Consider the following 66,602-nt stretch of genomic DNA (forward strand, 5'->3'; position numbering starts at 1 on the left):
TCCGAGGATCAAGAAGCAAGGTGTTGCTGTGGCAAAGAGCTGAAGGGAAAATGCTGACCTTATATCCCTTCCCAGCTTTTGCCACCAGGTGCTGTGAGTTACCAATCGGCCTCACCTGTGTGGCCGTGCCTTGCCTCCTCAGAACGAACTTAGGAAGGCCCCAGTCCTGCAGTCCTATTGGTCACAGGGATTGGCTCCTGCACGCACACCTGACACATAGCTTAGGCATAGAATGAATATGCACTGCATGCAGTGCATTCCAGGTTCAGTTTCTGACACCTGTTAAAAAAGGGGGAGAGATTTGGTGGCCTTCAGCTGCGGCTTGACCAGTGGTTCTCAAAGGGTGTGCCATGCCACACTGGTGTGGCAGGAAGATTCAAGGGCCATCAAAGAAACATTTAAACACTGGTATATAAGAAAATGCTTTGCAGAATATGGATAGATACTGTAATGGTTCTAGGGGTTGCTCGTGCGTAAGTCGGCGCCGCACCTGGGTGGGTTGCCTGAGTGAACCCTTTCTGTCTGGACAGCCACTCGCCCGTGGCTGTCTCAATCGCTGGCAGAATCCGTCAGTGGGCGTTTCTTGAACTTCTTCCAGCATAAAAGTTCTTTGACGCCTAGTCGCCGCCTACTCTCCCTGCGCGGAAGCCTTCTGCGCAGGGAGGGTGTGGGCATCGGAGGACCCGTGCTCTCCCCGCTGGTCCCCGGCAAGGAGTCTTGGAGCAACCTCGCCGATTCCCCCATCTGCCCCCCTCCTCCACTGGTGCTACGCTGATTTCCTTCCCCAGAAGATGTGCTGCTTCTCTCTCTCCCGGGACGCTCTCCGGAATCCCTCTGGAGCCCTCCCTCTCCTTCTGGCTCCGATGGCAGTTCCCTGACAGATACCTTTTCAAAATGAGAGCAAGAGCATCAGGTGATACTGAGGACAAATGTTTTCCAATGTATTTCTTGTCAATTAAAAACGTGGTATGGTGCGAGCAAATTTGTTTATTCTGAAAGCGTGGCCCTGAGAAAAACAGTTCTGAGAACCACTGGGCTAGACCATAACTCAGATCTATGACACTGGCCATGCTGGTTGGGACTGAGACCCACCAACTTCTAGAAGACTACAGGTTCCACAACTGTTGTGAGCATGAAGACCCTTCAGAGGAAGAGTCACAGTGGAACAGACTTCATTGGAAGGTGGTGGACTCTCCTTCACTGGAGGTTTCTAAAGAGGTTGGATCTCCACCTATCAGGGATTCTTCCCTCTGCAGCCACAGCAGGCGCTGTGATTCTCCAGCAGTTTGCCTTCACCCCTGGAGGTGCACTCCATTGTCTCTCAAGACAGCCGGATGCCAACAAAAATAGGTTTGGCTGATAGGCTTGTAACTAGCCCAGGTTTTAAAGGATATTCAATACTGGTGCTGTTAAGTTTTTCATATGTACTTTGCAGGATTCAACAATGTGTGCTTCCTCCTGCAGCCCCTAAATCTGTTCTGGAGGGCTGGGGGCACACAGGGGAAGAAAGTCCTGTTGCACGAGCACACACACCTTAGCACTATGTTGAATTCCACCCGCTGTTTTATGCAGTGGTACCTCAGGTTACAGATGCTTCAGGTTACAGACTCCGCTAACCCAGAAATAGTACCTCGGGTTAAGAACTTTGCTTCAGGATGAGAACAGAAATTGTGCTCCGGCGGCGCAGCAGGCCCCATTAGCTAAAGTGGTGCTTCAGGTTAAGAACAGTTTCAGGTTAAGAACGGACCTCCAGAACAAATTAAGTTCTTAACCCGAGGTACCACTGTACTTTTAAAAACCACCTTGGGTGGGCTATACTGAAAAAGGTGGCGAATTTTATAAATAACTAAGCAGATCACAACATAAGGAAAACTGTATTACTGGGTAGGGTGGGTAGTGGCAGGAAGAAAGTTGAAGCGGCACAGGGCTAGAATTTTCATTGGCACCCCCCTGTTTCTTGTAACATATAGTTCCTCTCTGAAACTGCATGGAACCTGAATTCATCACGATGGATAGCCAGCACTCTCACCCTTGCTACCGTTCCACACTGAAGGAGCATGCATGGCAGTAGTAGTATACTATAGGTTTTGCTTGTTTTGAGCGATCAGACTTTGGAAATATATGTGCAAAGGTGACTTCAAAGAAGACACTGAGCTGAGCTCTGTGTGTTTCTCCCACCTGGAGATTCAAATCGCAACATTTAGAAGAAACGGGCAACGTAGCGCTGCTAGTTCAAGGATGCTGTGTTGAAAAGAGCTGTTGACAAATTGATTCCAGGTGGTTTATTTTCCCAGTTCATCATCAATCTTTCTCTCTCTCTCTCTTTTGGCAAACAAGCTTTATTTACAAAAAGTAAACATATTAATTAGCACGGGCATGTAAACCGTCCAACAATATATAAAGCTCTCTCTTTTTTTTTATCACTCTCAAAACATAAAAAGGGAATGGAAAACGCCGAGGAAGAAATTTGTAAACTTAGAAAGCAAAGCCTGACTTCATCAATGCATCTTTCGTCCGATGTCAAATGCTAAACGGATACTGGCGTTTTGGTCGCGTCAAATTTAAGTTATTGCTTTCACAAAAACATTGCCTGTGGATTCCCCAGCAACAGAGGGGCGAGTCTTAGAAGGGCACGAACTGGCATTCCCAGGGGCTTGAATTTCAACAGCAATTCAGAGAAGGTTGTGCAACCTAGAAGGATAAAGGAGACGAGGGAAAAATGATTACACCTTCACGTAGAACAAATACAGTGGTGCCTCGCAAGATGAAAAGAATCCGTTCCGTGAGTCTCTTCGTCTAGCGGTTTTTTCGTCTTGCAAAGCAAGCCCATTAGCGGATTAGCGCTATTAGCGGTTTAGCGGCTATTAGCGGCTATTAAAGGCTTAAGGGATTAGTGGATTAGCTGCTAAAAGGCTATTAGCAGCTTAGTGCCTTAGAAAAAGGGGGTGGGGAGCGGAAAAAAACCCCCCAGGAATCGCAAGACATTTTCGTCTTGCGAAGCAAGCCCATAGAGAAATTCGTCCTGCGAAGCACCTCCAAAACGGAAAACCCTTTCGTCTAGCGGGTTTTCCGTCTTGCGAGGCATTCGTCTTGCTGGGCACCACTGTATACCAAAACAGTGCATTTTAGATGCAGAATGGCAACTCTGCTTTAGCACAGAACAGTTCATACCTGTTGTGTGATAGATAGATAACTTATTACGGTCAAAGACCAGCTCACATAACATAACACAATAAAAACAGTGTTCATAAAGATAAAGTATACAATTGGAGAAGATTGCAGCAGTAGCTCATGAGTTAAAATTGAGATATATACATACACCCATACAACTGAGATTTGAGCTACGATAAAAAATTGACCCTGAGGCGCCCCGAAGGGCAAGTTCAGCATTTCCCTAGCAAGCTATTTTATTCTAGAGGATGTACCTGTTGTGTGTATAAAATGTTGCCGCATTTTACATTTTATTATGTTTTTATATTCTGCTGGAAGCCGCCCAGAGTGGTTGGGGACACCTAGCCAGATGGGTGGAGTATAAATATTACTATTATTATTATTTGCACTGCCATAAACTCATTTTGTTATATTATTATTATCATCATTATTTATTCAGCTCCTGGCTACTTGTTCCTTACAACTGGTAAAGTACTGCGCGTTGGCCAAATGAACATATCGCAATAGTTGATTTATTAAGAGGCTGAAGCTCAAGAGCAGAGCACAAGGCTTGCATGGAAAAGGACCCATATTCACTTTCCAACATCTCTGGGTGGTTCTGATTCCTGAATTGCAGGGGTTGGACTAGATGACCCTTGGGTTCCCTCCCAACTCTACAATTGTAAGATTAGGCTTAGGTTGAGATGGACCAACTTCTGCATTTTGATACAGTGTTGGTAATCCATGGTTTTCTCAGTGTTATTCCCCCCCCCCCCCTATAATCGTGATTAAGAGCTGGGATTTAATCTTACCTTCCAAGCCTCCAGCTAGCAGCTGCGCCGGTGTTGGAACAGAATGATATATGAGGAAGCAGGCCAATATGCTTAGCTGAGATTCGTCGGTTGGCTGTCCACTTAAATAGGAGTGCAAGCAGACGTCGCCTCCAGCTGCAACACACAAGAGAGGTGAAGCTCAGATTTAGCAGATGGAAGCGCAGCTATTTGATTCCTTCCAGGACAAAGCTTATTAAAAATAAGCTCATTCTCCGGGAAGGGGGGTGGACTTCCCTAGGAAGATGTACAGAGAGATAGTCCAGATCTCCCCCCCCCTTAATGGCACAAAGGTGGGGAGTACCCACCATCCCCCCTCTTCTTTCCCAAAGGCCTCTGCATATTGAAATCTACAATATGCAGCATGAATTTGAGACAGCAGCATGAACTGGAGCACACAGTACTAAATGAACCCTCTTCCCTAAGAAGCATCAGTTACTGCTACCATGATAAGGTAAAGGACCCGACAGTTAAGTCCAGTCGTGGACGACTCTGGGGTTGCGGCACTCATCTCGCTTTACGCCGAGGGAGCAGGCGTTTGTCCGCAGTTTTTCTGGGTCATGTGGCCAGCATGACTAAGCCGCTTCTGGCATAACCAGAGCAGTGCACGGAAACGGCGTTTACCTTCCCACCACAGTGGTACCTACTTATCTACTTGCACTTTTTAGCATGCTTTCGAACTGCTAGGTTGGCAGGAGCAGGGACCGAGCAACGGGAGCTCACCCCATCGTGGGGATTCGAACCACCAACCTCCCGATCGGCAAGCCCAAGAGGCTCAGTGGTTTAGACTACAGCGCCACCCGTGTCCCTATGACACCCTTTGGTTACCTGCAAAAAAATATGCTATTGTTTTAAATTTTCTAATGTTGAAGCTGTTTTTTTTTAAAAAAAGCTATTAGCGGCAGTATTTAAAAAAAGAAAATTGGTTTGCATTTTTGTTTTGTTTTTGAGATTGTCTATTGGTTTTACAGTGGTACCTTGGGTTACATACGCTTCAGGTTACAGACTCCGCTAACCTCAGATTAAGAACTTCGCTTCAGGATGAGAACAGAAATTGTGCTCCGGCGGCGCGGTGGCAGCAGGAGGCCCCATTAGCTAAAGTGGTGCTTCAGGTTAAGAACAGTTTCAGGTTAAGAACGGACCTCCGGAACGAATTAAGTATGTAACCAGAGGTACCACTGTATTGTGCAAGCTGCCTTGGGAGTAATTTAAATTGAAGGGTGGCACAGAAATGAGTAAAACAAAATTCTCAGACGTTGAATTTTGTCTCCAACAGTCATTGCATGAGCGTAACGATTTCCACCCGTGACACAGAACTTCTCCATCCTCTCCCGCCCCACATGCACCCCCACACTGCCACCCCCCCCCAGTCTGCTCCGGGAGTTCCCCCAGCCCTCCACACACAAGGGGAAGAGAGGGAGGGGAAGTTCCACTGAACACGTGGAAGTTGTTTGGCTCACACTATGACTTAACTGGATTCAGCCCACACAGAGCCAGATGTTTGTTTGTTTTTTGGAACAACTTCAAATCACGGTAAGAACCGAATTGTTTTAAGACTTTCTGGCTTGCGCACGCACACAAAAAACCCTTACTAGAGATTACAAATGAACATCGGGTCATTTGGGGGCAGAAATTCATGGTTTTTGGAATTGATGGTCTTGGCTTAGCTGTGTTGCCATTAAGAGGAGAGTCATATCTGCCAGCTGCGCAGAACTTGCTTCATTTAGCGGTAAATCCTCTGCTATTTTTACCTTGCAGCCACTGATCCAAGGTATTATCGATGGAACACTTAATCACAGGTAAAAACTCAGAGTTCATAAAAAGGCCCCGGTGTGGATTTTTCCTCATTCTCTCCTGGTGACTTCTGGAATTGAAAAATTCTAGCACCAACTTTATCTGCCACAAGTCAAATGTCTCTGACATTTCTCTTTTTTCCAGTCTTCTCACAGCCTAGCGGAAAAGGAAAAGGAGCTTGAATTAACTCAATACTGTTGGAGCTGCAGATAACTAGTTTATAAAGTGAGTTGTTTAGAGACTTACATAATCAGAAAGAAAGCTTAGGGGGAGCTTGAAAGATCAGTGTCACAAGGTGGCATGATTCTGCTACGACTACTCATTTATGCAGAAACGTTTCCACAGGTTAAAAATCAAATATATTGCGATAATGCAATAGGCTTTTCGTCTTTGCTTTCTTAACGGGCAAAAACCAGCAGGAAAATAAGCAACACTTTGCTGAAATGAAAAGGAATGCGCAGCATGCTTTTACCTGGTCAATTGCGATGTAAGCCGGCAACATTTCGGGATTTTCCTGAGTAACACACTCGTACAGGATAGAAGAGAAAAGGTCGAACACTTCCTGTTTCTAAAAAATGAAGAAGAGGTAATTCAGGGGGGAAAATACATCATACATGTTGCAGTGGGTGGGGAGCCAGATTTTACTGGAATATCACTCCTATTGCCACTGACCATTGGTCTTGCTGGCTAAGGCTGATTGAATCCAATAATAATAATAATAATAATAGGTAAAGGTAAAGGGACCCCTGACCATTAGGTCCAGTCGTGACCAACTCTGGGGTTGCGGCGCTCATCTCGCTCTATAGGCCGAGGGAGCCAGCATACAGCTTCCGGGTCATGTGGCCAGCATAACTAAGCCACTTCTGGCGATCCAGAGCAGCGCAATCCAGCGGAAACGTCATTTACCTTCCTGCCGGAGCAGTACCTATTTATCTACTTGCACTGCATGTTTTCGAACTGCTAGGTTGGTAGGAACATGGACTGAGCAACGGGAGCTCACCCCATCACGGGGATTCGAACCGCCAACCTTCTGAATGTGAAGTCCTAGGTTCTGTGGTTTAACCCACAGCGCCACCTGTGTCCCCCTGTATGATGTACTTGTTAGCAAACGTGCATCCCTCTAATAATAATAATAGTAATAATTTATTATTTATACCCAGCCCATCTGGCTGGGTTTCCCCAGCCACTCTGGGCAGCTTCCAACAAAGATTAAAAATACATTAAAACATCGGTCATTAAAAACTTCCCTAAACAGGGCTGCCTTCAGATGTCTTCTGAACATCAGATAGTTGTTTATCTCTTTGACATCTAATGGGAGGGCATTCCACCGGGCAGGCGTCACTACCGAGAAGGCCCTCTGCCTGGTTCCCTGGCATCTGGTTCCCTGGCAAGCTGCCCACACTGGCATACTGCCTACTCTGCTGGTACTTTAATTAAACTATGGAGAGGCTGATTTTGTCAACTAGAATGCGAATCGTCCCACCCATACGTTCTTTAATTTTTAAATTCTTCCTGTGCAAAACCGGGATACTCTAGTCTTCCCAAAGCCTTACAATAATCCCCAGCAATTGGGCATTTACAGGCATGCTGTCTCTGAGAGTGGAGTTTCACATTGGCTCTGCCTTTTAAATTTTTTTTAAGCTAGGTTTTGCACCTGACAACTTACTTGCCCCGTGTTTGCAGCCGGTTTGCAGAAATAGTCAGCGAATGAAAGCAGTGCAGGATCAGACGTAAAAGCAGAAATAGCTTCTGGCTGAAAAGGAAGGTGACATTTAAAATTAAGGATTGTTTCCTTCTTTGCGGTTCATGGGGAAAGTGCAATTCATTCCTGACTGCAGGCTTCCTCACTGCAGGCTGCCACCTCCCAGACGAACGGTCCACCCTTCTTGGAAAAAAATGTAATGGAGATAACACTACCCCTTAGCAAAAACTCTGACCTGAAAAACAGATTCATGCAGCTGAAAATCTTGCTACCTTACCAGCACAGCTGAGCCAACAAAGTGGTATCATCTCAGCCCTTTGGGGGAGAATGAGACAGGCGGCTGAAACTTTGCCCAACGCAGGTCAGTTTCTCGTGCTATTTTGCACTGACGTGACGTGCCACAGGGGCCAACGCAGAGACATTTGGAGTCTTCCCGGTGAAATTTGCACCAGAATGACAGCTGCCTTTCACAGCTTGCATTAATTTTCCAAAAATGGCTTTTCCTTATAACCACTGGCCTCACAACCCAACAGAAAATTCAGGTTTTTTCGCTTTCTGCTTGTTATATAGCAGGGGTCAACAAACTTTTCCAGCAGGGGGTTGGTCCACAGTCCCTTGTGGGGGGCCGGACTATATTTTTTTTTGGGGGGGGAATGAACAAATTCCCAAGCCCCACAAATAACTCAAAGATGCAAAGATGCATTTTAAATAAAAGCACACATTCTACTCATGTAAAAACACCAGGCAGGTCCCAGAAATAACCCAGAGATGCATTTTAAATAAAAGGACACATTTTACTCATGAAAAAACATGCTGATTCCCAGACCATCTGCGGGCCAGATTTAGAAGGTGATTGAGCCGGATCCGGCCCCCGGGCCTTATTTTGTCTACCCATGTTATAGAGTTTATATTCATGGCAGCTTTTTCCCCTCAACAGTGGCCATAAGGACTACCTTGAATGCCCGGGCATCCGCATTCCGGTGAGTGACAGTCTGCGCCAAAAGGCTTCGCCAGCCCATTGGGTCCTCTTTGTATGACAGCTGCCCAGCCCTCAGTTTTACATACAGGACTCCATCTTTTGAAAGAATTGATCTGCAAGAGGAAAGGAAGGTTTGGGGGGTTTTTTGTTTCAGATTAAGAAATTACACATGCTAATTCACATACCTTGAGGACAGATACTGCAGCATCATTGCACCATGCAATACCTGAAAGCACTACAAATTCCACACTCCGTTCCCTACCACAAATGCCGAGGTGAAGCACTGTTGTTTTATTCTGCAGAGTTTTATCCACTGATATCCAACATGGAACTCATTACGTTCCCAGGTGGGCTCCCATCCAGGCACTGGCCAGACGCATACCTGCTTAGCTTCAGCAAGGTGGCTGCATCATGAACCCATAAGCCAGGGGTCAGCAAACTTTTTCAGCCGTGGGCCGGTCCACCGTCCCTCAGACCATGTGGTGGGCTGAACTATATGGGGAGGGGGGGGGGATGAACGAATTCCTATGCCCCACAAATAACCCAGAGATGCATTTTAAATAAAAGCACACATTCTACTCATGTAAAAACACGCTGGTTCCCAGACTGTCCGCGGGCAGGGCTGAGAAGGTGATTGGGCTGCATCCAGCCCCCAGGCCTTAGGTTGCCTACCCCTGCCATAAGCTATGCATTAAGAGTTGTTGGATAAGGATATCTGCATACCTACTGCCATGCAGAGGATGAAAGATAAAGCCAAGAAAAAATGGCGGGGAGCAAATGTCACAAAATGGGAATGAGCTATGTAGGTTAAGAAGTGACCCCACAACAAATTTCAAAAAGGGGAAACCCAGATTTCCTTGAAGGTCTCAGATAATTTATTTTTTTGAGCAGATTTCTTGCTTTTTTTTTTTTTAAGTAGGAACACCATTTTGAGGGACTGGTTGGCTATCTGCCCTAGATGTTTTCAATTCTATTAAGTCATTTGATTTTATTGCCTGTTTTCACCCTGCTGATATATTAACAAACCAGATGAATGTGTGTGATATTCCTGTTGCTGTTCTGTCAATTTTCACACTGTGTAACACTTTTGTTCCGGCAATCTGGACCGGATCCATTTTATAACAAGCACAGAGCTGGATCTCATGTGAGTTTCACGTGCAAAAGGGAGGAAACGTCTGCTCTGCTTTGCAGAAGATGGGGAAAATCCACAGGTGTTCCACACATAGGAGAAAACTGCTGGGTCAAGGTACACACACACACACACACACACACACACACACACCAGTTAAGAGCTCCATATCTGCTTAATACCAGCCACTGGACAACTCCTACAAGCAAACAGATTTTCCAACAATTGCAACAGCAGCTTAAATTTGGACTCTGGTCTGTCTGTAGTGCAACCGTAATTGTGGGCTGATATATTATTATTGCAAAAGCTTCATCAGGACTCCTTACTTTAAATGGTGTGTGCCTCTGCTTAAATCAATCAGCAGTTCCCAGTATCGGGGGCCTTTCACTCTGATCTGGAAACATAAAATAAAAATCAGTTACACAGGGAATTATACATATTGGATGGGATCAAAACACCATGGGCAGTGTCACTCACACCCAGGGACTTCTAATGCCCTCCCTTCCAAGACCCACAACATGCATGGTTTATTACAGCGGTTCTCAACCTGTGGGTCCCCAGATGTTGTTGGACTACAACTCCCATCATCCCTGAGCTCTGGTCTTGCTAGCTAGGGATGATGGGAGTTGTGGTCCAGCAACATCTGGGGACCCACAGGTTGAGAAACGCTGGTTTATTAGACCTCTAGGAGCTGTACCCTGTAAGTCATAAAAGATGAACCTGAGATGACATCCCACCAATGATCTTTCCATTCCTTAAACGGAAATCCAGAGCGGGACTGCAGGTGCAAAATCGTGGGGGGTTTTGCAAACCAAGTTTAAAAGCAGAGTTGTTAAACCGAGCAACCTAACCCCAAACCCCGTCTCCCCTAATCCTCATGGTATCACACCCTGCTTTCTATAATAAATATCAAACCTATGATGTCGTAAGGTGGCATGCCAAGGGACTATACTATTTCCATCCATTGCATCTTGGAATTACACTATGGCTGCTTCAACCCCAGCTGTGCTTGTTAGGGCTGATGGGAGTTGTAGACCAAAACAGCAGGAGAGGACCCAGCCGAAAAAGGCTGCCATAAAGCAAGCTCTGTCATATACCTGCTTCAGTAGGTGGAGTTCAGGAAGAAGAGTGGGTGCCATCAGTTCCTCGGTTGTTTCCTCGTACCACTGAGTTCCCTTTGGTGGGTGGGTGGGGGGTAGAAATGCAAAATAAACCACACACTTTAGTCAACCTGTATCACTGAAGAAAGCACATGACAACCATGCTGGCTCAGAGGGACTGTGTACATTCTGCCCCCAACCTTTCAGGTTAGTTCCCTTCACCCCACAGAATCAAGTCTACCTTGTAGGTAACCTCCAGCAGTGAGTAGCAAGGCGTATCTGTATCCACGTCCACAGGGACAAGGAGCCTGGGCTCTGCTGCCAGAACATACAGATGCCGCAAGGCCTGGAGGTGATACCTGTGCATACAAAGAGGGCAATTACTTGCAGGAAGGTTATTTTAAGGCTCCGTCCTGAATCTAACTGCTTTCAATAGGCACCGGAAAACTGAAATAAAGCCTCCCAAGGTGCAGAACGCATTATCTGTTGCTGGGTCCAACCAGGCTTTCTTAGGATCTTTGTTTTAACCAAATCTGCTGCTTAAGCCTTACCTGTTATCTGTACTGTGAACTGGGAAGTGAGGGTACACGGCACAAAGCAGGGCAGCAATGGAAGAATTTGAAGTGCTAAGTGAGTACCTGCAAAAAAAAGAATATATACAGTCATACCTCATGTTACATTTGCTTCAGGTTGTGCATTTTCAGGTTGCATCCCATGGCGACCCAGAAGTACCGAAAAGGGTTACTTCCGCGTTTCGCCACTCGCGCAAAATGACGTCCCGCGCGTGCGCAGAAGCGGCGAATTGCAACCCGCGCATGCACAGACACAGGTTGCGTTCTTTTCAGGTTGTGGACGAGCATCTGGAACGGATCCTGTTCTCAACCAGAGGTAGCACTCTGTCTGTGTGTGTGTGTGTGTGTGTGTGTGTGTGTGTCTATGTATATGTATATATGTGTGTGTGTATATATATATGTATACATATATGGGGGTGGTGCTGTGGGTTAAACCACAGAGCCTAGGACTTGCCGATCAGAAGGTCGGCGGTTCAAATCCCCATGATGGGGTAAGATCCTGTTACTCAGTCCCTGCTCCTGCCAACCTAGCAGTTCGAAAGCGCATCAAAGTGCAAGTAGATAAATAGGTACCGCTCTGGCGGGAAGATAAACGGCGTTTCCGTGCGCTGCTCTGGTTTGCCAGAAACGGCTTAGTCATGCTGGCCACATGACCTGGAAGCTGTACGCCGGCTCCCTCGACCAATAAAACGAGATGAGCGCTGCAACCCCAGAGTCGCCTGCGACTGGACCTAATGGTCAGGGGCCCCTTTACCGTGTGTGTGTGTGTGTGTGTGTGTGTGTGTGTGTATATATATATATATGCGCAATAAAAGAGCATGGAATTGGTGCTTATCCCTGCAAAGCAGAAATTAAGTGCAGGTTATCAAAGATATTCATTTCTAACAATAAATGTCTGCGCTGTAGGGCTGTGCAAGGCAGCCCTAATTTAGTTCAGGGCCCAATGCAATGATCCAAATCAGGCCCCAGACCAATTCAGCCCCCAAATCTAAACAGAGGTGTTGCAGACTCCTAATGCTTAATTAAGCTTCTAAACCAAAATTAAGCATGCAGTCAGTGGCCGGGGGGCGGGGGAGAGAAGGAGACCTGCCAGTAGTGAGTCCTACCTCCATCATCTCTCCCCCCCCCTTCTTTGCTGGCTTACAAACCCCACCACCGCTTTTGATAGACGCAAATCGCTCCAGGTGGACCTGACCTGGGGTTGCCTCAGCATGAACAGGACAAATTCCAGATCCGCCAAATGAGTCCAGGGTCCAGGATTTGTCCAGACCAGATGCACAGCGCTACTGCTCAGCCCCTCAAATATTTACCGGACACCTTCCTGTGCTTTAAACTCTTTTGTGCTTTTAACTCTTTAATTGCTGGTGGTTCTTCTTTTTTTTTAATAAAAAAGGCCAAAGGCTACCTCAATACTGCAATTAAGTGGTATACAAATTTTCATAATAAATATTAATAGTAACACAACAATATCTCCTTTGGAAGGGAAAAAAAGGATTGTGGACGTAACGAATACGCAGGGAGATATTGGGGTGTTCATACGCATATTCGCTTTGCGGGGGCAAGGCTTCCCTTTGAAATGACGTTATTACCTTCCCCCTCCCAAAAAGAGGAGCCCGAGAGCCATATGATGCGCCATGTGGAACCCGTAGTTCATCTCCCCGCCAGTCTTCTTGTGCATGAAGCGGCAGAGCTGGAGGACCTTCAGGTTTCCCGATCCTGCCATCACCATCGCAAGGGACATCAGCACCACACTCAGGCAAGTCTCCAGGTTGTAGTGGCCTGCCTTAAATATGGACACAGAGGAGGCAAGGGGTCAGTTCCACTAAGCAGGCAAGCAACACAATCCCAGGCTCAGAAAGTAGGAAGGTCTTATTCAGAAATTATTATTACAGTGGTGCCCCGCAAGACGAATGCCTCGCAAGACGGAAAACCCGCTAGACGAAAGGGTTTTCCGTTTTGGAGATGCTTCGCAGGACGCATTTGCTATGGGCTTGCTTTGCAAGACGAAAATGTCTTGCGATTCCTGGGGTTTTTTTTTCGCTCCCCACCCCCTTTTTCTAAGGCACTAAGCTGCTAATAGCCTTTTAGCAGCTAATCCGCTAATCCCTTATGCCTTTAATAGCCGCTAATAGCCGCTAAACCGCTAATAGCGCTAATCCGCTAATGGGCTTGCTTCGCAAGACGAAAAAACCGCTAGACGAAGAGACTCACGGAACGGATTCTTTTCGTCTTGCGAGGCACCACTGTATTATTATTATTATTATTATTATTATTATTATTATTACTCCACCCTTCATCTGAAGACCACAGGGCAACTCCACAGCATAAAAATACAGAATGAGAATGCAAAATACAGTGGTACCTCGGGTTACATACGCTTCAGGTTACATACGCTTCAGGTTACAGACTCCGCTAACCCAGAAATATTACCTCAGGTTAAGAGCTTTGCTTCAGGATGAGAACAGAAATCGTGCTCCGGCGGCACAGGGAGGCCCCATTAGCCAAAGTGGTGCTCCAGGTTAAGAACAGTTTCAGGTTAAGAACGGACCTCCGGTACTTAACCCGAGGTACCACTGTACACAATAAAAGCAAAAGCAAACCAGTAACCTCCCTCCTATGCATGGCTACTCCCTGAGTTCAATGGGACGCACTCCTAGCTAAGTGTGTCTGGGTTTTAAAATAAGGACAACCATTAAGGTGTCTGTTGTAACCATTCCTCATAGGGGAGAGGCTGCTCCTTCATCTAAACTTGAGGACCTTGAATGGGGCCTGCGAATGAACTGGGAACCAGTGCATCTATTCTAAAGCAGGGGTTATTTGAGATCCCTCCTTTGGCAATCCTCACAGAACCGTAAACGACGCAGGCCCCAAATATCGGAAAGACCGCATCCTTCCCTACAGACCCTCTTGGGCACTGACATTGGGAGAGGGGCCCTTCTGTCCTCAGGCGCTTGGGGGTGGGGGTAAAAGGTAAAGGTACCCCTGCCCGTACGGGCCAGTCTTGACAGACTCTAGGGTTGTGCGCTCATCTCACTCAAAGAGGCCGGGGGCCAGCGCTGTCCGAAGACACTTCCGGGTCACGTGGCCAGCGTGACATCACTGCTCTGGTGAGCCAGAGCTGCACACGGAAACGCCGTTTACCTTCCCGCTAGTAAGCGGTCCCTATTTATCTACTTGCACCCGGGAGTGCTTTCGAACTGCTAGGTTGGCAGGCGCTGGGACCGAACAACGGGAGCGCACCCCGCCGCGGGGATTCGCGGGGGTGGGGGTAGAAGCCTGCAAAAAGGACTTCTCTATGGGAGCCCCCAAGTTACAGAACTCCCTTCCCACAGAGATGCACCTGGTACCTTCATTATACAGCTTCTACAAAATGATACAAGACGCACCTCTTTGCTCTGGCTTTTGGCATTTGAGGTGTTTATTTTTTAAGACTCCCCTTGTTTTTATGACTGGAAGTTGTTTAAAACTGTTTTTAATATTGTGTTTTAATGTTGTAACTTGCTCTGGGACCTTAAGGTCAAGAATAGGCAATAAATAAATAAAGCAAGCTGTGGAGCAAACTCGGAACAAGTACCCATTCCTCTTCTCAAACTCTGTGTTTAGCTAGCAGAAGGGTAGGTTACTGAAGTTTTTGAGGACGTGTGGGGTCAGGGTGATGGTCCAATGATCCCTCTCCCCCTCCCCCAAAAAATTCAACCAAAACAGCATTATAAAATTTTGGATTTTACTATGAACAATAGTGAATCTGGAGAAACTTACTATGGAAGCTGTAGCCGAGGACAAACACTTCATGAAATCTTTTGCAAATGTGTACTAGACGGAGGAATTCAAAATTGGCACATGTCAGGAAAGTGCAAGAAACAACCGTGGGGCAGGGAGTGAACCTCAAGGCATGCAAACCACTCACTCGTCCACCCTGCTAAAGCCTCGCCCATAAATATGCATCCTTCATTATTCTTTCGTAAGATCAGAATCAGAAGAGACCTGAAAGCCACCTGGCCCTGAAGCAAACACTTCTAAACCTATAATCCAGAGTTAAGAAGCAGGGTTTCCTCAGTTTTTGCCCCAGTTTCATCAAAACACACACACACACTGCAGCCTCCCTTTGCAACCTCCCAGAAAACACGTTAAAACCGTGTTTCTTCAAACAGGCCCCCTATAATGTTCTGAACATTATATTATTGTAGTAACAAGGCTGCAGGTTATTTTAAGTTTGCTGCTGCTGCTGCTGGCACTGCTGGCCCTTTGTGGATCTGTGCACTGCCAGCAGAAAGCAGGCATGAGCTAGTTGTCCCAGGCGTGAGATGCTGAAATGTAATTCATCATTATGGTAAAACCATCCACATGGCTCAAGCAACGTAGTATGGAAGAAACTGTTAGAATTCCTGCTCCATGACTGCAGTCATGGGATTGTTGTCTATCAGATGACGGTATATGTTTTGACTCCGCAGAGTGGGAAGTGACGGAGACAGGATGTTTGTGTTACTGTGTTCTGTGAAGTGGGACTATTGTCCTTTGTTCTTTCTCTTTGCTGTCTGATGCTAGAGAGAGAGGGAGCCATGTTGCAGCGCTCCGTGTGTGTTTATATGTAAAGAAAGTAGATTAGCCAAAATGCTGAGTTGCTGAGGTCTGTTACGCAAACTGCGAAGACTCTGTGGATCCCTAAGTGTGCCAGTGTCGGTTGGCATCAGTCACTGTGATGTTCGGACAGAACAAAGCTTTTGAAGCTCCTGAACGATTGACTAGGAGGGAGGGAACATGCCAGTCGGGCATGTGTCTCTGCCAGGGTCCTACTCGAGTGTAGGCCGAGCTCCTGACAGAAACATCATTCCCCAACCCTTTTCTTCTTTTAGGATAGGGGTGGGGAACCTGTGTCCCCTTCCCTCGAAGCTGTTGGACTCCAATTGCCTCTAGCTCCGTTCAGTAGGGAGCTTATTGATCAGGGATGCTGGAAGTCATTGTCCAAAAACATCTGGAGAGTCGCAGGTTTCCTACTCCTGGTTTAGCAAGTATCAATATCAAGCTTTCACGGGGACCCTGCATGTTCAATTGTTACTTTAAATGTAAAGGTTCACCATTGTTTCACCCGATGTGTATATCTTTAAGGGGCCAGAGCAAGGGCCAGAGCAAAATAACGAGATCCAGCTTTACAGCTGTGAAACATAGCAGGTGCTGCTGAGTTGCATTGATTAAGCTGTGTCAGGAATTGGGTGTAGTATATAAGGAGCAGCACCCAGCTCTGCCATTACCCTGGGGGATGGGTTGGTGGTTGGGTCTGGTTTCTTGTTGATGAATTTAGTGTAAATGGAGTTTTTGTTTTTGTAATCAAAACCTTGTTTAAGTTATTTTTGAGTCCCTTTTTAATGCATGGTCTCCCCATCAAGCTCTCTGCAGCGCTAACATACTGCAAATAGCCAACACTGCAGTCACAACTTGGCCTTGAAATTCACAGACACAGAACAGAGGGAAAGTGGGGGTTTGGGAAGGCATAAATTAAGTTCTCTGGACTTGCATAGTTCCCTGAGATGACATTACACTATAGAATCATAGAGCGGGGAAGGGACCACAATGGTCATCTAGTCCAACCCCCTGCAATGAATGAATCTTTTGCCCAACATGGGGCTTGAACCCACGACTCATCCCTGCAAGTCTATGATAACAAATCATGACCAGCTACTCATGCACTTACCAAGCAATTAAAGGCAGCTAGGTTTTCTGAACCGGCAAATCGAAAACCCAAAGACAAACAGGCCCCAGCGATGATGTAGACATGAGCCTGCCTAAAAAGAAACGTTTGGCATGAGGTGTGTCTTCATAAACAGTTAAAAGATTATATCAAATTACACTGGCTTCCACTTCCTCTCTGGTTAAAAAAAAAATCATGCAATTGAGCTACTTCTGCAACAGGAAAGCTGAATTCTCCTAAAAAGCACTGGAGGGGTGAACTGACCTGTCATAGGAATGCTCGCAAATAGCCTTTGCTCATTCAGGATGCTGTTGCTATGCACGCTTTTCCGTGAATTTATCCCATGACTCAGCTGTAATGTTCAGGGGTCCAAAACCACACGGGAGTGGTCAAGCACGTGGACCTTCAAAGCAATAAATCAGGGCTTCCATTGATCCAAGCAACTGGCCATGCCCGTGTGGTTGTGGACCTTTACCTTTCCTGCCCCGATCTGGCCACAGTGATCCATGCAACGGTCACCTCCAGGCTTGACTACTGTAATTCGCTCTACGCGGGGCTGCCCTTGAAGCTGTCCCAGAAACTCCAGCGGGTGCAGAATGCTGCAGCGAGGCTCCTCACGGGGTCCCTGCCATGGGAGCATATTTACCCAGTGCTTTTCCAGCTGCACTGGCTCCCGGTGGAGTACAGGGTCAGATTTAAGGTGCTGGTTTTGACCTTTAAAGCCCTTCACGGCCTAGGACCCTCGTGCCTATGGGACCACCTCTCCCGGTATGCCCCACGGAGGACCTTAAGGTCCAAAAATAGCAACACCCTAGAGGTCCCGGGCCTTCTCAACACTGGCTCCGGCCTGGTGGAACGCTCTGCCTCATGAGACCAGGGCCCTGCTGGATCTGATTTCTTTTCGCAGGGCCTATAAGACAGAGTTGTTCCTCCTGGCCTTTGGCTTAGAATTAATTTGATTCCCTCCCTCTCTTTCTTTTTCCCCTTTCTCCTCCTGTGATGAGGCTGCATTTTAATGTTTTAATGTTGTATTTTAATCTTGTTTTTAAGCTGTATTTCAAACAACTTGTTTTTATTATTGGCTGTTAGCTGCCCTGAACCCAGCCTTGGCTGGGGAGGGCGGGGTATAAATATTTTTTTATTTTATTATTATTATTATTATTATTATTATTATTATTATTATTTATTATTAAAAATTACAGAGGTGCTGTGGGATGATCCTGCAGGAAAGAGCTTTGGGTTGGGAAAGTAATTTTGATACAACCTGGTTTATATATTTTCAAGAGGTTCTTCTCATATTGCTAATGCAGTGCAAGAATGCAACCAAACCCTGGGGCTTTGGGACTAGATGGATGGATGGAAAAAGGAAGACTGGCAAAGCCACGTATTCAGCGCATTTCTATTAACTTCCAAAAGCTCAACAAGCAGAAGGAGATGTCTGCACACAGTCATCTCTAAGGGTGCCTGATTGCAATACATTTGCAGTACAGGCATTTATGAGTGTTCAATTCCTGCACATGTGGGAAAGCAGCAGGGCTGTTGCGCTTTCCTACATGTCAGCAGTTAGCCAGGGGTCTCAGCAAAGCCCTGATGCACCTCCGGCTCATGAGGAGACCTTCCCCAGAGGGGAGCAGGACTTGGCTGAGCAGCTCGGCAGTCACGCAGGGAAGAAGTTTCCCCGCATGCCAGCTGTACAAGATCCGCTGCCTCTCTGGCTCACGTGGATCAAGGGGTCTGACTCCACATATTTCTTATTTATTTATTGAATTTATATATTGCCCTATACCCGGAGGTCTCAGGACAGTTCACAAAAAAGATTGCAATATATAAAATAAAAATAAAACCCAATAATAGCCCCCACAGCACAAGAAGCTGCCATGCTATAGAACCTCCCGCACCCACTGACATAATATGTCTAGGGCCCCTGAGTTTGTCCTTTGCTATACCTGCCCAAGGGCTACAGGAAGTAGGAATCGGTTAGGGTTAGGGTCCCATTTGATTACTTACGCCAGAGTCTCCAAATTCAGGTCTTCGGAAGAAGGCATTTCAGTCGCATGAAGGGATACGCTGTTCTCCCTCACAATCTGTTAAAAACAAGCCAGCAGATGCAGAGAGTCATTGCTGTTTGTGCAAAGGTTTCTGTAGCTTCGTGGATACACTTTACTTTTTAAAGTCAGAACCCAGTTGCAAGATTTTAATTTTGGATGCCTGAAAACAAGAGGACTCCAGTAACCTATTCTTCCATTAAAGATACAGTCTGTAAGTATTGCATGTCTTCTTTTATACTGCAAGTTACAGCTCACTTCTACACATGGTTAGCTGGAATTGAATTCCATGAATGGAGCTTGTTCTCAAGTCAGCTTGCTTAGAATGTGTGGCTTGTCTTGTTTATGTGAAATAACAGGTCCACTGCATGCATGTCTCTAGCCACAAAGTGTAGAACCCAAGGGAAAAATGAAGGAAACCAGAAAACTTGGGCAGTTTTGCAGGTCTGCCTGCCGGAAGCATCAAATGCATTTTCTTTAGTTTATTACTCTTTAGCAAGGAGCAGAAAAGGTGAAATTATCAGCTGAATCCTGGTTTAAGAACATAAAGGTAATGGTACCCCTGCCCGTACGGGCCAGTCTTGCCAGACTCTAGGGTTGTGCGCTCATCTCACTCTATAGGCCGGGAGCTAGCGCTGTCCGCAGACACTTCCGGGTCACGTGGCCAGCGTGACAAGCTGCATCTGGCGAGCCAGAGCCGCACACGGAACGCCGTTTACCTTCCCGCTGGTGAGCGGTCCCTATTTATCTACTTGCACCCAAGGGTGCTTTCGAACTGCTAGGTTGGCAGGCGCTGGGGCCGAACGATGGGAGCGCACCCCGCCGCGGGGATTCGAACCGCCGACCATGTGATCGGCAAGTCCTAGGCACTGAGGTTTTACCCACAGCACCACCCACGTCCCTTGTTTAAGAACATAGGAAGAGCCTATTGGACCAGGCCATCTAGTGTGGAATCCTATATTCGCAGTGGCCGATGCCTATGAAACCCACAAGAAGACCCTCCTGTGGTTTCCAGCATTGGAAATATTCCAGAAATAGTACCTTGGGTTAAGAACTTTGCTTCAGGATGAGAACAGAAATCACACAGTGGCGGCGCAGCGGCAGCAGGAGGCCCCATTAGCTAAAGTGCTTCAGGTTAAGAAGCATTTGTGCCTCTGACTGTGGAGACAGGGCATAGCCATTTGAAGCTAGTAGCCATTCATAGTCTTATCCTCCATGGATCTGTCGAATCCTCTTTTAAAGCTAAGCTTCTTTACTGGGCAGAGTGAAGCGGTTGCAAAGGAACTGCAGATACCTGCAAGCAACTTGTGCATATCCTGGTTTATTAAGACAGAGGCATTATGGTGAAAACTCGGCCACTGTGTGCACTAGAAAACTCGTGGTCCTCTGAAACAGGTGGCATGAAGCAGATGAACAAGGCACCCTCGTCCAGACCTGTTGATGTGTACAGGGTTCCCCGAGGGTAGAAATTCCCTGAACCGCTGGCTTCGTGTAACAGTTTAGTTGGAGGAGTGCTACTTACTTGTGGCACGTTGCTGTCAATCCACTTAGAACTGGGCAGAATGTCATCCCACAAAATCAAGCACCGAGCAAGCGTCTGCAAACAAAGAAAGAAGAGGATCAGAACAGGGTAAAGGAAAGTGAGTTGTGATGAACTCAGAAACGGGCAATTGTGTAAGAATTCCTAAGGAATCAATTAGAGTTGATCAGGAAGTTACAGGCACTTCTGTTTCAAGCTCAGAACCCAAAAGCACCCTGCAATTCTTAAGACTGTCGGAGAAAACACAAACCCTCTTTCTCAGCACGGTGCAATAATCTACGCAAGAATTCTATTTTGCGAACTCGGTTTGAACGATTTGTGCACCATTACACAACCAGACACTGGCTTTCATAGTCTGCGGCTAGAGTGTTAGATCGGGGTTCAAATCCCCGCACGGCCACAAAGCTCATTGGGTGACCTTGGGCCAGCCACGGTCTCGCAGCCTAACCTACCTCACAGGGTTGTTGTGAGTATATAACGGGCAGGAAGAGAACCACGTTGAGCTCTTTGGAGGAAAGGTGGGATAAAAATGCAATAAACAAACAAGTAATGCCATGAGCCAACGGGACCAGATCAACTGCAAAGTAGCCTTTGACTCAAAGCCTAATACAGTGGTACCTCGGGTTACAGATGCTTCAAGTTACAGACGCTTCAGGTTACAGACTCCGCTAACCCAGAAATAGTACCTTGGGTTAAGAACTTTGCTTCAGGATGAGAACAGAAATTGCACGGTGGCGTCGCAGCGGCGGCAGGAGGCCCCATTAGCTAAAGTGGTGCTTCAGGTTAAGAAGAGTTTCAGGTTAAGAATGGACCTCCAGAACGAATTAAGTTCTTAATCTGAGGGACCACTGTAATTTGAACAAGAGCATCTTGTTTAACTTTCTGAGTAGCATTTCTGGGCTTCCTTTTTTGCTGCTGAAAATCGCCCAAGAATATATTTCTTTACACAACAAGCAATTTAGCGGACAGATTCAAGTGCGACTCAAGCTCACATTGCCAACCGATGAGCACACAGGTGTTTTGGCTTTGCTGAATTTTGCACTTCTGCTGGCTACATTTGGCTTTGCACGTACAAACTTTCTCTTATGCAAAGTGACTCTAAAACTGGGACAGGATGGAGAGAACTGTCGTGTGTGTGTGTGTGTGTGTGTGTGTGTGTGTGTGTTTTCTTAAAAAGATGAATGGCCTAAGCAGGAACAGCAACCAGCATGCGTCCAGACTGAAACATGCAAAAGTAATTCATACAATTTATTTTAACAGATTTGCATAAAGTAAACCCAATAAAAGGTAAACTACTTAGAAGCTTTTGTTGATTCGGTGGTATATAAACCTTCTTTTTTAAAAAACCCTCAATAAATAAGGAAATTCCGTTTTGAGCAAAGGGCATTGCAGAAGAGCAAAAAAACAAAAGACCCCAAAATATGAACATACCCTTAATAATAGAAATTCTGGTTTCACGAAGTCCAACAAATACATGGTATCCGGAGCTCGAAGCCAGTCAGCAATGGACCTAGCAAAATGCAAGTAAAAAAAATAAAATGAAAGAGTTCTGAATTACAAGGTCTTGCTTAGGGAAGCATGGAGACATGCTTCAGTAGAGCACATCTTGAATGGCTGAGTTTGCTTGCTGCTTTTCTAACTTCCTCTCTAATCTTTCGGCTCTGCCGCCCTCCTGCTACAATCCTCACACATTTCAGTAAGTTGCAGAGGCGCAATTCCAAATGCTCAGACTGAACTGCAAAGCTTCCTGGCATTTATTGAGTGTTCCTCCGTCACATTCTGGAGACTGCCTGCATTGTCATGAGTTGCAGGTACCCTTAAGCATGAAGTCCTGTGATTCTAAAAGGTTACGTCTCTTACACATAAAGCACGATTCCAAACCCAATACCTGTTGTTAGTCTTTAGGTAGATCATCGCTAGCGCCAGAGTTGCGCCTGGGCATGTCACGTCCACATTTATGGTGTCTCCTTCCTGTAAAGAATAAAAGCAGGGAGATAAACCAACCTGAATGCTAGAGAACGATGTCGCACACCACTTTTATATTTACAGTGGTGCCTCACAAGACGAAAAGAATCCGTTCTGCGAGTCTCTTCGTCTTGCGGTTTTTTCGTCTTGCGAAGCGGATTAGCGCTATTAGCGGTTTAGCGGCTATTAGCGGCTATTAAAGGCTTAAGGGATTAGCGGATTAGCTGCTAAAAGGCTATTAGCAGCTTAGCGCCTTAGAAAAAGGGGGTGGGGAGCGAAAAAAACCCTCAAGAATCGCAAGACATTTTCGTCTTGCGAAGCAAGCCCATAGAAAAATTCATCCTGCGAAGCGCATCGAAAAACGGAAAACCCTTTCGTCTAGCGGGTTTTCCGTCTTGCGAGGCATTCGTCTTGCAGGGCACCACTGTACTTACTTTTGTTCCACTTACAAATGGATTCCCGTAAAATATCTCAAAGCAATTTCTCAACAGCTTTGCTTTGTGCGGGAGGTGGGCCAAGGCAAACCTCTGAAGGTGGTCTAATGGACTCCTGCCCCCCAAGAAAAGCAGGGGTGAGCCTAATCAGTAACTGAGATGGGAGACTGTCTTGGAACTCCACGGATGGTGCTCTTGTGGGAATCTCCACTCGGCCAAGCTGATAAAGCTCCTCTTCCGACGTTAATTAACGACCTGAGCCTCTGATAAGGCTCCAAGGCACGTTCCTCCATTCAGCAGAGTTTCCAGCAAAATGCGGAAGTGATGAGATTTATGGCTACATGGCTAAAGAGTTTTATTTCTCGCTACGCAGACAGCAAAGAAAAATACATCCTCTCCCTATGAAAGCAGAGAGCAACTGAACAACAAAGGAACAGGAAACCACTAACGTCACATCCCATCTCCCGCCTCCCATGAGACTTCCAACAGCCTGGAATGTGACTGGAATGTAAACAGAGCCTTGTGACTCTAAGCAGCTGCTCACCGGCAAACAGAAACAACAGCTCTGAGGTGCCTTGAAAAAGGTGCGAAGAAACGAACCAACCTATTCCTTACAAAAGGATGAAGGGGAGAAACTGCAGTGCACAATGGCTAATCCTTGCCATACTCAAAGGGCAGAGCTCAGTTTCAGAGCATCAGCCCCTGGCATCTTCAGGTAGGGCTGAGAAAGACCCTGAAACCTTGGGAAGATGCTGCCAGCCGGTGAAGAAAACAGGGAGCTAGATGGACCAACAGTCCGAATCGGAATAAGGCATGGTTTAAGAAAACTAAAGTGTGCACCTTAATCTGGTAGCTTGGAGACTTGTGCTTTTCACGGTGCATTCCAGCTTGAAACCGCCGGTGGCCGCCGACCATATACTGGTAAAGCTGCTCAGGCACATTGAGGTCCGACATGCCTATCAAGTTGCTGCCATGCTGCAAGTGGAATGGAGAGCAAAGGGTTTAATAATAATAATAATAATAATAATAATAATAATAATAATAATGTATTTGTACCCCGCCCATCTGGCTGCGTTTTCCCAGCCACTCTGGGCGGCTTCCAACAAAATATTAAAATACAGTAATTAATCAAACATTAAAAGCTTCCCTAAACAGGGCTGCCTTCAGATGTCTTCTAAAAGTCTAGTAGTTGTTGTTCTCTTTGACATCTGGTAGGAGGGCGTTCCACAGGGCGGGCGCCACTACCGAGAAGGCCCTCTGCCTGGTTCCCTGTAGCTTTGCTTCTTGCAGTGAGGCGACCGCCAGAAGGCACTCGGCGCTGGACCTCAGCGTCTGGGCAGAATGATGGGAGTGGAGATGCTCCTTCAGGTATACTGGACTGAGCGCTATCCTGTTCTACAAACGTGTTTGCGGCCAAAGGTGCCTGAAGTACGCTCAGCAAACAAACAGGTACTGCATTCGGATGAAAATCTAGCAAACAGCCCAGCATCTCTCTCTCTCTCTCTCTCACTCACTCACACGTTCCCCAAAAGAGAGCTACACTTACCCCAAGGCAAACCATGCCCAAAGCTAAGCCAGCAGCTAGCGAATAGGACTCTCTGTCGGTGCAATACTCCATTTCAGGGCCTGGGGGCCGCCCTTAAAATTAAAACAATAACAACAAGAGTAAGTCAAAACAGAAAGAAAGAAAGAAAGAAAGAAAGAAAGAAAGAAGTTGATTTTTACTCTGTTAAATATTAACCTGAATTTTAGTACTAAAAAGCTTAGATCACCATATTTTGCTCAATATCATATTATCAGGGACAAATCAGGGGCCAATTTGGACAGCTTCCTTAAAGATGTTAGCCTGCGGCAGCAAAAATAAAACCCATCCATTCGCACAACTGGAAGGAGGTCTCCATGAAACCATTCGCGAAGGGAAGCCCACAGAGCGCTCGCTCCAGATGTTGTGAACTACAACTTAGCTTTAGCCAGAATAGCCAGTGGTCAGGGATGATGCAAGTCCAGTAACATCTGGAGGTTGAGCAAAACATTCATGACCCGGATGCCACCCCAAGAGATTTCCTCCCCCGGAGCTTTACCTATTTCCGACAGCAGAACCTCGGCCGTGTGCCTATGAGCCGTGCCTTGGTACACCAAGCCAATCCCTATCACGGCTGCCACTTGTACATTGTGAGGCACATCCAGCTCGGTGGAAGTCGGCGGCAGAAGAGCAGGGATGTGGATGCTGAGCAGGCGAGTGATGGACATGTCCATGGTGCCCAGCTTGGCAGCTGAGACCCCAAGCAGCAGCCCGATGCTCGTCATTTCGTGGCCCTGGCAGGAGAAACAAAAGCATCCATCAGGTGACTTTTTTGAAGGGAACAAATGCACAAACGCACACTCATGAGCTGCACCCCAAACCGAAAAGCCTGAGGCCATGTTTCAGGATTCTTTTATTTTACATCTTAATCAGATACCACATTTTTGGCTCTATAAGACGTACCCGACCACAAGACGCACCTAGTTTTTAGAGGAGGAAAACAAGAAACAAGAAAGCAATGCAAAGCCTCTTGAGCGAAGAGGGAGGAGCGCTTCCGTTGTGCTCAAGAGGCTTTGCATGGCTATCCCTGAAGCCAGAACAGCAAGCGATCCCTCTTGCTCTTCTGGCTTCTGGGATGGCTGCACAGCCTGCATTCGCACCATAAGACGCACACACATTTCCCCTTACTTTTTAGGAGGGGACAAGTGCGTCTTATAGAGCGAAAAATACGGTAAGTGCTGGAGATGCGGTGAGATCGAGGGTACATTCTTTCATATGTGATGGAGCTGTAAAAGGGTCAAAGAGTATTGGGAAATAATTTATAATGAATTGGGAAAAATGCTTAAAAACACCTTTCCCCAAAACAAACAAACAAAACCCCAGTTATTTTTGCTGGGGATAATTCAGATAGAAACTCCCAGGTGTCAAAAAAGGCTATTTATGTATGCCACTATGGCGGCCCATGTTTCGTTAGCCCAAAAATGGAAAACGAGCGCGGTCCCAAAGAAGTATGGCAACTTAAACTGATGGAATATGCACAGCTTGTGGACCTAACATACAGAATAAGAGAACAAGAAGAATGTTCGTTTAAAGAAGATTGGGAAATGTTTACTGAATATATTGGGGGGGGGGAATGTGTGCACTTGAAAACGTTGGCAGCATTAAGATGAATTCAACAGTGTAAATAAGTTTTGACAGAAGTAATAATGGAATACTGAATGGTTTAGTTTATGTAAAATATGCAGGGATTTATGCTATGTAAAATGAACCATGGAAAGAGAAAAAGGGAAGTCACTGTTATTTTATAAATAAATATTCTAAATTGTGAAACAGAAAATTTAATAAAACTTATATTATTTAAAAAAGGACTCATTTATTTTAACATACACCACACACAAACAACAAACACATACTGTTCGGAGGGGGCCCTTCCTTGCCCCCCATGACTAATTTTTTTTAGGGATGTGGGGAACTGCAGCAGTGAGGGAGGAATTGGCAAAGATCTAGTGCCTTGCCTTGCACAAGGAGAAAAGCTTTTCACCAGTGCGAAGCCATCGTTGATAAAACCATGGTTTGCTGCAATGCAGTAATGACGGTTAGAGTTGCTGGTCTGCCTCTGGAGGCAGAACTGCCGGGCAAGCAGAAAACAAAGGCAGACAAGCAGGCTTGAACTGTGGTTGCCTGTATGTCTGGGTACTAAACTACGATTAGCAGAAACCATGGTGTGGCAATCACACACAGAGCCCCCGGACGTTTGACGGTCTATTGACCCTGGGCCGCCTCTGCGATTGCTTTTTCCGCTGCCACGACCCCGTATCTCACGGGGACACACGGAGTCCAGTCAGTTGTTAACATAAACAATTGATCAAGTTTATTTTTAAATGCAGGAACAAGCTTATGGTTACAGTTAATTTTACTTGGCAGTTTCTTATTCTTAGTTCCTAACAACTGCAAACTGTTTATTCCAACTATCTAACTGACTCCACCTAACAATTCCTCTCACTCTCTCACAATACGACTCTACCAACCTGCACCTAAACCTCCCTCTTCCTTCTTCAACTCCCAAACCTCAACTCTCTCAACCTCAACCAACTGACTTTCAAAACTTCTCACTCTAACTTTTATTCCCCCATTGCATTCTCACTAGCCAATCACATCACACCTATTTTAACCCTTTCCTTATGACCCATCCTAGGAGGCAAACGCCACACATGGTTTGGCATGACCACCTGACTATAGTCAGAAATACAAAAATCGTGACATCCTCCTCCCTTTGCATTTGGGTCAAGCGTCTCACCTTTGTCAAGTAGTCATGGATGTTGAGTGTGGCAAGCTTTGTGAGGTGGCCATTCAAGCCCAGGGCCATGAGGAAGCCCGCATATTCATTGGCTAGTTCGGCATTTTTGGGTTTGTTGTAGACGATCCATGCAGAATCTATTTGAGAAGCAGGCGCGATCTTCAGTCCAGCAGCAACGCCATTGTGGAAGTTGGCCCAGCAAGCCATGTTAGGAGGCACATCTATGTTCCCACTGTTGAGGTCCACTGTGGTATTCCTAGGAGGAGCCCGGCCTACAGAGTGCAGAATGACCAACTGCATGTGAATCAGAACCGTAGAAGAAAACCCCTTTCTGCTCGGGAGGGCTAAGAATAGTTAGCTGCTTTGGTGTCACAGTAAACTACAGTGGTACCTCGGGTAAAGAACTTAATTCGTTCTGGAGGTCTGTTCTTAACCTGAAACTGTTCTTAACTGGAAGCACCACTTTAGCTAATGGGGCCTCCCGCTGCTGCCGCGCCACAGGAGCACAATATCTGTTCTCATCCTGAAGCAAAGTTCTTAACCCGAGGTAAGACTCTGGGTTAGCAGAGTCTGTAACCTGAAGCGTATGTAACCTGAAGCGTATGTAACCTGAGGTACCACTGTATAGTTATCCGCAAACATCAAACTGACTTGTGTTTTATATATTCTGTAAGCCTCTCAGAGTGGCGCGGTATAAATAATAAAATTATTATTATTCTTTATTATTATGACAGTGGCCTGGTTCGATTGCTGCTTCTGGCCATGGAGGCAGAGCATAGCCATCACAGCTAGTAGCTGGATAAACCCTCCTTCGAGGAACAAACTTGCTATAAGAGCTACTAATTTTTTGTTCCTGTTGTGACTCAAATTACCCCTAAATTTCCTTCCCTCCTTCAGATTCCCCCACTGCCTAATCCAGAGGAGTGTCATGGATTTAATGCTACAATGGTAGCACTGTAGAGCAGGCAGTGCTCTCTCTGTGTGTGAGCTCGCAGGTAAATCAGGTTATCATGCTAAATATTGCAGGAACTCACCTGTCAGGTTTAATTTGGGAATAGGCAATGGTTCTGTTGGGACTGGATGATACGAGAACAGAGTGAACATTCCTCTTCCCAAAGGCAGAGCCATCGTCCGCTGACACAACTGCAGCAGCCTATGGTGAAAACCAAACACAGAAAAGAATGCAACCAACAATATTATTCCTTTTTAAACACACACACACACTTATACCAACGGGTTAACTAAATTATGTTACAATCAACTTTAAAACGGGCAATAAAAAGCTGTAGGAATATAAATACAAATAAAGAAATCATTTCTCAGTATTCCGAATACAGTGGTACCTCGGGTTAAGAACTTAATTCATTCTGGAGGTCTGTTCTTAACATGAAACTGTTCTCAACCTGAAGCACCACTTTAGCTAATGGGGCCTCCTCCTGCTGCCGCACCACCGCTGCATGATTTCTGTTCTCATCCTGAAGCAAAGTTCTTAAGCCAAGGTACTGTTTCTGGGTTAGCGGAGTCTGTAACCTGAAGCGTATGTAACTCGAGGTACCACTGTACATCTAGTGCTTTTCTCTGGGCGGATGCAGGGGTACACATACCCCTAAACATTTTGTGAATCTAAGTTTGGCTTCATTGAGGGGCAGTATTTCTGTATGAGTAGGAAATTGAGAGTACCCCTAAACATTTTTCTTCTTAGAAAAAAAACACTGAATCAAACATTCCACCAATGTGAAATATGCAAAGCAGATAGGAAACCTGTGGATCTGTGGACAGGGTGACAGATGGAACATATGAATTTGGATTTCTCCATGCTTTATTTGTGAATATTTTATGACAGGCAGATTGTGTGAATGGAGTCTACTGAAAAAGACAAAGAGTTTGAAGTGATGCAAGGACTTGTCTGTGGTGGTTGGTCTGCAATGGCCCAGTCACTCTTATGCAAGTCATCAGTTTACGTCATCAGTGAGATATTAAATATAGTCTACCCTGCTTTTTCCTTTCAGGCTAGGATTCATTGTCTGTGGTCTTGGGCTCAAGATGGACCCTGCTCCTGTTCCCATCCTCTCTTTTGGAAGCACCGGAACTCAGGCAGAAGACAAGAGAGAGCCCCTCCAAATAAACCAGCTGTGTTCTTTATGTTTTGATTATGCCTGGGGAGGCTTCCACAGGTATTGCCTGTGCCAAGAACTCTTCCATATTGACAGATCTGCAGAGGATTTGGCAAGTCAAGTGGCAGATAGACCATTGCGCTAAAACAGAGACATCAAAGGTGCTTCCAGGCAACAATGTTTACTGAAGATTCAACCCAATTTGTTTGCAGGGAGATGACATTTGCTACTGAATGCATAAGGTAAAGGTAAAGGGACCCCTGACCATTCGGTCCAGTCGTGACCGACTCTGGGGTTGCGACGCTCATCTCGCTTTATTGGCTGAGGGAGCCGGCGTACAGCTTCCAGGTCATGTGGCCAGCATGACTAAGCGAACCAGAGCAGCACACGGAAACACCGTTTACCTTCCCGCAAGAGCGGTACCTATTTATCTACTTGCACTTTGACGTGCTTTCGAACTGATAGGTTGGCAGGAGCTGGGACAGAGCAACAGGAGCTCACCCCATCGCGGGGATTCAAACCGCGACCTTCTGATCGGCAAGTCCTAGGCTATGTGGTTTAACCCACAGCGCCACCCACGTCCCCTTTTTTCTTTTTCTTTCTTTTTTTGCATATTCCTTACGATTTGTTTGTGGGTAGGTTAGATGATTTTGCATCAGAGCAAATGCTCTATAGCGTATTTCCCTGTTACTTTCCTTACTGCAGAAAGTCCAGTCTTTGGCAATCTGTGGGTTTGTTGCACCAGAGCTCCCAAAGAACCAATTTTGCAACCTGAATTTGCCCTGTGAGACCTGCATTGCAGGGGGGGGGGGTGAACTAGACAATCCTTTGGGTACTATCCAACTCTACAATTCTATGATTCTATGAATCCCACTCAAAAACAGTGACAGTCTAAAAGTGCCCTCAATCTGAAACCTGCAAAAGAACACAGCATTTTCATAAGGAAACTTTCTACTGAGCTTCCTGACTGCCCTCTTCCATTGCTGATCCCAGCATCCTTAGGAACTTCCAATGCCTGGAATCACTGCTAGGAAGCCTGACTCTGGCAAACGTGGGGATCTCTGCAGTGACACAATATGACACTCCGACAAACAAGCTTCTAGGAAAGCCGACAATTTACCGGTTTTCTTTTTCTTCTATATATTCGTGGTCACTGACTTCTGGCATCTGAACTACATTGACACGGACAGGGTGAGCACTCTGCAGAAGTCTGCGCACCTCTTGCACTCTCAGGTCTTCGCTCCATATTAGTGACATCACTTCCTGGTTCATATCATTCATTCCGTCGTCCTCCTCTTCTGACTCTGCTGTTGAGGGCATTTCGGAGGAGAGCACCTGGGTGTCAGACTTTTGGAGAGAGAGAGAGAGAAATTGTATTTTCAGTGGGGAAAGGTTGGAATGTTTGAGGCTATATATTTAAGAAAGAAAATGAGTACTGGAGGCGAGAAACGTAACTGAGGTACATAAGGTTATGCAGAGTGTGAAGAAAGATCACAGAGGAAAGCATTCCTCTCCTTCTCAAAATGCTAAAACCCGGGGTCAGCCAATGAAGATGAATGGTAGGAGATTAAAGATAGTTAAGAGGAAACACTTCATCACACAAAGCATAGTTAACCTATGGAATTTTCTACCATAAGACATAGTGAAGACGACCAACGTGGAAGGCTTTAAAAGGGGATTAGGCAAATGCATGGAAGATGCAAATCCAAACATTTAAATTTTCCCCTTTTTCCATAAAAAGGCATTATTGGTAAAACTAGAAATGCTCTTTCCCTTTAATTTAAACAAATGGAAAGCCAAGCACAGGCATTAAATCTCAGAAACTATTTGAAGGAATCTTCCCAACTTTCCTCTGGAAGATACTTCTCTGCCTTCTGTTATGGTACTTACAGCTTTACACTTTGGCAAGTTTCCCTCGCACGCCTGTTTGGAAAGATCCTGACGGCCAATCAGAAGACAGACTGCTTCCGGCCAGTCAGAGGCGGGCTGCTGTCGGCAGTGATATATTGCATCTCTGATAGGAAGAGCAACTCCAAATGGCAGAGACTCCAGATCTCTTAAGGTGAATCCTAATATTATAAAGCAAACAAACCTTGGGGTTATTTTGCATGATAATTTCTACAAACCCATCTTAAGTCCAAATACACACATTAATGCCTGTAGGCACAAAAGCAGAGATGCAAACATACCCTGTAGGACAGGGGTGGGGAAACCTTTTCTGGCTAGCAAGCCAGATCTTAATCTCCCTTGGCCCCGGTGAATCAAATCTGACAGATTTCAATCACGTGACATCAGTGAATCAGGTGATACTGTGCTTCAAAGACCCAATTGTAAGGACTTCAAAATGCAACATGGGGGGCTGTTGAAAAGTGCTTTGCAAGCAGTCACATACTGTTCCTTAAATCTCTGAAACAGTTTTCGAATGGTAGGGTTTGGGGAGGATCAAAAGCGGTGCTGAGAGGGAACAGCAGTTTCCATGGACTGCAAACCTCCTTGAGAAGTTGATGGGCAGGAGGGAGTACATGTTGGGAATCTGAATACATGCAGCTACTCACACAGAGTCAATTAGGGTTTGGCAGACAGCCAAGGCAATGTGGAGGAGTAAGTCCGCCTGGTGATAACAGAGGCATGGAGACAGCTCCATGATTGGTCACCTCTCTCACAGGAATAATGATTAATGGCCTACTAACTAGTACGAGTGTCAGTGTAGGAGTTGGAGGTTGAGAGTTGTGAGTCGTGTATGAGAGAGTTAGTCAAAGATCCGTGTTCTGTTCTGTTCCTGTAAATAGTCCACTGTATGTAATAAACACCTAACTACAAGTTCCTGGTTCCTGCTTCGTCCATCCTGTCTGCAGCCAAGCTGCCAATTGCTTTTGTAAATTTTGCGTTTACTCTGCTAGGTCTGGCTAAGGTCCTGCAACTAGTCGGATAGTTGTGAAACACCAAATAGGTTTTGCCAATAGTACAACTTGCCTTGCTTCAGCAAAGGAATGATTGGACACACTTTAGGTTCCTGAATGTTCCTATGAAGCCCCTCTATTATCAACCCATAGGGTGGGAGCGGCTTCCCCAAAATGGCCTTAGCAGGCTGGTGATCCCTGCCCCCTACACCCAGTAGGTACAGGCCCATGGCATTAGAATCCTTCAGGATGAAGACAAACAATGGTTTTTATGAGAGTTAAGGGAGTAATCTAACTGAAACACTGCTTCCCATGGTGCACATTCGTATTTCTTTTGCCTCACTGTTACGTCTGGCCGTAAACACTTTTCAGGTTTTTGAAATGATAAAAATCTATGAAACATCTTTGGCCAGAGACAACAATATGCGCACACACAAGCAGCGGCCCACTTTCAGACTGCTTTCCGCTCTGGAAAAAGAACCAACACGTCTCTAGATTCTACTTTCACACATTTAAAAATGAAATTGCTAGCCTTTATTTATATGCACGCAGAACACCCACAAAATCAAACGCAAGTTGTATTTTTAGTGCTTAATTTTTGGTTTGGAATGTATGTGTTTTTTCCACCCTCGGAGCTTCAGGTGATGGGCAGATTTATAAATACTTTAAATAAATAAAATAAATAAATTCCTGGCATAAAGTTGGAAGATCTCCTTACCTACGTTCGTCATCCAGACAACCAGCTTTTCCGCAAGACTGGAAGCAGATGTGCTGTGCCGAAAACTGCATCTGCATAACAATGGGAAAAGCAAGAGGAATGTAATGCGCTGCCATTGCTCTTGCAGAAAGACCTGAAGCCCAGGAGCCAAAAAGGGGCTACCATGCCTCTGATGATTCTCCCTAGGCCACCCCAACCTCACCAGCCCCGCTCCATGTCCTCCTCAACTACTTCTGCCTGGCTGGAATCTGTCCTTGAACTGTGGCAATGCATCTGGCTTGCCTGGACAGAGAGGGGTGTGAGTGTCACATCCATTGCCATAGGTGCCAACTCTATCCATTGCCATAGGTGTTAGAATTCCTGCATCATGATTGCAGTCATGGGATTTTTGTCTATCACATGATGGTATATGTTTTGACTCCACAGAGTGGGAAGTGACGGAGACAGGATGTTTGTGTAACTGTGTTCCCTGAATTGGGACTATTGTCCTTTGTTCTGATGCTAGAGAGAGGGAGCCATCTTGCAGCGCTCCGTCTGTGTTTATATGTAAATAAAGTAGATTAGCCAAAATGCTGAGTTGCTGAGGTCTGTTACACAAGCTGCGAAGGCTCTGCGGATCCCTACGTGTGCCAATGTCTGTTGGCATTGGTCGCTGTGATGTTCGGGCTGAAGAAAGCTTTTGAAGCTCCCGAACGATTGACAAAGAGGGAGAGAACATGGCAGATGGGCATGTGTCTCTACCAGGGTCCTACTCAAGAGTAGGAAGGGATCCTGACAGGGGACACCTAAGCACCCCCAAAAAAGTATGCTGGCATGGGACTGAGCCTCCCCAAACTTGAGGGGCTGGGCCTTGCCAGGCCTCACTGTAGCAGCAGTGGTTCTTGGCAGGCCTCATAGCCTCCTCCTGACTCGTGTGAAGGCCTCACCGCCAATTTTGGGCAAAACTTGGCACCTCTGTCCATTGCCCTACCCACTTTTGCCTCCAGCCCCACTCACTACCAGAATACAATTTTCCTCCAGAAAAGTTCCTCACAGAGGAACGTGGCCCTCCTGTTGAAAAATATTCCTCACATAGGAGGAAGGAGACTGTTGTCCTCTCCTGCTCCTCCTACTTTGTTCCACAGTGAGTGACCACAGTTTCCAGACAGATTTTGAGCCTTGGGACCTCCACTGCCTGAAAGGAAGGAAGCAGCAGGGGTGGGGCCAGGGTGCATCAGAATGCACCTACTGCAACACAACAGGGTCTTCCTCTCACTCGTATGGCCCAGGCCTCTTATCTCCCCTTCCATCTGGCTCTTAGGGAAAAATTCCCTGAAAAACTAAGGCAATTCAGGAAATAGACCATAAAGAGCCAAGGAAAGAGATCAATAGTTTAGAGGTCCTTTGGGGGGAAATAAGACTGTCCCAAGGGCAGGAATTGAGCAGAACCCATAAACCAGGCATAGGCAAACTCCGCCCCTCCAGATGTCTGGGACTACAATTCCCATCATCCCTAGCTAACAGGACCAGTGGGTCAGGGATGATGGGAACTGTAGTCCCAAACAGCTGGAGGGACGGAGTTTGCCTATGCCTGCCATAAACCGAGAGAGTAGCTTTCATATTGCTCAGGGAGGAGATAGCAAGCAAGGGCGAGCACCAGAATATCGTACTTTTCCGTTTATAAGATGAGGGGTTTTTTACGTTTAAATAGTTCTTAAAAATTGGGGTGAGCGATGGGCATTTCGGTGAGCGTTTTTAGGCACCCCCCCCCCCAAGAAAAGCTCAACAACTCTGGGCAATCTCCCCCCATTTTCTGAATTTTGAGTCCCTAAAAATAGGAGGTTTGTTATACACGGAAAAATACGATAGCTACTAAGTGGAACGTTACGCCATTCACTAATTAACATACCGAGGTTCCTCCAGCTCAGTTTGCTGCTTTCGCTGCCCTAAGGAAAAGAAAGGAGAGAGAATGAAACCTTTGCTTGAGAAGATTAAAACAAGCAGCAAAAAAACAGGGTAGGGAGACTTTTCTGTGGTGGCTCCTCTCCTTCGGAATGCCCTCTCCCGGGAGGCCCGCGTGGAGAACTTGCTGCTGTCATTTCAGCACCAGGCAAAACCACGCCTGTTTCTGTGGGCTTTTAAGAACTGCTAAAGTAAGCAGCTTATGAATGGTTTGGTTTGACTCTCTGCTTGAGGGAGCTGTCACTGCTTTAATTTGCTGCTCTTAATTTGTACAATTTCTTTTTTAAAAAAATTAGTAGTAGTAGTAAATTGCACTTTTTGTTTCTTACAGCTCTGTAAGCCACCTGGGAACCTAAGAAACATACGTTGAAGGTGCGGGGATACAAATGATGTAACTAAAGCAAGCAAAACAAAATGAACATCCCTAGGGGCATTGGAGAGCCTCAAAAAATGTATTACCTGTAGTTATCCTGGACAAATAGTTGGAGGCCTCGTTTAAAACCGCTTTTTCATCGCCAAGGATGTACAGCACAACACTCTGCTCAGGAGAAAGAAATTCGCTTTTACAAAAGATCCAGTAGATTCAACTTGTACAAACCTAAGAGTCACATCTACTGCGCTGGGCAATTTTTGCCTCTGGCTCCCCTATTGTCTTGCATCCTGCCTGCCCAGCTGCCCGTCAAAGAATGTGACCCTTGGGATAAAAGGGATTCCTCACCCTTGATTTAGAGTAAGGGGATGAGCAACGTAAGATGAAGATAAAGAGTGAAGTTACAAGTTGCTGTAAAGATTTTGTGCTAAAAAGTCAACGATTTTGCTAAGAATGTGAAATGCTAGGAGTGCAGCTCATTGTTGGCTTCAGTATACAAACTGTACAGAATTGGGTATAGTTAATGTAATTATCTGCAGGGAGACCTGTATTCTAATATAAGTACTAGCTCATGCATAGGCAAACTAAGGCCTGGGGGCCAGATCTGGCCCAATCGCTTTCTAAATCCGGCCCGCGGACGGTCTGGGAATTAGCATGTTTTTACATGAGTAGAATGTGTCCTTTTGTTTAAAATGCATCTCTGGGTTATTTGTGGGGCATAGGAATTTGTTAAAAAAAAAATTCAAAATATAATCTGGCCCCCCACAATGTCTGAGGGACAGTGGACCAGCACCCTGCTGAAAAGGTTTGCTGACCCCTGTACTAGCTAAAGGTCACTACTGTTAGATTATTTTTTTAAGCTGTTGCTTTAAATTGTTTTTAAATGCTATATGTTAATTTTGATTCTTGCATTTGTAGGCTGGGGGGGAGTTGGTATGGGGTTTTTGTTAGAAAGTGTGGGGTTTTTTATTAGTTTGTACACATTAGTATCGTTAATTGTTTTAATTATTTTTGTTATGCATTTTTTGCCTTCATATTGTAACCTTGTGTTGTGAACCACCTTTAGACCTACGGGTATAGGGTGGTATACAAATTTAATAAGCAACAACAATATGCAGCAAAGCATGCTGACACCTATTTGCAGTGCTGATTCTGCAAGCGTTGTCTGCACATACCAGCACCACTAGCTTGCTCCTTTCACAGATTCCAGGCAAGTAAGGGTAGGGTGGCACACTGTCTCCCTTCAAGCAGGAACTCAGCCACTGGAAGATGCTCGGAGGTTCAGCCGAAAAAAAGGAAGGGTGATGCATGAAACCTGTTTGGGCTGAATCATACAAAGTATCAGGTCAGGTGTGCCATTTTAATAATACAGAGGTGGTTCTAAAAAAGAAGACGGTAAAGGACCCCTGGACGGTTAAGTCCAGTCAAAGGTGACTATGGGGTTGCAGCGCTCATCTCACTTTCAGGCTGAGGGAGCCAGCATTTGTCCACAGACAGCTTTCTGGGTCACGTGGCCAGCATGACTAAACTGCTTCTGGCGCAACGGGACATCATGACGGAAACCAGAGCGCACGGAAACGCTGTTTACCTTCCCGCCACAATGGTACCTATTTATCTACTTGCACTGGCGTCCTTTCGAACTGCTAGGTTGGCAGGAGCTGGGACAGAGCAACGGGAGCTCACTCAGTCACAGGGATTCAAACTGCCGACCTTCTGATTGGCGAGCCCAAGAGGCTCAGTGGTTTAGACCACAGCGCCACCCGTATCGGATTAATGCTATCAGACCAGCTTGAGACCATTCATATAGAGCTAACAACCTTCTTCGCCAGAGCTGGGGAACTTGGGGTCCCCTGCCCTCAAGATGTAGCTGAGATGGGGGACCAGTGCTTTCCAGATGTTCTATTTCAACTCCCATCAGCCCCAGACAGCAAGGCTAATAATCGAGGGAGTTGTAGTCTAAAGCATCCAGAACTCACCATGTTCCCCGTACATAGATTATGGTGCCAACTATCTCTGGCCACTGGCTAGGCTGCCTGGGGCTGATGGGAGTTGGGGTACAATAATACATCTGAAGGGTCGCAGGTTCCCCATCGCTGAGCTATGTTCCAGCCTGCATATTTGCAAACTAAAACACCAGTGACCTTGGGCCAAAGGAAACCAAACCCAAGTAAGTCCTGAGCACCTCTGATACTTCTCACTACCTGGAGAATTTGGATGCACATAACAACATTGCGGGAACTTTGGTGTCTATGGTAAATATATATTTTATTTTCTGGGGGCAGAATTAAGTGCTTCACAAACAGCATCCATTGACGTAATGCATAGAATTTAGTACCACAGTTAATTGTGATTGCCATATAGCAGCTTAGGTCAACTGGGTGCTCTCTAGATGGTTCGGACTACAATTCCCATCAGTCATGCTGGCTAAGGCTGATGGGAGTTGTAGTCCAAAGCATCCTGAAGGGCACCCGGTTGGAGAAGGCTGCTGCGGAGGAGGGTAAGAGGCTATAAGGACCATGAACCATTGGCAATCTGTTTTCCAGTTCTGGGATTCATTGAAATAAATGCTATTACTGGATAGTGTATCGCATGTGGAGAAAGCTAAAAAGATCTAGGACTGCAGTTTAGTAACAGCTCCACAGTCAGAGTCTGGCAGCATGGCTTCTAAACACACAGTAGATTAGTGACACAGTTACTAATACAAATGTTCTTCTCCAAAGCAAACCAAGCTATTCTCTAGAAACGCACCTGGATCAATTATGCAGGCTTGGCTGGAAGTCTTTACAAGCACTGGATAGTCTCTGTAGTAGTAATCAAGATAAGCTTCCAGTTTCAAGTCCCTAAAAGGGGGAAATAATACACAAGTGCATAAAGTTATGAACTCTGATGGTGTCGCCTCTTACTTTTCTCTAGACTATTCTCTAAACATTCACCTGTTCCCTCCATTTACTTACATTTGTGAAAAATAAATAAAGATCAGATGTGCTTTAAAACCCAACTCCAAATCCTCTGACTTGCTGCCAGGAAACACCACCGGGCCAGAGTTCACACCCACAAGGACATACCTTGCCAGCTGAACCAGAAGGACAACGAGGGAACGAATCCCTTCGCCCATCAAGCAGTTCAGCTTGAGCTCCTCGTAGATCAAGTGGAGCACGCAGAAAATAGCTGGGATGTGGGGGAAGAGAAGAGTGGTGGTATCCAAGCAGTGGTTGGGCGAGAGGCTATCCTTAGGAGATTTCACTTCCAGTGGATCCAGCCGTAGAGCTTTGGCCAAAGGGTGAGACTCAACATTTTTATGATAGTCAGAATTTAGCAGATATTCCCAGTCCTGGATTAAAGGAAAGGGAAAGGGAAAGGACACATGAGACAACCCTGTATACTAAATTGTTTTAGTTTATATAGTTTATATTTTTAAAAGGAAAGAAGAATGCAAAGCAGGGAGTTAAAAACACCAAAGGCAACAAGATCACCAGTGCGATCTTATAGGGAGCGTTTACAGTACTCAAGCTGTTTTTAAAAAGATGCTCATTAACATGCTGTTGGTTTTAAGAAACATAATCCTGTGGCCTCTGAAAGACAACTGTTGCAGAATGTTTTATTAGCAGGAGCTAATATGAATGTACCTATTGCAACAGGATCCTTCTCTTGCTGGTGCCTGTTTCGTCAAGACATTGTTTGCTTGCTCATTAGCATTTAAGGACATTCTCTAGCACAGTTCAGAAACCGGCACCCACAACAATGTCTTTCATATTGCGAGATCAGGAAGAAATGTTGCCTGGTCAGCTTCGGAAAGCAGTACATGAGAGCAGTACATGTGAAAAGGATCTAGGAGTCTTGGTTGACCATAAACTTGACATGAGCCAACAGTGTGACACGGCAGCTAAAAAAGCCAATGCAATTCTGGGCTGCATCAATAGGAGTATAGCATCTAGATCAAGGGAAGTAATAGTGCCACTGTATTCTGCTCTGGTCAGACCTCACCTGGAGTACTGTGTCCAGTTCTGGGCACCACAGTTCAAGAAGGACACTGATAAACCGGAACGTGTCCAGAGGAGGGCAACCAAAATGGTCAAAGGCCTGGAAACGATGCCTTATGAGGAACGGCTAAGGGAGCTGGGCATGTTTAGCCTGGAGAAGAGGAGGTTAAGGGGGGATATGATAGCCATGTTCAAATATATAAAAGGATGTCACATAGAGGAGGGAGAAAGGTTGTTTTCTGCTGCTCCAGAGAAGCGGACACGGAGCAATGGATCCAAACTACAAGAAAGAAGATTCCACCTAAACATTAGGAAGAACTTCCTGACAGTAAGAGCTGTTCAACAGTGGAATTTGCTGCCAAGGAGTATGGTGGAGTCTCCTTCTTTGGAGGTCTTTAAGCAGAGGCTTGACAACCATATGTCAGGAGTGCTCTGGTGGTGGTTCCTGCTTGGCAGGGGGTTGGACTCGATGGCCCTTGTGGTCTCTTCCAACTCTATGATTCTATGATTCTATGAAACACGCACCAATGGTGATCGTTTGCATGTGTCAAATAGATATCAGAGAGCAGACAAAGCTTTGGTTATTAGCCTAAACCTCTTGACAATATTTTTTTCAATGCCACCATTAACAATCTGAGCTACCTTGTACCAAAACCAAACTCCAAATCTGATGAAGTGGGCTCTAGTCCACAAAATATTATGCCATAGCACATTTATCAGTCTCTTAAAGATGACCCTGCACTCTCCATGGTTTTACTTGCAACTATCCCTCTGGGAGCTGTTGAGCTGCTAATCACCAAAGTTCGTCAATTGATACGCAGACCTGTGAAGTCAGCCTTCAGTCCAAAACACCAGGTTGTGGCTGAAGTGCAAACTCTCACCTGTTGGACTACAATTCCTACAGCTGCTGTAAGTCGAAAGAGCACACCTGATGCTCACATCACACCAAACAAGTTCATGCAAATGTGTGTGTTTTTTAGCTAAGCGCCATACAAGTCTAGGAAGCAGCACCTCCCAAATCAGAGGAATGCACAAAAATCCTCCAGCTGCTCAGGAACTACTAATTAAAATGATAAATTATCCCCTTACTTCATCTGATCCTGTCTCTGACGGCCGGGCTTTCTTGGGAGCAATGACTGGAGAAAGAGAGCCTTCAAAATCAAGCTGAAATAAACAGATAAATAAATCATCACACCGGGCACTGAATTTCAGTTTTCATACATTTCAGGAATCGTTCTGTCAGAAGAAGCAAAGCTGAATGTGCAACAGTTCCATGTACAATTGTGATTATTTCTTTGCATTAGCCTCCACCACCTGGAACCCTGCCCCTGATTTGGACTAAAACTCTCACCAGCCCGACAACCTGGAGGTTGGCTGTCCCTGCTCTAAGATCTATACCGAACTATTATATAGAGCCAAGCAATAACTAGTAAGATGTGTGAGCACCCAAAATCAAGGGAACCATGCTGTTGCTAGTGCTTGCAAGATTCTGTGTATATATAGTTTAATTCTAAGATAGACTGCATCAGAAGTACAGGGAAGGGACAAGATACATTATCTCAGCAATACCTTGTTACTAGCAGAAAGCCTGTTACACAGCTTGAAGGTATTTGGATTAATAATAATAATAATAATAATAATAATAATGTGATAAAACATCAAACATTAAAACTTCCCTAAATAGGGCTTCCTTCAGATGTCTTCTAAAAGTCAGATAGTTGTTTATTTCCCTGACATCTGTTGGGATGGTGTTCCACAGGGTGGGTGCCACCACCAAGAAGGCCCTCTGCCTGGTTCCCTGTAACCTCACTTCTTGCAGTGAGGGAACCCCCTGAAGGCCCTCGGAGATGAACCTCAGCGTCCGGGCAGAATGATAGGGGTGGAGACGCTCCTTCTGGACCGAGGCCGTTTAGGGCTTTAAAGGTCAGCACCAACACTTTGAATTGTGCTCGGAAACATACTGGGAGCCAATGCAGGTCTTTCAGGACCGGTGTTATGTGGTCTCGGCAGCCGCTCCCAGTCACCAGTCTGGCTGCCGCACTCTGGATTAGTTGCAGTTTCCGAGCCACCTTCAAAGTGCGCACTGCAGTAGTCCAACACTTCAGAGCACATGGTGGAATTCCCACCCGCCAAGTGACGCCTTAGTATTAAGCTGTTGGTGAGAAGTCAAGTGATGTCGCTGCAGAAGTCACTTACGTTACGAGTCCAGGCCACTCTGTCCGTGTTGTAGCCCATCATGTTCATGAGGCAGGTAACAAATAAGTTCCACTCGGAGTAGTAACTTGGTCCGCCCGGTGCGTTGTAGGCGTTGTACCACCTGACGAGCATTTGCACGGCTACTTCTCTGGGCAGGATACACTTAATGCCTTGTAAACATCTTTTGACTGTTTAGGGTAAAGGGGTGAAGAAAGAACTGCTCAGATTACCGTTTGGTCATTGAGCTGCTCAATCCATTTCTGTGACTTGAAAGCCATTTGCTCTTAACTGACCCAGGGTGATCGAATTTTATAAAACTATGCATGGCATGGAGAAAAGCAGATACAGAAAAGTTTTCCCTCCCTCTCTCATAACTCATGGACATCCAAAAAGGACTTGCTTTGTGCCCCAGCCTACAGAAATCAGCTGTGAAACGATGGGGTTAATTTTGTTCTCTCTTTTTTTTAAAATAATTTTTATTAATTTACAGCAAAAACAAATCGTACATTATTTTCACATCCAAATTTTCACAAAGTCTTTCTTTTCTGGACTTCCTTCAGCTTTTCCGTAAATCTTTCGTAGTCATTATTGGTTTACGCATTTCTTATATTTATATTGTCATTATTTAAACCTTTTTTCCCTCTATTTCCTTTAAACAATACTTCTCGTGTTTCACAGTGCTTTTTTTAAATCCCTCTAGCGTTATTTGGCCCTCAGGGGTTAATTTTGTTCTCTTGGTCTTGTTCTCCTAATCATGGCATAGAGACCCAGAAGTGATAATTGGTCAAGCAATTATGCTCTGAGTCCTATCCAAGTTAAGTCTACACTGGTTCAGAGCTTGGATTTTAATTTGCTGATTCTATGTCACTGGTAAGACAAAGGGGGGGGGAGGGAAGGAGAGCTCACAAGCAAGAACAAAAAAAGCATTATTCTTCAATATCATACCTAATTCTGAAGTTGCAATTTCTGGGATGGTAATTCTGACCATGGAGCCACTACTGAGTTCCTGGGAGAAGAAAAACATCAACAGGGGAATTATCTAGCATATGCCATTCACATAGAAGAAGAAGAAGAAGAGTTTGGATTTGATATCCCGCCTTTCACTCCCTTTAAGGAGTCTCAAAGCGGCTCACATTCTCCTTTCCCTTCCTCCCCCACAACAAACACTCTGTGAGGTGAGTGGGGCTGAGAGACTTCAAAGAAGTGTGACTGGCCCAAGGTCACCCAGCAGCTGCATGTGGAGGAGCGGAGACGCGAACCCGGTTCCCCAGATTACGAGACTACCGCTCTTAACCACTACACCACACTGGCTCTCAACTAAAGTGATCGGTTAACATGACCAAGAGACCCATGGACAATACAAAAGCATGGTCTTTTTCTTTTGGCTAGAGGCCCCCAAAGGGAAGAATATAAAAAAAGGGGGAAAGGAAAGATCCTTAACACTAGGGTTTCACTCTTTCTGCTCATCAACAAGCAAACTGTGGTTTGGAGATCTAACAAATGATGAACCAGAAAGTTTATTTGTTAAACCCAGAATGAGAAAGAGAGAGAGAAAGACAAAGCTAATAAACACTGGGACTAAGTTTTAGATTAATGCAGGGATGAGCAAGGATTTGAAATTGCGTTTCCCAGAACCAAGCTGGAAACCCTTCAACTACTGTGCCACACTGCGCCTCGACTGAGGTCAGCTAACTCTCAGTCCACAGAACACCACTTACCAGAGTCACTCTGTTCTGGACAGGATCTCTCACAGAATGAATAAAAGTTGAAAGTTGCTGGAAAGTGCAATCATCAATGTAAGAGGAATTTTGAAGTTTGGAAGAATCCCTCAGCTCTGGAACAGGGGACAACACACCCTGCTTAAAAGGGGGGCAAATATTAAAATCTTTTAGCACTATTCTCAACAGCCCAAATTCAGGATTAAACAAAACAAATTTCTTTAGCAGGTTCAGAAAGATATGAATCTACAGCTGTGACTACAGTTTCCTTACAATTTGTTTGTTTGTTTACAATATTTAAATACATTGAATACAGAAATAAATCACAACAGACAGAAACAATGGATTAACATTCACTGCCTTAAGATTGCAATTTTTAAAGACCTGGGAGAACAAAAAGGTCTTCATAGAACTAAAAAGACCATAAAGAAAGTAGCAAGCAAGTCTCTTTGAGGAGGGCATTCCACCGTCAGGGGGCCACCACTTAGCAGGTCCTTTTCCTAGTTGCTACAAGTCTCCTTTCCCTTGGCAAAGTCACCCAGAGCTGGGCTTCTGAAAAGCATCTCAAGGTTCAGGCAGGTATATGTGGGAGAAGGTGAGCTTTCAGCTAACTTCGTTGCCCACTCTAAAGGGTCAAAACTAGGATTTAGAATTGGGAATTCCAGGGCATGTGTCTGCAACCTGTGGTGTTTGAGCAGAATGCCAAGAACCACACTTTTCATTTAAAGCCTTCCACCTGACTCTTACGTGCCAGCTTTTGTGGGCCTCATTTCTCCCTGAAGAGTCCTCTCCACAAGTCCCATTCTGTGTCCAAACACAAACAGGGCAATGGTGACAGCAATGATCTATATACCCACAGAGTCGCTTACCTCATCTAAGGGTCCGAGGTGCTTGTTCAAGGGCTTGGAAGGAGTATTGGCATTGTCCAGAGGGGTGCTGGGGCGAGGCATCTGATTCGACATTGTCAGTGACGGAGCTGGCAAACCAGGTATAAAAACCTTCCCTACCTTGTAACGGGCGAGAAATGAAGAAGCTAAGTAGCGTTCCAAGTGAGAGAACTTTTAAAGTCCAAAGCATCCCTAAAAAGACAAGCCTAACAACGAATACAATGCTAGAATTCAGCTGTAAGTAATAAATAACCACCTTTTGCCTCTAGCTGCTTCCCCCCACAGAAGGAAACAAAGTCCTTGGACTTTAAAAGGTTGCCAACCCTCAAACTAGACCAGGGCTTCCCCAGCTTGGATCTCCAGCTGTTTTTGGACTACAACTCCCATCATCCCTAGCTTGTAGGACCAGTGGATGATGGGAATTGTAGTCCAGAAACAGCTGTTTGGGAAACCCTGAGCTAGAGGAAACGTTTTTGAGGTTTTTTTGCTTGGTTTGCAACCGAGTAGCATATAAATTTTATGAAATAAATATTATAAAATGAACACTTACCCGAACCACTCCGGTGTACAGGACTAAGTTTCCATTGCTTTCCAGAACCAGCATTGTGTCAATGCTCTGTAAAGGCCAAAAGGAAGAGAGGAAATTCATCCGCTGGCATTTGAGCCCACGCGATCAAGTGGCATTAAGCCTGTCTGCACACTCTACATTTCACAGTCTCACACTTACTTCCACTGGAGCTGCATCCTTTGCCGGGATGTTGGTGACAGAGCCGAAGATCAACTGCGACATGTCGTTACTCTGCTGAAACTTTACACAGCTAAACACCAGGGGAGGAAAAAAGCAAAACCTTATACAAAGAAATCTCTCCAGTATTATTTTTGCACTGAAAAATTTGCAAAGAATATCATGGCTGCCAGCTGGGAAGGCTATTGATGCTTAACTTTTTGTATATAAATATGAATACAGTGGTACCTCGGGTTACATACGCTTCAGGTTACATACGCTTCAGGTTACAGACTCTGCTAACCCAGAAATAGTACCTCGGGTTAAGAACTTTGCTTCAGGATGAGAACAGAAATTGTGCTCCGGCGGCACGGTGGCAGTGGGAGGCCCCATTAGCTAAAGTGGTGCTTCAGGTTAAGAACAGTTTCAGGTTAAGAACGGACCTCCGGAACAAATTAAGTACTTAACCCGAGGTACCACTGTAAATGCTGTTGCTTGACTTGAAGCGCCACGTTTAGAGAAGAACTCAGTTTTGTCACCAAACCCAAGCTTGGTCAATGAAACTTTTTAATACGATATCCGAAACGGCAAGCCATGGTTTGTAACTGGACGATAAACGAGAATAAAAAATGATGGTTGGTACGCTTTATGATTTTTGCATGTCTGAACTGACAAACCATCATTAGGGCGAACTGCTTCACCCTCCAACATACAAATGGAAATGATGAGTAATAGGAAATGAAAACTGAGAAGCAGTCGGAACCAAGTATTCTTGGTAAACAATTAAGTGGCTTATTATTTGCCATACTGCTTATATGGCGAAATGCTTCTAAGCAGTTTATGCTATAAAATCAATTATAAAATTCCAAAGTAATTAAAATACACAATAACCATTTCATCGGAGCATTAAAACATTCTAAATTAATACATACAAGCCAGTTAAAAAGGCTGATAATTAAAACAGTTTAAAAGCAGTTAAAGCATTAAGATCAGAAGTTCACGTTCAGGGGAAAGCTTGCCTAAACAAGAGCCAGCGGAATGCCAGTATTGATGGGGCCTCTCGTATGTCTGTAATATTTCTCATTTACCATGATATGAGACCCCTTTCTGAATGCTAAAACTGGGATTTGCAATAATATTCAGCTCTCTTTTGGTTATGTTTCCAGTGTTTTAGACAACAATTCGAGAAAGTCACATCTCAAAATGCACTTACCGTAACTGAAGCTGGGACTCCACTAAGTAGCACAAAAACTTTTGCCCACAAAGGTCAGTCGTAATAAATACTTTGGAAGCTTGAGAATTCTTTTCTCTGTCAATATTCAAATAATCAAAAGAAGAATAAAGTCAGGCTTACTCAAATAAAGTTTACAAATTAAACTGTAGATTATTTTATGCTTCCCCAACACAGCAATCCTAGGCGTAGGAAAATCTTCCCCATTTTATTTCATCTCTGATTCCACTTTGCACAATCAGAGTTTTGCAGTCTGCAATCTGGGTATGAGCTTTACTAAACCTTTCCTAACAGAGCAAACTAACTCTTCTAGCACTACTGAAAGAAATGGAATGCATTGAGAACAAAACAATAGGAGATACGGTCAAGCACAGTACTCTCACAGGGGTCTCCCCCAACAACTCTTAATGAACCAGAGTTCTTAGAATACTTTAGGGAAACCCATAACTGCTTAAAATGGTACATCACACTGCTTTGAACGTACAGTGTGAATGTGACCGATATCTATTGCAAACAGATTTGTGTCAATCTGAACTTTTTCTTTGGTTTATTACGGTAGATCATGGCATAAGTATGATGCCTGAGTTTTGAGTTTCCTCTTCCCTCCTTGTTCCTTTTCCCTTGTGTGCTGTATTCTTATTAATTTGTTTGTTTGTTTATTATAATGTAAGCCTGTGGGTAGGGAATGTCTTGTTCTGATTTAATGTAAGCCGCTCTTGAGAGACATTTTTGGCTGAAGAGCGGGGTACAAATACTCTAAAATAAATAAAACGTTGACATAACTTAAAATATGACATGAGATCCTCCTTTATGAATCTTGCTTGACCCCAGCAATAGCACCCCGCCCCCCACCCAACCATGTGTGCTTTCGAGCAACTAACATATAGAGAGGCATTCCGCCTCTGGGAGCAGTGGCAGAACAGCTCTCCCCAAGGGGGTGGGATGAGGCACAGAACTGGATCAAGGCAGCCTCACCTCCTAATTTTAAACATTTCCGGGTGGATACCGCGCTCGGCTTCTTAATTCTGCTTTTACCGGCAGACAGGCACATCAGTTCAGACACATACATGCAATGCTATTCTCTTCTCCAAACTTTATAAACAATAAAACACCCCATTCAAGAAAAAGCATCCCCCCTGCTGTTGAGACCCCTTGCTGAAGAGATAGGATTACAGTGGTACCTCTGGTTGCAAACGGGATCCGTTCTGGAGCCCCATTTGCAACATGAGTAGAACGCAACCCGCATCTGTTGGTCGTGATTCACTGCTTCTGCGCATGACGTCATTTTGAGCGTCTGCGCATGTGCGAGCGGCAAAACCCAGAAGTAACCCTTTCCAGTACTTCCGGGTCGCAACCTGAAAACGCTCAACCTGAAACAAACATAACATGAGGTATGACTGAAGTGTCCAAACCTTGTGGTTGTGAAGGCCTCTGTCCATAGATGGTCTATGCAAAGCTCTGGAACAATGAGTTCCGTTTCCGGGGCGAAGAACGAGTCCATCGCACTGTTTGGAGAATGGCCGGCACTGTGCCTCCTGGGAGACTGTGCATGGTTGGAGAAGTTGAATCTCTGCACTCCTGAGAACGAATGCACCCCTAAGGCCGGGGAGTGAGATCGGCTGTGAAAAGAAAACCATTTTCCCCAGTGATGAGTTACATGTCCAATGCCCCTTTTTTTCCACCAGAAAGCCAAGGTGCTCACACTTCCAAGAGAGAAGGAGGTCTATGTTTTAATTCTCCACTTCAGATCTTCAACTATGAACTCATGGGCTTCTGGAAAGCGGTTATCTTTCAGCAGGCACCAGCATGTATGATATGGAGATTAAAAAAATTACTGGCCTCACTTTCCACACTGAGCAAGGGGATCCAAAAAGCTGTGTGGCAGCCACAGCGGCTTCCAACATGGTGTAAGAGACTGCAGCCTGGATGGAAAACTGACGCAGTCCTTAAGTTTGTACGGAACTGCTTGAAACTTGCACTTGGGGTGATGGAAGCAGGCTCTTAGGATCCCGTTTAAGGACTATAATTAGAACTACAGGCAACAGGTTTTATTGGAATGTATGAATGTGGCTGTGTAGCACTGCAAGAAGGAAGCAATAGGCCCCTAACACCAAGGAGAATACAATCTAAGCCTTCACCAACTCCCAGTGTTTTGCATTACAACTCCCTACAGCCAGCACAGAAATATTTCTTAAGGTAATGTTCTTTGCAGCTGGCCAGGAATTGACAAGGCGATTAACGTTCCAAGGGGGCAGGGAACCTCTACAGCAGCGTTTCCAAAATGTGGAATGTGGAAACTGCAACGTCCCTATCACAGTTTCATAATGTAGGAAGGGTGAAAATGGGGGTTGTGTTCAACACAGCACTAAGGCAGGGTCCCATTAGCGCAAGGATTACTGCTAGCAGAATGGGATTCTCCAAACCTCTCCTCCACCCAACTGCCCCCTAAATCTGCTCGAGGGATTCCCCCAAACTCTCCAGACCAGATTCGGGAAGGGTGCAGGGCGTGCATGGGGAAGTTCCATTGCACTCATGCTAATCTTCGCATGAATAAGGCCAAGTTAGCTGAATACCCCCTGAGATTCTTAATTTGCCCCGGTGGGAGAGAAAGGTTGCTGACCCAACAAGATCTGAGAGGCTAAAATCTGCTAGGGAAGCTGAAGAGCAGCAAATGCATTTCAGCTTATGGAAGATATGATCCCAACACACGGGAGCTCGGCCTCCACAACCCTTTAAGGCTGGAGTCCGAAGCTGCAACCACCCGCAGAAGATTTCAGTAAGCCAGGACTTGTAGCATGCATGGTTCCCCCATATAGTTCTTTGCAAATCGACAACCAAAGCTTACCAGCCTACCTTAGAGCTGCCATGTTGGATATGGAGGGTGATCGGGAGTGAATGCTGGGGGACGATGCTGACCTGCTCTGACTGTGAATAGAGGAATAGTTCTGGAACGGGGAAGCCACGGGCGAGTCGCCCTTAGACAGGCTCCGAAGGTGGACTGTGAAGGAGCTGCTAGCGGCCGCATACTGAGGGGTCCCCACCTGCTCGGAGAATTTCAAGACAGCGCTTTGCTCCTGCAGAGAAGAGCAAAACAAAAGAATCGGCTTTTGTTGTTCGGAACTGCATAGCTTTTACATAACAGGATATCTTGAAGTACAGATCTAATTTTAAAACATTTTGTTGTTCTTTAGATGTTTAGTCGTTTCCGACTCTTCGTGACCCTATGGAACAGAGCACACCAGGCACTCCTGTCTTCCACTGCCTCCCGCATTTGGTCAAACTCATGCTGGGAGCTTTGAGAACACTGTCCAACCATCTCGTCCTCTGTTGTCCCCTTCTCCTTGTGCCCCCCCATCTTTCCCAACATCAGGGTCTTTTCCAGGGAGTCTTCTATTCTCATGAGGTGGCCAAAGTATTGGAGCCTCAGCTTCAGGATCTGTCCTTCCAGTGAGCACTCAGGGCTGATTTCCTTCAGAATGGAGAGGTTTGATCTTCTTGCAGGCCATGGGATTCTCAAGAGTCTCCTCCAGCACCATAATTCAAAAACATCACTCCTTCGGCCTTCAGCCTTCTTTATGGTCCAGCTCTCACTTCCATACATCACTACTGGGAAAACCATAGCTTTAACTATATGGACCTTTGTTGGCAAGGTGATGTCTCTGCTTTTTAAGATGCTGTCTAGGTTTGTCATTGCTTTTCTCCCAAGAAGCAGGCGTCTTTTAATTTCATGGCTGCTGTCACCATCTGCAGCGATCATGGTCAAAGGCCTGGTCAAAGGCCTGGAAACGATGCCTTATGAGGAACGGCTAAGGGAGCTGGGCATGTTTAGCCTGGAGAAGAGGAGGTTAAGGGGGGATATGATAGCCATGTTCAAATATATAAAAGGATGTCACATAGAGGAGGGAGAAAGGTTGTTTTCTGCTGCTCCAGAGAAGCGGACACGGAGCAATGGATCCAAACTACAAGAAAGAAGATTCCACCTAAACATTAGGAAGAACTTCCTGACAGTAAGAGCTGTTCGACAGTGGAATTTGCTGCCAAGGAGTGTGGTGGAGTCTCCTTCTTTGGAGGTCTTTAAGCAGAGGCTTGACAACCATATGTCAGGAGTGCTCTGATGGTGTTTCCTGCTTGGCAGGGGGTTGGACTCGATGGCCCTTGTGGTCTCTTCCAACTCTATGATTCTATGATTCTATGGAGCCCAAGAAAGTAAAATCTCTCACTGCCCCCATTTCTTCCCCTTCTATTTGCCAGGAGGTGACGGGCTCAGTGGCCATGATCTTCGTTTTTTTGATGTTGAGCTTCAGACCATATTTCACGCTCTCCTTTTTCACCCTCATTAAAAGGTTCTTTAATTTTAATTTTAAAACATAGAATCAGAATTATAGAGTTGGAAGGGACCCTGAAGAGCCCAACCCCCTGCAATGCAGGAAGATGCAACTGACCCATACAGGGATCGAACCTGCAACCTTGGTGTTACCAGCACCACGCTCTAACCCACTGAGCTATCCAGGCTCCGTCACATGAAATGTATCCAAAGTTTAAGGGGCCAACTAAACGAGGAGAGGCGAGGTTCAGGATCATAAAAAACATAAGAAGAACCCTACTGGATCCAGCCAAAGGTCCATATAACCCTTCTTCTTCTTCTCCTTCTTCTTCTTTGGTGATCACTCATAGCTGAGTAAGATTGTCTTCCATGAAAACAGCCTTAACAGTGAGTCCGTGAGTGACTGTGGAGGCCAATTCTGGATCCACATGCCCTTCCACAGTGGGGACATAGGTTTCCGGGCGGAATTTGATCACAGTGAGCGTTTGCCAAGCTGCATTCCTCTTCGCGCGCTTCTCCCTTTCGTCCCGAGTTTGAGTGTCTTCAAAGCCTTTGGTAAAGGCTGTTCTCCAATTGGAGCGCTCACAGGCCAGTGTTTCCCAGTTACAGTACTGGTGATTATACAGTGGTGCCTCGCAAGACGAAATTAATTCGTTCCGCGAGTCTCTTCGTCTAGCGGTTTTTTCGTCTTGCGAAGCAACCCTATTAGCGGCTTAGCGCTATTAGCAGTTTAGCGGCTATTAAAGGCTTAGCGGCTTAGCGGCTTAGCTGCTAAAAGGCTATTAGCGGTTTAGCGGCTTAGAAAAAGGGGGTGGGGAGCGGAAAAAAATCTCAAGACTCGCAAGACATTTTCGTCTTTTGAAGCAAGCCCATAGGGAAATCCGTCCTACGAAGCGCATCGAAAAACGGAAAACCCTTTCGTCTAGCGGGTTTTCCATCTTGCGAGGCATTCGTCTTGCGGGGCACCACTGTACTACATTTTTAAAGATTTGCCTTGAGAAAGTCTTTAAACCTCTTTTGTTGGCCACCAGCATTACACTTTCCATTTTAAAGTTCGGAATAGAGCAGTTGCTTTGGAAGACGATAATCGGGTATCCGCACAACATGACCAGTCCAACGAAGCTGATGTTGAAGAATCTGGTGATCTTTGCTTCCCTATAACCCACCTGGCTCTTATAGTGGGCAAACAGATGCCTATGGGAAGCCTCCATGCAGGACCTGAGTGCCACGACTTATGATTTTGAGCAACTAGCATACAGAGACATCCCATCTCTCACAGCAGTGGCAGCACAGATTCCCCCCCCCCCCCCAGGTTTTTCTCCTTACTTCAGAGCAGTCATTGGGGTGGGATGAGGTATTGGAACTGGATCAAGGCAGCAGAGCCTCCTAGTTTTTAACATTTCCACATGGATCCTGCGCTTGGCTCCTTACCTCTGCTTTTACTCGACGAAGCGCCCAGATGGTATGCACACTCTGAGTGGCATCGTACGTCATTAGGATGGAAGGCTCAGCGTTGAGGAAAACAATTCTCATCGAATAGTCAGCAACGTACTGTACTCTGGCAGAGCCAAACAAACCTGCTAAGCGGGAGAAAAGTCAGGTTAGCCACCTAAGAGAAAAGGCCAGGCAGGAGACATAGTTCAAAAACAACATGACACACCATCGTAAACATTGGCAACAAGGAAATGGCAGCAAAGGCAGGTGTGTGGTGGTGCAGAACTAATGTGGGGCCTTGTGGGGCCGTAGTAATATGCCTTTGCTTGGGTTATTTTCAGCTTTGGAGACTTATCTATCTATTTCAACATTAAAAAAAACCTATTAAGGTACAGTAAGTCACCTGCATTTTAGAGGATGAGAAACAAGTCCTAATAATAACAAAATGAATGAGCACATTTCAGCAGAAGGCTAATTACAAAAACCTCTTCCTGGCATTCCCAATATGGATTATTTTAAAATTTAGAGAGGGCAGAATGAACCTCTTGAATTTATTCACAGCGACGTTTTCCTGAAACGTTCACAAGCTCAGCACTGTAAGATAGTTGCATATACATTTTATTGTAACATTTAATAAAATGGTATAAAAGGGTAGTTTATAAATATAATCAATGTCTTTTGTCCTGACCCCTTGGAAAGTATGAAAGTATTTCTCCTGTGCGTGCTTGTTAGGGGTACCCCCCCCTTTAATTTTCTAATTCTACTACCATTAATGCAACAGAGAGTTGAAACGTATTCAGCAAAATGTCTTTTACTAAGATAAACACTCAAAGGTGTTGGTTTTTTTTATTTTGGTCTCCTCAATCAATCAATCAATCAATCACTTGAAGTCCTTGCTTCAGCTACCAAATACTATAATTGAGGCCTCCAGAGAAAGAGAAAGTGCCAGGATTTCCCCTGCACTTTAATCTATTTCCACGACCTGCTAAATTTTATAACTAATAATTAGTGCCCAGGTTGGTTTGCTTTTTCCTCCTCCCTCCCAATCCCTTTACCTCTTGTGCCCTGACTTTTTGATTGTAAGACTTAGAAAGATTTTTGCTGCTCTGCAAGCTTGGTTCTCCTAAACAGCAGAGCAAAAAAATGTTCAATCAATGAAGAAATTAGTGTTCCAAATTCCTAAATGTCACCAAAAGCAGGGACCAGCAAAACATTAGTCAAGCATCTCCGAATACTGCTCAGCTGGACTTGTTTTTCCTCCTTGTTTTTAAGAATTACATATTTTACCTGCTGACTTACAAACCATTGGTGTTATTTCATCTAACGGATGCAGCATGCTGAACATGGTGGGCAAAGGTTCTCTGAAAAGAAAGTGGGACAGAATATTAAGCACTGCAGGCAAAACGGAGAGCAGCAACTAAAGCACTCCTAACCTGATTTACCTGGGAGTAAGCGCCACTGAATTCAATGGTGCTTACTTCTGAGTAGACATGGTTAGGATTACAGACTTAACTCAGTACAGCATCCTAAATGTATCGTGAGCTGGTAAATAACAGAAGGTTTGCATATAACAGCAGACTGTAGTTTGGCAAACCAGGAAGTGTCCCCTGAAGCTGGGAACATAAGGGGAGGCAGGAAGGAGACACGCTCTTTCCCAGTCCTCCAAACTACAACTGGGAAGATCAGAGAATATGACATCTGAATACAGCCTGTATGTGTGGACTTTAATATGTTAGGATCACATTCAGAAATTGTTTTTAAGTTGGTTTATGCTTTTAAATTATTTTCAATTTAAAACTTTGAAATGTAACTCCAAAAAAGCAAGATAGGTAAAGAAACAAACTGTGTGACATTATATCTCAGAATATACAGAACAGAGCAGCCCTACTAATATCATGTTGTGCTTTGCACTCTTCGAACTGATACTGGTTAAACTTCCAGGATGAGGCACGGCATAGTCACACAAAAAACCTGGTTCTTGCATATATTCATGCTGTCCAAACACCTGTGTGTGCTTTTGGGGCTTTTCTGTTAAGTGACTGACACATTTGTATGTACTTTAAATTAATACCAATCGGCTGCAAAGGTGCCTGCATGTTTTTTAAGTCAGTTTATTTTCAAAGGCACATTTAGCATAACTTGGAAAATTTACAAATTAAAATCAGATTAAAAGGAAAATCTCATGAGATTTTTATCCACTCTGTTAGCCACAGAATTATCCTGCCAAGAGACATGCCAAGGAATGAAGTTAAAGAGCCACAGAATGTGTGGGCCGTCACATATACTAAGGACACTGGACCATCTTCTTACCATGCAGTCAAGAATCAATAAAGTCTAATTACCTGGCTGGGCTAAGAGGCACTTCGTGCGAAGAACTGCTACGTTCAAACAGCAAGCCATATTTTGTTGGCCAGACATTGGCTACCTATATATATATATATTAAAAAGTTATATTTTAAAAAACATTATTCACATGTTTATATCCGTGATATTTGAAAGCTTCTGATTTTCAGCTAGCTGGCAAATAATGTCAAGGCTTTAGGTACCAGGACACAAATGATTTCTGCTTTGTTTTTAACATGGGTGGGGAACCAAGGGTCAAATACAGCCCTCCAGACCTCTCTCTCTCTCTCGGGACTGTCCCCAAGCCGCCCACCCCCACCCCACAAGCCATGCCCTTCGCCAGTCCTGCTTTTCCCCCTTCTTTTTTGCCTGGCTGGAATATGTCCTTGAACTCGGATAATGCTTCTTACTTCCCTGCAAGGATGTCAGGGGCAGGTGCCGGGGGCAAGTCAACAATAACTCACACGGCATCTGTTAAATTACCGCATTTTTTGCTCTATAAGACTCACTTTTTCCCTCCTAAAAAGGGGAAATGTGTGTGCGTCTTCTGGAGCGAATGCAGGCTGCGCAGCTATCCCAGAAGCCAGAACAGCAAGAGGGATCCCTGCTTTCGCTGCACAGCAATCCCTCTTCTGGGATTCAGAATATTTTTTTTCTTGTTTGCCTCCTCCAAAAACTAGGTGCATCTTATGGTCTGGTGCATCTTACAGAGCGAAAAATACGGCAACTCTTTATTCAAAGAAATAAGACAGCTCAGGAGGTCAGGCTTAGTGAGCACAGCAACTCTTCCCGATTTCTGAATTTGGTTTTCACATACGCTTACCTGAAAGGGCAAAGAAGCAATGTGATCCTTTCCTTCAATGCTGTGGATATTTATGCAAGAGCTCTGTAATATACAGATACACTTTTCTACTACTTCGGTGCTATCTGAAATTGGGGAACAAATAAGCATAATTTAATAACCTTCCATTCAGCTACCCTTCTCCCAAAACCAGACTGTATTTCACAAACTTGGTTTTGGGGGAACTATAGCATATTGCAACAGATGGTGCATTTCAAGCTGGATTATTGATTACTATTGTTTCTCATGTTTGTGCCTGCAAGCAGATTTTAAGCAACTCGTGTGGAGGGGAAAGTGAGGCATACGTATTTAAAAAGAAAGTTAATCATTTCCAGACTTCCAAATGAAGCATAATAAAAATGAAACGTACCTTCCGTTTTGTCAGACTTATCCTTGGGTATAGAGAAATCACACCACAATGCCTGAAACAAAATAAAAATATTCAGCAGGAAGAGTAAACCAGGTCTGGCTATCGGAAAGCTCATTATTTGAAATCTCAGTTATCTAACTGATATTATTTAACACAAATAAATTTAAGTGTTACTTAACACAAAGAATTATACCAAAACTCACTACACGAACAGCTGATTCAGATATCTGAACAGCCAGAGTTTGCCCACGTCTTCATTTGCGTTTTGCTGGTCGGGGGCAGCCATTTCAGGCAGAAACCATGGAAATTCCACTTGCATTTACTATTTGCAAACTCCATCTGCAAGTGCCTGTGCTTATTTTATTTCATTTACTTCCTTCAATATATAGCCAGACCTTCCTCTTTTAATTATCCGAAGGTGGGTTACAATAAATACATAACACATCTGAGTCAGGACAACAAAAACATTTTTTTTAAAAAGTAAGAGAAGAATTATTTCCGCAAATATAATACCACACCAGGCAATACTGGCAAAATGACACAATCCACACACCAGAGCATTTCCTGTGTAATACACTCTTTTCACCTAAGTCACAATCTCCATTCATTTTTCATTCTCCTACCCCGCCTTATTCCTGACGGGATTCAGAAAACATTTTATAATCCTAACTATACTAATGAGTATACAATAAAAATGCTCCTCTCTGCCCCCATCATATTATTCTCTCCCCATCCAAGTAGTGCTGGGAGAGACTCCTGCCTGAAACCCTGAAGAGCTGCTGCCGTTCAGAGCAGACAATATTGATGCAGATGGACCTGACGTGGTATAAGGCTGCTTCCTATGTTGCTGCTTGCTTATATAAAAAGACCACACAACCCGAACTCCTGCATATCTGACTGGTCGTCTGCGCCACTGATCTGTTAGTTTCTGTTTGCCACTGTGCAGCTGCTTAGAGTCACACGGCTGTTTACATTCCTGGGCTTCCAGGCTGTTGGAAGTCTCACAGAAGACGAGAGACGGATGTGATGTTAGTGGTTTCCTGTTCCTTTGTTCCTTTCAGTTGCTCTCTGCTTTCATAGAGAGAGGATGTATTTTTCTTTGCTGTCTGCATAGCGAGAAATAAAACTCTTTAGCCATGTAGCCATAAATCTCATCACTTCCCTGTGCTGGAAACTCTGCTGAACGGGAATGTGCCTGAGGCCTCATCAAAGGCTCAGGTCATTAATTAATGTTGGAGGATAAGCTTTATCAGCTCGGTCAAATGGAGATTCCGACAAGATCCCCCACAAGGCTTTCTCCTAAGCAAGTGCAAGGATAATTCTGGCCTCGGTTTCATATGCAACTTGCAGCTAAACAAGCTAAACCATGCCAGTTTCCATACCTGCAAAACAGGGCTGTCCACCGTAAACGCTTTGTAAACTGCAGAAGCTTGGCTTTTACTCCCTCTGCTCCAAATGACCATATTGCCGGCCACGTAAAGCTCTTCATCGTACTCGACTTCTTCACCAACATCACTAATGCCCTTCCTTAGCTGCCAACTTTCCTGAAAGGGGGGAAATGAATAAGAAATATTAGCAAATGCTGCGTATTATGCTTATTGGTGTGATTATTTTTCAAAGACTATCTAGTAGGGAACAGAGAATGGCCCTAGCTAGCTGTAGTTGCATTAGGCCGATCTTGCCCTGATCAGTAAAAGTTGAACACATTTCAATTTGCATGGCCAGAAGGAGCATTTCTCTTTGACATCTGGTGAGTGATCCACAGGGCGGGTGCCACCACCGAGAAGGCCCTCTGCCTGGTTCCCTGTAACTTGGCTCAGTAGAATGCGTCCTTTTATTTAAAATGCATCTCTGGGTTATTTGTGGGGCCTGCCTAGTGTTTTTACATGAGTAGAATGTGCACTTTTATTTAAAATGCATCTCTGGGTCATTTGAGGGGCACAGGAATTTGTTCTTCTCCCCCCCCCCCAAAAAAAAAATATAGTCCGGCCCTCCACAAGGTCTGAGGGACAGTGGACTGGCCCCCTGCTGAAAAAGTTTGCTGACCCCTGACCTATCTGTTCATGTTATTAATGTTCCTTGAGTGTTCACTCATCAATAAAATATCAAAATGTGTACCACCTATTCCTATGACTTAGAAACTATTTTAACAGGCCATTGTATTTTCCGATCACGTCTTCTCCTCTTCCCTTCCTCACCGGCTGATCATTTTGATTCAGAACCATAGAACTAGCAGGGACCACCAGTCCAACCTCCTGCAATGTAGGAATCCTTTGCCCAACCTGGAACTCGAACCCTCAACCCGTAGATTAAGAGCCTCATTCTCAACCAACAGAGCTATTCCAACAGCACATTGGCACATATGCTTTGTCTGGTTTAAATACTGACGCCAAAGGCAGCTCTACCTTGTGTTTCTCGTGGATCGTAACTTCCTGAAGGGATCCCACCAAACCAGCCGCTCCGTCCGACGACCAAAGTTCTGAGGCTGGTTGCAGCTGCCGAAGTTGCAGGTTCAGCGCATTCGGGTGGTGCTTGCAGTGGTCACGGCCAAAAGGGACAAACTCCTGCAAATCCCCTGCTGCAATCATCATTACCCTCTCTTCATAGATGTTCGACATGAGTTCCAAATATCAACATTATTTCTGAAGAAAGACCCAATATAGAAGCAGAGGTGGTTTCAAGTGTGACTTTTTCAGCATGCGCAATACTTCGACTCTCCCTTATTCGTTTGGCTGCCCTCATTTGTCATTAGCATCACCAGTGCTTCTTTGGTTTAAAAAATAAATAAAGGTGCCGGTACTCATATTGTGATAGAAGCGCCCTGTATACCTGAAGAATTGTCTCCACCCTCATCGTTCAGCCCAGACATCCAAATTGGCCCTTTTATTGCACTGAAAATTATCAACCTACACTGAAAATGCTTGAATCAACTGGAGCAAGCTTTTGTAATGGAAGTGAACTGACTTGTAACAGATGCTGTGTATTAAAGGAGTATCTTATGGTTGACAGAGTAACCAACTGCACAGTCCTTACCATGTATCCTTAGAAATAAATCCTACGGACTTCAATAAGCTCACTCCTAAGCAACTGAGGTTAGGAGTGCAGCCTAAGTTAAGCACTGACTCCAAGCATATGTTCTAGGTTACACATTCCTCATAGAATTGTAGAGTTGCAGGAACCTCAACTGACGCTTACATCACAGGCAGCTATCCAACCTCTGCTTAAAAACATCCAAGGAAGAGGATCCTTGGAATAACACACCACTTGGTGTGTATCTTGTCCTTTGGACATATGATGAATGGGCAACATAAAAAATAATAATAATCTTGTGGTTATTTGGGGAACCCAACTCAACAAAATTCACAGTGCACATCCTCTTATGTGTTTACAATTGGAAGTCCAACTGAACTCAACAGCACTTACTCCCAAGGCAGGCTTTGGTGTTTCTTATGCTTTTTACGAATATCCCTGTCCTCACACAGGGTTGTTGTTGCCGTGTGCAAACCCAATAAGCTTGACACTTGTGCCTCCCCCCCCCCCCCTTTTCCATACATCTTGCTTGAGGAGCCCTGGCAAGAAGAAAACTGGAAACCCCAATTGGAAAAGAAAGAAAACACAGGTCACTGGGGTGCTTTTCTCCACCAAAGCGATTGCTTTTTTATTGTTATTACGGTATGCATTTTTTAAAATTGTAAAACACACACACACAGCTTGCAATCTCAAGATGAAGGGCAGTATAAAAACTGAATGATAATAAAAGCAATAGCAATAACAACCACAATATAGCCAATATTTAAATTATTGTTGTTATTATCAGGACATGGACAATTATTATTAGGTCATGGATTATTATTATTATTAGGACATGGATTATTATTATTAGGTCATGGACAATTATTATCATTATTATTAGGGCATGGAAAAATCACCCTGCCCTCCTCCGGGATCGATGAGACGGGCGAGGCTGCAACCCCGCACACCTCTTTGCCCGGGAGGAGAGCCATGTCAGCCCGGCGGCTTCCTCACGCGCGCAGGGCACGCGCCTCGAGCGCGCGGCGGGGATGCAGATGCGCGCGCGATACGGAGCCCCGATTCCGCGCCGAAGGAAGCGAGCCGCGGGAAGGGATGGGTAACGGGTCCAAGGGAGGCAGGAGAGGCTGGGCTGCCGGGGGGGCACCAACAACTGGCTGACGAACCTGAGTGACACAGGAAAGCGCGGTCGGCTGCGGGCCGGGCTCCAGCGGCTCCTCCCGGTGTCTCTTGCCTGGGTAGCGGCGGGCGGGCGGGCAGGCGGCGCGGTCTCCCTCCGAAGTTCTCTCAGACGGGCGCCGCCATCTTGGGACTCCCAGCACCGCCCGCGCGGAAGGCCGAGGGCGGGACTAGCGCGGGGGACGCCGCAAACTGGCCAGGGGGGGAGAAGCGCGGGAGTGGGGGGTTGGTGGCGTTGGGGGTTTCCCCAGCTGCTAGGGCAGCAAAGAGAGGGCAGGGCAGGGCAACAGTCCCTGGAGAGGGCACGAGGACCAGTGACTAAATAAAAATAATAAAAAATTGTCCAGAAATTTCCTTGTAGAGAAATGTGCATGCACACGAAAGCTTATACCAGAACAAACTTTTTTTTAAATATATTATTTTTATTAGTTTTTTAATATATTATTTTAAACAGTAACTAAACATACTTTTACATCTTATTCACATTTTTGACTTCCATCAATCCTGTCTGAAAATTTTCCAATCTAATCTCTCAGTATGCAATTCTTATCTTCCCTATTACATTTCAAACTCATAACCAATATCTCTATCTTTTTCTACTTTGTAACACTTCGTATATTTCTCCTTACAAAACGTCTTGTAGCCCTACTAGCGTAATTTGTTGATTACAGTTGCTCTTCAAATAATTCATATACTTCTTCCAATCTTCTGTAAATCTCTGGTCCCGCAGGTTTCGAATCCTTCCTGTCATTTTGCCCCATTTCTGCACAGTCCATTAATTTCGTCTGCCATTCTTCTTTCGTCGGAATTTCTTCTTGTTTCCATTTCTGGGCTAACAATACTCTTGCCGTATACCAGAGCAAACTTAGTTGGTCTATAAGGTGCTATGGGACAATTTTTTATTTTATTTTTATTTCGACTGCATCAGACCAACACGGCTACCTACCTGAATCTAAGGACTAAATACTTTGTTTCTTGCTGCTGTCAGATGAGCTTCATCAGATCAGCTGTGCAAAACAATGCAAAGCGGGGTGGGGGGAGAGAATAGGGATCAAAGCGACTAGGAACAGCCAGGGATTTGTATTGGGGCAGTTTTATAGATTGCATGGTGTGTATTTCAGTGGTCTCGTTGCACATAGCCCATAAGCCTGTGGTTGATGAGTGTAGCCTAGAAATTGCACAAACAATTAAAGGGGACACAGAGAACATATCTGCAATTTCTATGGCAATCAGAGGGAGGGGGTCGCACACACACACACACACACACACACACTCCTGTCCCACCAACCATTTCTCAGTCCTACTATGCTGATTCAGCAGTGTCTATCACACCAAATGTAACTGACCCATAGGATTCTAGGAACTGCAAACAGGTTATATGTGCCTTCGTTGTCCATGAAAATCTTTCAGTGAAAACAATTTTTAAAAAAGAAAAACAGGGTGCTGGCAACTGGGTCAAAACACTGGCACCTGGTGGTTAAGATGGCTATCCCATTACAGTATATGCACACTTAACTTGCTAGTGTCATTGAAACTCAGTGGACCTTACTTCAAAATAGCCACATACATAGTATTGGGCTGCTCCACATGCAGGTGGTTGAGTCCTGAGGTGGTGGCATAGACTGTTCCACTTCAGGCTTCAGGACGCATATCACTTATTTAATAAAAAAATAAACACAGGTACTTTAGGAGAAAAGGTCTCCGTGTTATGGATACTGCAAGATGGGAAGCCATGGGAAATTAACCTTGCCAATAGTTCTTGCTATTATTTCTTATCCCAGTGAGGCCATAAGATCTTCTCCATATAGTTCCTCATTTGAGAAAGGAAAACTCAGTACATATTCAAAGGTATTCTTATTATGTCACATGCTGCCCTGTTGAGTCCTGGAATTGAGAGCAAGGCCCAGGGCTATGTTCTGTGGAGTTCTGGCCCAAAGTAAACCAGCTGCAAGCCCAGTGACACAAACACACTGAGGTGTGAAGGTGGCAGAAGTTTGCCCGAGAGTTGAAAGATGATGTAATGGCTGGCTGCAGCCCTAAATATAATACTCCACGGAAACCGGAGAACCTTTCTTCCAAGTAACAGCCTAATTCTATGCAGAATTAGGTACACAGATTTCAGTTGTCATTATCTGTGCCTAAAACATCATTGGACCAGGCAGAAAAAGGGTCTTGAGTTCAGGTTGTAAATACAACCGATCTAGAGAATAAGAGGGCCTTGAATGGTGACAGAGTTCAGCATTCCTGGGCACCTACTGAGCCTCATATCCCAGTAGAGGGCCCACTGCCAATCCCTGGAGCATCTCCTTGCTGTTGCTACCTGTTCAGTTGCCCTCGCCAAGCAAGCCAAAAGGTGAGAGGAGCAGCAGCCTCAGCCTGGAGGTGGTGCTGGTTGAGCCCAGAGGGCTTTGGGGAACCACAACAGCCATTGAGGCTAGTGGAGTCACCTTTTCCTCACTCTTCAGAGTAACTGATCTGTGTTGTGTGATCTTGAGAACTAGCCACCATCACAAGCCTGGGCATAATGGCACCAAACTAATGGCAATTACCATGCAGATGCTGTAGTCACATCTCAGTGCCAAATGCGCCCTCAAATATGTGCTGAGATAGCACTGCCTGATCCAATGAGCTTAATTGCTCACACATCAGCTCGTAGGATCAGCCTGATAGAAGTCTTTCCCCCCATTTGAAACAAAGTACTGTAGAGTTCTCTCCTTGCTTTCAATAGCGCATGTTGCTAACTTGAACAGTGGTTGTCTTGGTGTTCCAGTAAATGGCTAACAAGCACACGTCTCGAATTTCAACATACCCTGGAACCAAGTTCTCATTATTTTCCTGGACACTTATTAGTCCAAGTTACTTTCACCAAGTGGAATACAAAAGCCACAATTATGCAAGCGTTTAATAAGGCTCAGCTGTGTAAAAACCCTCTTCGTGGTGACAAGTCCCTGGAGTGGACCCAGCAAGTTAATATGCCAAGCAATGTCCGTTGTAGTTTGTGAATGGGACTCTGGCTTCTCATTGAGAACGTAGGGGCGGAATCTATTCAGGTGCTCAGCCCTAGTGAACAATACGTTCTGTGACTGTGCTCAAAATATAGTCATTGTTTTGCTGATTTTTTTAAAAAAGTACCCTGCTCCCCTTTCCAATGCTCCCAACTTACACAAATATAAATACCACATTCACATTAATTAAATGAGAACTGAGTATTCCACTTTTTGGGAATGGGAAGTTTGCATCACACGTTACTGAAATCAAAGAATAAAATGTCACTCCTTTCTTTCTACATCCAAAGCTTTGTTGCTTAGCCAAATAACGTCACCAGTTATCCAGATAGTACAAAAAAAAAAGAAATGGAATACACAAATCAGCATATCATTAAAATGTAACCTAACACAATCCATTGCAATATCCAATATCTTGTTAATAATATAGCAGAAAATATTATATAGTACTATATATTACAGAAATGGGGGTTTTCTAAGTCCTTGTGAAAATCCATCGGCATTTGGGTGTGAATTTCGGCTAATGTACACAAGTTTCTATGCAAATGTGCCTAATATATACATTTCTTGCAAAGCAATTTCCCTTAATAAAAGGGTTTTTTTGTATGGCATTTTCACTAATACATACATTTAAGGATCTCTTTACATAACTTGGTTGGAGAAATGCACTGCAAGATGCAGAGAAGCGCAGATTTTGAAGCGTGGCTGTATTTTGATGCTCAGATTGATTCAGAAAGTGTGATTCAAGTAGATTCACCTTTAAATGTAAACTGAAGCCCCCTCCCCCCCAAAAAAAAATCCTTAGCAGAAAAGCACACTTAGTGACTGCTCTTCCGCAATGGAATTTTCATCCCTGGAGCCTGGCTAGTCCAATGTTGTTATCTAATCACCAGACTGTTAATCTCTTCTCAGGAAGGCAACTCATTTCACTTTGATGCATTGCTTTTAATTAAACTCTGGTGCCAAGCCAACAGATGCAGACTTTAAGGAGCATATCCGCTCTTTGAACAGCCACATGTTGAAAATAAGTGATGAAGTAATGACAAGCCAACTGTATCTCCAGTTGGTGGCAGTAGGTGTCAAGCAAACTTTTTTTTTTTAATTTCAGAAGTGATTACAATAGTGCAGTCTCACATTGCAGGAGCTGCGCAGGAGTAACTCGTAAAAATAAAACCCCAGCTTCCAACAGAACTCTTTGTTAACCTGAGCCTTGAAATGCAAGTCTTTTTAGAGGACTCCCAATCTGGCCATATGGGACGCGGGTGGCGCTGTGGGTAAAAGCCTCAGCGCCTAGGGCTTGCCGATCGAAAGCTCCCGTTGCTCGGTCCCAGTGCCTGCCAATCTAGCAGTTCGAAAGCACCCCCGGGGGCAAGTAGATAAATAGGGACCGCTTACTAGCGGGAAGGTAAATGGCGTTCTGTGTGCGGCTCTGGCTCACCAGAGCAGCGATGTCACGCTGGCCACGTGACCTGGAAGTGTCTGCGGACAGCGCTGGCCCTTGGCCTCTTGAGTGAGATGGGTGCACAACCCTAGAGTCTGTCAAGACTGGCCTGTACGGGCAGGGGTACCTTTACCTTTAATCTGGCCATACTAATTAGTAAATCTGTACAATTTCTTCCTTGGCAGAGAAGTTGACATTAAAGGGATTCCCTGAAGATTCCAGTATAAGCAGGATTTTGCTATTGAGGATGTTTTGTAAGCCACTGGATTCAAGCAAAAGCCAAGACTACAACAATATTTGCAAAAAGAACTTCTTTGCTGAAATAGGGCCATCTGAACATCACTATCCAGCAGCCCTTCTGACCTTGAGGCAATTTAACTTTGTTAAATTGGAAATATTAATTTACGTTGTTGCAATTTTGCTTGTTTGCCTTATGACAGAATTGTTTTTAGTTGTCCTGCTCATATGATTTTTTTTATTTTATTTTTTGCAATTTATGTATATTGTTTCTCTGTGTTTAATTTTATTACTTGGTTCCGCACTCTGGGATTGAAAACATTTGATGAAGAGTGGGCTATACATGCTGTAAACAAACCAAAAGAAAAAGAAAAGAAGAACCAGCATCTTGGCTGCAGGCCTTCCTCCCTAACCATACATCTGTAGAAATTTAAAATTAGTAAAGACAGGAGGAGTTGTGCCCCACAGGAACACAGCAAAACTAGGTTGAAGGAGGAAACGATTCCCCCGGCTGTCTTATAACAGCTGTTTCACATTTTGCTTTGTTATTTCCCAAGGGTCGATCTTGATGTTATGGCACCATGACCCTGTGTCAGAATCAGGTCACCACCAATTTTCCTATAAATTGGAGGGTGGAGGAGAGAAAATAAAGTCCAGTGGAGGCAGGGGTGCTGCTGCTTCCCTCATTTGGTCAGTTTGGGAGTCAAAATATTTTCAGGAAGTCAAAATGGTTTCAAGAAGGTCTTCCTGTGCTGCTCCAGACATCGGTACATTTATAAACATTTATTATATATATATAAGACCTTAAATTTTTATTACACTTTGCAGCCGAAACTCCTTCTCCCCAGAGAGACGTATATATACAGTGGTACCTCAGGTTACAAACACCTCGGGTTACAGACTCCGCTAACCCAGAAGTAGTACCTTGGGTTACCTCAGGAAGAGAACAGAAATCGCACAGCAGCAGGAGGAGGCCCCATTAGCTAAAGTGGTACCTCAGGTTAAGAACTGTTTCAGGTTAAGAATGGACCTCTGGAACGAATTAAGTTCGTAACCAAAGGTACCACTGTATATATATTTCCTTTGGGGTCCCTCCAAACTTCTCCATTTTTGTGGGGGGCCATTCTGCAACATGTCATCGACACAATAATAGCCCATTAGTGGTCACTTTATACTGGACCATCCATACAGTGGTGCCTCGCAAGACGAAATTAATTCGTTCTGCAAGTTTTTTCGTCTTGTGAATTTTTTCGTCTTGCGAAGCACCACTGTGTATTGACGGTTTCCCATAGGAATGCATTGGCGGTTTTAAAAAAAAGGCGCAATACGTTTTCGTCTTGCGAAGCAAGCCTGTAGGGAAATCCGTCTTGCGAAGCAACTCAGAAAACGAAAAACTCTTTTGTCTTGCGAGTTTTTCATCTTCCGAGGCATTCGTCTTGCGGGGCACCACTGTACTTCATTAATCCATCAGAGATGCTTCCCTGGTGTTTTTGAATCATTGCAGACCCTCCAAGTGTCTCTATTTTTCAAGGACAGTCTCAGATTTACAGAAGCCATCCCAGTTTCTGATTTGATTCCAGAATGTCCAGCTTTTCCTGAAGATGTCCCTTATATTCATAGGAGAAATGTTGGCGGGTCTGGAGTTATGCGACTCCCGAACCACGTGGATAAATAATCATACAAACTTTAGAAGACATCTGAAGGCAGCCCTGTTTAGGAGACTTTTTAAATGTTTAATGTTTTATTATGTTTAATGTTTTTATATATGTTGGAAACTGCCCAGAGTGGCTGAGGCAACCCAGTCAGATGGGTGGTGTATAAATAATAAAATTATTATTATTATTATTATGGAACAGGACGTCCCTAATTTCATCTGAGAAATGTTGGAGGGTATATTATTGCCTTCTGAAGAGGCACTCCTGTGATGCAGCTTAATGAAAGTTCCCCCCCCCAAAAAACCCCCAATTTGTGGTATAAAAACTTACAGGACTTCGACAGGAATTTACAGGACAAGCACTGGTTGAAAACAAAGCAGTGGGTGGTATTCAGTCTAGTCCTACTCAGAGTAGACCCATTGACGCCTAAGGTTCATTCATTTCAGCAGGTATAAAGTATGTACAACTCAGTATGCCCCCAAACTCTTGCAGGCACAAGCATCATTGAAAGCTGGATGGCGTATAACTCAGTGGCGTGCGGTCCATGAACTAGTGGCTCTAGCCTAGTCCCCTTAATGTTCCCAGCAGGACCTTTCCCTGTACCTGCTTAGCCAGTGCCTCCAGGCTCTATGTATGTGTGTGTGCATGCAAGTCTCTCTCTGATTACCTCCATAAAGGCTGCAAAATTGCACAACCCTGCAAAGCATTGCACACACCTG

The 66,602-nt window shown here is 45.0% G+C and overlaps 1 protein-coding gene across 13 annotated transcripts; it reads right to left on the reverse strand.

Annotated features, from left to right (window-relative positions):
- Nucleotides 1–2,267: 2,267 nt before the first annotated feature.
- Nucleotides 2,268–59,717, reverse strand: ANAPC1 (anaphase promoting complex subunit 1). 13 transcript variants are annotated; one of them, XM_083432903.1, is made up of 48 exons: nt 59,533–59,717; nt 57,742–57,978; nt 56,719–56,880; nt 55,337–55,388; nt 54,949–55,052; nt 54,125–54,207; nt 53,082–53,143; nt 51,780–51,925; nt 48,878–49,098; nt 47,437–47,643; nt 46,007–46,102; nt 44,797–44,887; nt 44,616–44,685; nt 44,052–44,185; nt 43,183–43,320; nt 42,410–42,470; nt 41,465–41,652; nt 40,358–40,432; nt 38,354–38,619; nt 38,037–38,128; nt 36,464–36,612; nt 35,378–35,456; nt 34,866–34,902; nt 32,978–33,048; nt 31,250–31,428; nt 30,480–30,706; nt 28,280–28,398; nt 27,246–27,517; nt 25,008–25,242; nt 24,473–24,564; nt 23,767–23,901; nt 22,416–22,498; nt 21,959–22,037; nt 20,510–20,584; nt 18,950–19,026; nt 16,946–17,036; nt 15,016–15,069; nt 12,846–13,039; nt 11,236–11,322; nt 10,926–11,043; nt 10,682–10,759; nt 9,911–9,978; nt 8,430–8,568; nt 7,441–7,527; nt 6,247–6,342; nt 5,732–5,930; nt 3,963–4,097; nt 2,268–2,691 (listed from the first exon to the last, which is right to left on the reverse strand). In XM_083432903.1, exons 2-48 carry the CDS (start codon nt 57,952–57,954, stop codon nt 2,576–2,578), a joined length of 5,832 nt encoding a protein of 1,943 aa, XP_083289029.1. In that variant the 5' UTR covers nt 57,955–57,978; nt 59,533–59,717; the 3' UTR covers nt 2,268–2,575. The 13 variants fall into 13 exon arrangements, with proteins under 13 accessions (XP_083289029.1, XP_083289028.1, XP_083289027.1 ...); XM_083432902.1 differs by having other exon boundaries at nt 43,183–43,323; XM_083432901.1 differs by having other exon boundaries at nt 51,780–51,928.
- Nucleotides 59,718–66,602: the final 6,885 nt, after the last annotated feature.

Source organism: Podarcis tiliguerta (genome assembly GCF_965153285.1).
Source record: "Podarcis tiliguerta genome assembly, chromosome: 3".
Lineage (NCBI taxonomy): Eukaryota > Metazoa > Chordata > Lepidosauria > Squamata > Lacertidae > Podarcis > Podarcis tiliguerta.

Excerpts from the sequence above, each read along its gene's own strand:
- ANAPC1 (XM_083432904.1), bottom strand. The coding sequence starts at position 57,954 with ATGTCGAACATCTATGAAGAGAGGGTAATGATGATTGCAGCAGGGGAT. Across the intron at positions 56,881-57,741 it reads CGATCCACGAGAAACACAAG|GAAAGTTGGCAGCTAAGGAA; the intron begins GTAGAGCTGCCT and ends CCCCCCTTTCAG. Across the intron at positions 27,518-28,279 it reads TCCCAAATTAAACCTGACAG|GCCGGGCTCCTCCTAGGAAT; the intron begins GTGAGTTCCTGC and ends TGCACTCTGTAG.